The following is a 72,089-nucleotide window of genomic DNA, read 5'->3' as shown; positions in this document are numbered from 1 at the left end:
ATATAGGCCAAAAACTCTATTTATTCAAACAATTTTGTAGACAGTTAGCAGTTGAAGCTTTGCCTCCTGTGGATTGGAAAAAAAATGGCTAGAGCTTGTTTGTCTGGAGAAGATTATGTATTGTGGAATCATAATTCCATGAGTATGTCAACTTAGAGCTAATATTAACAAAACACAAAACATGCCTGTCTGGGGATGGAGAGGGCTCAGTGGTTGGGAGCTCTTCCAGAGGACCCAAGTTCAATTTCCAGCACCCAAGGGGCAGCTCAAAACTGTATGAAGATCAAATTGCAGGGGATCAGACACCTTCACACCAATGCACATAAAATAAAGTTAATAAACCAAAAAAATTAACAATGCCTGTTAAGTTTGACATGCAAGCAGGAGAAGATGATTATAAAGATTTAGACAATCAGTTGAAATTTGATGTGGCAGTATATGCTCAACTTAATATTCCATCAAAAAAGGCCTTGTATAAATTACCTGGCACTGGAAAGAAAACACAAGAATTGTCTAAGATAAAGCAGAAACCTGATGAATTGTTTCAAGATTTTGTTTCTCAATTGATGACAACTGTAGGGAGATACTTAAGAGATTCAGAGACTGAATATTACTTGAAAACAGTATATATGCTGTCCAAGAAATAAACTTGGAGCTGTCTGGTACTGGTCTTCAGTCCTATGGACTTCAGTGGTCTAACCTATGATTGTGTCTTCATTTCTCTTGATCTAAATTTTCCTCAGTCTCAGTGTCCTTTCCCAGGGAACCCTAATTTAATTCTGCTGGACAGACCATATGGGGTATTCTACCAAGCTTGAACAAAATTGATGACAGGTTCTGTATGATGTTGCCCTGAGATAAGGAATTTTGTTGCATATGCCTTCTATAAATTAAGAGATTAGCTGGATACATTCTACACTGTAAGGTACATTGCTTGGCTTTCAATGCAGAGCAAGGACCTTCTCTTTAATGGTGTAAAATCCATGAAAATCCATTTATCACCACTGCACTGTCATCTGAAATTACCTAATGCTTTTCTTTTTTTTTTCATTCCTTTCTATGTGTTTCTTTTTCACTGTAGACTTAAAGCAGTCAGCAGCAATAACTATTCAACAGAAATAATATTTTTTTTCTAAGAAATCAGACTATTACTTTTTAATTCTGCCTTAACAACCTTCTTGGCACATGGAAATATTAAGAAAGATTTGTGGCCAAAGGATCACAAAAATGATCTGTAGGAAATGTTTAATAAATTCTTCAAGCACCTGTAGTTACTTACCAGATGAATATCACCTAATAGAGCCACAAGGAATGAGGCCAGGCTTGGGCTGGAGGGACCAGAGCTAGATGAGGCTATGAAAGCTGATTGAGAGCAATCAGAATTTTTATATATTTATCAGAATCAGAAGTTATTTGCAATTTCTAGGCTCAATACAGTTGTCGTTCCCTGGATGCCATGAAGATTGTAAGCTATACAGGGAATACAAGTTCACTGTCTCAGACCAGTTGCCCTGTAAAGCTTCCTTGACTACTAAGGGATTATAAAGAGAAACACAAATTAGCCTGAATGCCTCTGTGAATGAGTCCATCAATCTGTCAGGAACTGGAAGTCACACTGTGCTGCAGTAGCCATTGACTTAACCTGAAATCCCTGAGACACAGACCTCTCAGGACCGACAGGACAAATCACCCCCTTTTTGCCCACTAAAATCCTATGACCTTGACCTCCACTGCCTGCCAGTACAGTTAACATTCCGGGCTTTGAGGTCCTACAAGAACAGTCAGTTATGCACTGTGTAGAGCTTTCCGTGACTTTTGGATTTTTTTTTATCTAAGGTTTTGATATCTTCAAAATTCTTCCAAAGTCCATATTTCCAAGTCCATTGCAGCAACAAAATCCCATTTGAGGTACTATTTTTTGTTGCTACTTTCATCTCTGTTGCTGTGATTAAATTACCTAACCAAAAGAAACTCTGGAAATGAACGGGTTTATTTGGTTGTTATGCCTAAGTCAGAGTCCACCACTGTGGAAGTTTAGTATCAAAACTCAAGTTAATCACTGAAGGCAAACATGCAGAACCATTGTTGCCTAATTTTCTCTTTTGCCTTGTCACTGTCTTGTGCTCAGCTAGCTCTCTTCATCAGCCCAGGCCCACTTGCTTAGAGACACTGCCAACTCAGTGGAAGATCTCCCAACATCAATCGTCAATCAACACAATGTCTTTCAGACAGAAACCAGACATTCTGATCTGAGCACACGGTTAATTGTTTTGCCCTCAGATGAACCTTGGCTTTGTCATGTTGACAGCTGAGGCTAATAAGCACACAGACACAATAATATATTAGAAGGTTTTAGAGAACCAAAGACAATGTATTAGTCTAGTCAATGAGCTAAACAGCAAAGACTCAGACATGAAGATAGCAACAATTAGAAAGCACAGACATGCCAGAAAATGGAAAGGGGTAAGCATCTAAGATCAATAAAAGAAAACTAAAACTGTTGATCCCAGAAACTGTTATAAATTAACAATTAAGGATCAAATAGCATAACCAATTTTCTGAACACAAATTGGTGAAGGTCTATAATTTTCAAGAAAATGAATGATGTAATAAGTTTACAGTTCAAAAAATCAAAAGTATAGATGGCACCATTATAGAAAAAGACACAAACACAGATCTACAAATATATATTATGGTCCATTAAACAAGAACTACAAGATACTCATCAAAATCAAACTCCTAGAAATCACTGTCATCCTATAGACTCCAGTTGTCTCCTTTACTAATAATAGAAAATGGCTCGGGAGAGAAGGGCTCTTCTAAAAATATCACAGGATTCACTTGAAGTCTTCTGATGTTTTTACTTTGTAGAAAATAGTTTTGATTACTCAAACATTTCATTCTCTTATGATAAAAAATTAATGTGTCTTAGGATAACTTCGATAACATTTTGTTACCTATTATTGGTGATTGAATCTAAATCAGCATCACAGTGAGGAAATGAAAACTTTTTAAAAGGAATTTCAAAAGAACAGATTTTTTTTTTGAAATATCAGTGTACAAGTAAAGCAACTTGCTATGCTCTGTCTTTATAAGTCCACAAGCACTTTTGGAAAGAAGGTTACTGCTATTTCTTGTGAATGAGAGAGAATGTCTTGCATATGTATACAGGTGACATACAAAAAAAAGTGATTGTCAGATCTGCTGGATTGGGAATAGAAGAGATTTATTAACTTCCCAACTTGAGTGTAACTGTATGAACTCAGGTCACCCACAAAAAAGAATATGTGCTGAGCCACTTGCCAAGACACATAAAACCTTTTATCCAATAAGTCAAGTCTATCTAAAATCAAGAAAAAAATCATAAGTAAATAAAGAAGAAATGATCCTTAGGAATATGATGCATCAAAATAAAGATTTTAGTAGCAAACATTCAAATATGAAGATAGCAACAACTGGAACACACAGATATGCCAGTAAGTGGAAAGAGGCAGGCATCTAAGATAAAAAAATGAGTCTATCCATAGAAACTGTACCCCCCCCCAAAAAAAACTTAAGAAACTGATCACATAAGAGACATTCTGAATAAAATTCGTGAAGGTCTACCATTTTATTTTATTTATTTTTTAAAAATATTTATTTATTAAGTATAAAATATTCTGTCTGCATATATGTCTGCAGGCCAGAAGAAGGCACCAGATCTCATTAAAGATGGTTGTGAGCCACCATGTGGTTGCTGGGAATTGAACTCAGGATCTTTGGAAGAGCAGGCAATGCTCTTAACCACTGAGCCATCTCGCCAGCCCCAGGTCTACCATTTTAAAGAAAATGAATAATATAGTTAAATTGAAGTCATACATTACAGAAGAAACAAATTCATATAATATGACTTCTTTTTTTCCACAAATGCACATCAATCAAGAATGTGTACAAAATTAGTGAAAGAATAATAGGGTTGGAGAGAAACAAAGAACAAAAGTAGTGAAATATTGTCAAGTTTAAATCAAAAGATGAAAGAAAACTTAGGTAAGGAAAAATGTGAACTTGACCAATGTTACCCAGTTGCCTTTGATAATAAGTGAACAGAAATTAAATAATCACAAAATTCACAACTTTCACAAAGTTTTTTCAAAGTGATCCTTAAACTGTTATTTCTGACTCCCCAAGTTACTGATGTCTTCCAAAGAAAAGAAGCCTCATGATATAGATGCTATCTTTCAAATGGAGGAGATTTCTTTCAATGCAGCCCCACTGATAACCAATCCCAAAACAAGCATAAAATTAGTTAAAATTTGTATCCTGCTACATGGAATATGGCAGGAGATGTGGATTGTACCGTATCTACCTGTCTAACATGATGCACACCTGAGAAGTCTCTGCACATCAGAAATTCCTTTTGTCCCCTGGAACTAAGCTTCACTGTATTGCTTCATTGTGGCTAGCAGCAACATCATGTTAAAAGCCTTCTAAACATGTATTGCTGTAAGAAGTTTGATATCATCATTTTCCTACCAGGTACCAAAATATTTAAAACCTTCATAACAAAACCTGAAATTAGAATTAGATATTCAAAACTTCTGGAATCTAGACATTCAGTTTTCTAATCTCCCTTCCCATCACACAACAACAACAGTGCCCATGTGGATACTCTGGAGAGTGATACAACCTGCATCATATTCTTCATTTCCAGGGCTCCAGAGTCTCCCTTTACCCTGTAAATCTCTACAAAAGGAGGCTCAGAGAACAAGGGCTCCTGCCAACATGAACCACATGGACCAACATGACTACATTCTGTCTCGTGGTCCATCTAAGTCACAGCAGAAATGACAGTTCAACAGGCCTGCTCTGAACACCTTCCACTCAGCATGAGATAGCTTTTAGTCTTTCTACAACAGAAGCAGAAGAAAAACATGGAAAGAACCCACTAACCTGTCACTAATACTCCTGATTGCTAACCCTTCCCAGAATCCTTAATTGGCTAGGGTTACCTAGCTGGGCCTCACAGTATTAGCAGCTCCTCTATAGGAGGATCAGAGATTAAACAACTCAGACAACACAGTTTTTTCAGTTCTGCCCTCCCAGCCCAGCAGACAGTTCCCTAGTTCATTTTGTATTTTAACACATTATAAAGAGGATGCATCTCCGAGAGCACATCCTCTTCCTCATCCAAAGCACAGGGTCCTCTCTGTGCACATTGCATTGCACACTCACTTCCCAGTGCAGCCATCCCATTGCCTCAGAGATGGGAAATCCTGCAGACAAACACAGGTCACATTCATCAAGTAACTACTGTTACTGTGTAACTGTTGTTAAAGAAAAACAGCAGGAATTAGAAAATAATTGGGGTCATGTTAGGGCTTGGATGGAGCAAAGAGAATGTGAATATGATACAGGTTTAATCTCAAAACTCATTTTGAAAATTTGACACAGACTTTATGGCCATGTGCTCCACAGACTAGGGATTTCTATTAGAGCACATTAAAAATGTCTTACATATTTTCTCTAAATATGAACATATTAATCCAGAAAAGTAACAGTTTTGTTCAGCAGGACCAAAACCTTTTACCCAGATCTTCTATTTTGGATGAACTACTATAAATATACCAATTAGATTTAAAGATATAATCTGTAACTTAGACAGATTCTGGATTGTCATTGTCTGTGCATGGCAAACAATGGTCAATCAGGATAATCACACCTCATCTACAATGGACTGCCTGATTCCACATAGGTAATCTCAACTACTTTTGAAGGAGGAAAGCTCTCACCCTCCATCCATCCTCTCCCTTTCTGCACTGTATCTCCACAGCTTCACAGTCTGTCAATGAGCTCAATCCTTGCACAGGCCCCTCTTCTTCTTAGTCCCCAATAAAATCCAGAAAGATCAGCAGACACTCATTAACTGTTCTATTTTTCTTTCTCCAGGCCAAACCTGGAAGAAGTTGCAGGTTTGTTTTCCCAGCACTGGGCAGCAGAGGCAGGATTAGGTGTTCAAAATGATGCTCAGTCACGTAGCATGAGGCAAGCCTAAACTATAGGAGACATTGTTCTACACAGAAATCAATAATCAACATCACTTGAGACATATGAAATGAAACTAGTAATGACTTAGAACACTGGAGAACAGAAGCAAAATAGATAAGAGCAGCAATACACTTAAATATTTAAAAATGATTCCAATAAGTGATTTCTAAAGTGATAAGAAATACTACACTTTTAAGATTAAATGAAACTTTGTTATATTGACTTTGAAAAAGAGTAGGCCCTTCCCTATGAGAGAGGACATTATTAATAAGAGATAGATTGATGTTGCCCATATGCATATGTTGGCTGCTGAGATCTAAAAGCTGACAAGTAGAGTTACAGTCAATGGCCTGTTTTCCAAATCTCTGAGCAAACACAACTGTGTCAAGCCAGATCATTCATATCTTAATAGGATTGTTTCCTAATTGCAACTTCAATGCTCATTGCCTCATGATAACCTCCCCAAAGTGTTCAACACTCACCATCTGGTCTGTAATCATTAACATGGCATTAATTAAAATAAACCATACTGGGAAATTACAAAATCACTTCCCCTACCACAGTTTGGCCCTTTTTTCATAATGGTGGCACCAATACCTGATTGCCTATGCTGTGTCCCCTGCACGGTACACAATAATCTAGTCCTCCTATTGTGGTCTGAAGACAGAAGGGATGTTCCATATGCAAATCCTTTTCATATGGCTCCATTGGATAGTCAACTACATGACTCAAAAGCATAATTTTAAAGCTGTGAGGTGGCAACATCTATTTATTTAAGAATTTTGAAACTATAATATGGAGGACAGCAAGGTCATTGCCCTGGTCAGGAACAGACCAAGGCCAGCTGAGTCAATATAACAGAAGTGGTCTCAGAAACAATTTTTCTCTTTCTTTCTTTTTTTTTTTTTGGTTTTTCGAGACAGGGTTTCTCTGTGGTTTTGGAGCCTGTCCTGGAACTAGCTCTTGTAGACCAGGCTGGTTTGGGACTCACAGAGATCCGCCTGCCTCTGCCTCCTGAGTACTGGGATTAAAGGTGTGCGACACCACCGTCCAGCTCAGAAACAATTTTTCTAACAAGATGGAAATGCAGCTGTTCTAAAACTGATATGCCTTCCTATTGAGAAACCACTTAACTCAGAAAATTAATAAAGAAAAATCTGTTTAATGATGGCATGCATCCATCTCTGGCTAATGCTCAAAGAGGAGCCAGCTAAGACAGATTTTGAGTTCCACACATGCAGTTATTGCTAAATGTCCTTTAGGTTCAGGCTCCAGGTTACACTTTGAAGAACTGAAATAAAAACAGACAACTTGCCAGACTAGACAATTAGGCAGATGGGAAAGTTACACATCAAAGATATTCTCAGAATGATTTTTTAAGTACAAGGTTGACCAGAAGTAGCAGGGCATTCTTCAATGACAGGGTCCTGACGTGAAGGTCACGGGGGATGAGTAAGACAGGAGAAGTAAATTGTAAAAAGGATAGGAGCTAGAGTAAGATGGTCTTGGAGAAGATATGTCCTATGCTTTCTAAGCTTCTTAAGTAAAATAGCCTCTTGCCAGGCAGTGCAGGCACACGCCTTTAGTCCCCAGACTCAGGAAGCAGAGCCAAGTAATTTCTGTGAGTTTGAAGCAAGCCTGGTCTAGAGACTGAGTTCTCGAATAGTCTAAACAGTCTAGGATAGTCAGGTCAGTCCTACAGAGAAACTCTGTTGAAAAGAAAACAAAACAAAACAAAAAAATAGAGACAGAAGAAAAGCATATTGTATCTTGTATTCTTCCAGGGGGAAATGGAAGGAAATAGGAGAATTATCAGAAGTCAGTAAAAACAATCACACAAATTTAGGAGGAAGCTAGTCAAACAATTCTACACAAGGAAAACACAGAGTGGCCTTGGGGCAGACAACCATAGCTCAATATGGGGGGAAGATTTAGCTCCCTGACCATTACAGCTCTTTCAAACATATTCTGGTTTTGAGAAGGAGCTGTGTGGTATTATCAATACATTGGCCCCTTAGGAAATGCTCCCAAGAATGTTCTTTCACCCTGCCTGAGGCTTTAATTGACGAGATGAGATGGGAACCAGTGCTTTGGGGCAGAGACTCAGAACCCAAGCAGGGGAAGAGTTTGACCCCCAGGGACCTGGAGAAAGGGTTTTTATAGGAAGAAACCACAGCCTGAGGATCTGAAAGGAGCAGGGAGGGTGTCACAAGGGGAAAACTCCCTGCCCTCAAGATCACTCAAGGTCATAATCAGCTAGTTCCTAAAATCACAAGGGGGAAACTCCCTGTTTCTCAAGATTATTCTCTAGATTACAATCTAACTTTATCTTCAGCTAGTTTTGGAAACACAGTCACTGAACTGGCTAATCCTAGATTTTTTTCTTCTTCTCTTCCTGCTTGGATTTTTGGCTATTTTCTTGCTGCTGGGGAGGTCTGGATTTATCCAGTCTTTCAGTTCTTTCTCCCTGTATGAGATCCTAAATGAAAGCCTCGATTGATCACATCAGTTCTTACCACAACCCTATTTTACTTTTCAAATATTTGTCACCTGATGCCATATTGCCCATCTGACAAAACGATGATTTTCTCAAAAAAAAAAAAAAAACAGGAACTTTAAGGCACACCAGGCCTTAAGGTTGTTTGTGACCCTGTAATGCCTCCTTGAGTAGCTTGTTAGAGAACTCTTTTGATATGCAGAAGAGCCTAGCAACTGGTTTTAAATCAGTGATGACTTCTTTGTAATGGTTTGGAGGCAAAAATCTTCACAACACTGGTGAACAATGCAACCCAAGCATCCTAATCTCTACCAGTACTGATTAGCATATACTTAAATTTTGGGTATTTTAGACACACCCGTCCCTCAGCTAAATTCTACTTTGTGAGACTTACCTATTTCCCAAGCATTGGTAAATACTCTATATATCACCAATTCTACTCTTCCACATTACAGCATAGCAGTGGAGTGCTACTCCAAACACGAGAAGGCTTTGATAACCTCCACAAATTTAGAATTAATAATGACTATATGTGAAGGTTAAATGAAAAGGACTGAATGTCAGGAAGAAACTGGAGAAACTAGGCCTCTCTGAGTTTGTTAACCTGTTTCCATGAATGTATCAAGTCTGCAGAAATTGACTAGAAAGATGTTTGTACACACAGCTCCCTGCTCCCAACTCTCTAAACAAACCAAGCCCACAAAGCAGATTTATTCAGAGGCCTGCCTACAGGTCTACATTTTAGCAAGGACCGCATGGGGCTTCACAAAACAGAGGTTCTCAGGCAGGTTCCCACCCACATCCAGGGAGAATGCACCACAATGTCTCCCACACCTCACCCTCTGCTCCTCCCGATCTGGAGCCTGCATTCCCTCGCTCACCATATTGTTGCTTCCCAGCTCGCCAAATCTCCGCAGAGCAGCAAATGCACCACATCACAGGAAACTGCTAGCGCCAGCTGCTGTGGAAAGCCTAAGGTGGAGGTGGGTCACAGAAAGACCCCTGCACCACTTCTGACTGACAGGCAAACTGGAGGGTCTGGTTGGTTACTGAGGCCTGAGTGGCACCTCCCAAAAGGCTATTGTGTGCTTAAAGGGACAGCACAAGGGTTTCTGACCATTCTTTTCTGCCCCCCATAAAAGATCTTTTCTAGATCTGCCAAGATAGGCATTTCAATAGCACTTATGCCTGTCTCCAGTAGCAGACACTGTCACAGTCTTGCACTCCATAGGAACTTTGTCTTTTTCCTCCAGAACACAATGTGATTAGCTAGCTTGTGCACAATCTTAGGTGGGCGCAGTGATTTCCTGTCCTCATTTAGAAGGCAGCCCAGAATATTAACAACAAAAGAGAGTTTAAAGATCACAAAAAGAAATGTTTGTTGTGTGATTTCATGCCAAGGTCAGATGAACTGAACGTACATTTTACCAGGTTGTCACAGGGATTCCAGATCCAGACAACCGTGAGAAAAAAAGCAGGAATGGGATCTCAAAAAAGATCTTTCTTTCACTAGAAGGCTGGGTGATGGCTGCATGGTTTTTGAGCTTTATTCCTGAAATTCATAACAAATTCTAGAAAAAAATAATAAAGAGAATAGTGTTTGTGGAAATTTGAATACATAGAGAATAATGGAGCCAGGAAGAATGTCTTTATGAGCACTGCTGTTATCCAGCACATTCCTCCATGGACTGGTGAATAAAAACATGCAGCTGCATTATTCAAGATTCTCTACATGAGCAGGACGGGTAGAATGAATCTCACCATTTTAGTAGAAAGTGGGCTTATTAGAAAGTCTCACAAGTGGTAGTCCAGATAGTCTTAAAAATATCTGTCGGGGGCTGGAGAGATGGCTCAGTGGTTAAGAGCACTGGCTGCTCTTCCAAAGGTCCTGAGTTCAATTCCCAGCAACCACATGGTGGCTCACAACCATCTGTAATGAGGTCTGGTGCCCTCTTCTGGCCTGCAGACATACACACAGACAGAATATTGTATACATAATAAATAAATAAATAAAAAAAAAAAAAAAAATATCTGTCTACCAATGGAAATTGGAAGAATCCAGAAGATTGTTTCACAGCCTTTGGTCTAAGATCAAGTGAAGAACCCAGTAGTTGTTCAGTCCATGAGGCTCAATGACTCAGCTGGTTTTCAGTATACATCAAAATTCCAAAGAAGTTGGCTCTAATGCTGGTAATGGAATGAACTGGATTGCCAGAGCTTGATATCAGATCAAAGAGAGAGCTTCGTTCTTTAATATCTTTTCTATATGTCATCTGCTACCAGAAGGTAAGATCTAGATTAAAAGTGGATCATAGTCTTTGTTTTGTTTTATTTGTTTGCTTTTTCTGTTTCTGTTTTGTTTTCCTTGGTCTTTTTAAGACAAATGTGTCTGTGTAGCCCTTAAACTCATTCTGTAGGTCAGACTGGTCTCAAGCTCAGAAAATTCCACTGCCTCAGCCTCCTGAGTGTAAGTGTTAAAGGTGTGCACTGCCACCAAGTAGCTAAAAGTGGAGCATGCTGGGAGGTGATGGTGCATGCATTTAATCCCAGCAGTTGGGTAAAAAGGCAGGCAGATCTCTTAGAGTTCAAGGCCAACTAACTCTACGAGAGTTAGTTCCAAAACAGGGTCCAAAGCTATAGTGAAACCCTGTCTCAAAACCAAAAACCAAAAAAAAGCATCTCCACCATCCCCACATATTTCTCTCTCTTGCATAGCTATTGACTTATAAGCTTCATATTATATTAATCAGGTGTTTCAGGGAGGCAAATTAACATAGCATTATAGACTTAAACATACAAAGAAAAAGAACACATGTCTTCATCATTGAACAAATATTCCACATCATATATGCTTGTAACACATCTAAAAATTAGAAGAAGAATTACAGCTCAAAATCACAGAAAATATATTCAACAAAATTATAGAAGAAAACTTTCCCAACCTGAAGAAGGATATTCTTATGAAGGTACAAGAAGCATACAGAACACCAAATACAGTGGATCAAAAAAAATATCCCCTCGTCATATAATAATGAAAAAAAACATACAGAATAAAGAAAGAATATTAAGAGCTGCAAAGGAAAAAGGTCAAGTAACATATAAAGGGAAACCTATCAGAATTACACCTGACTTCTCTATGGAAACCATGAAAGACAGAAGGTCTTGGATAGATGTGCTGCAAACACTAAGAGATTATGGATGCAAGCCCAGACTACTATAGCCAGGAAAGCTTACATTCACCATCGATGGAGAAAACAAGGTATTCAGGACAAAAAAACAGATTTAAACAATATGTAGCCACAAACCCAGCCTTACAGAAAATACTAGAAGGAAGAGCACAAACTAAGGAAGCCAACAACACCCATAATAACACAAGCATCTGACAACCCTCCACCAGCACAACTCAAAGAAGGGAAACACACAAACACTACCACCAGAAAAAAATAATGAGAGTTAACAACCACTGGTCATTAATATCACTTAATACCAAGGACTCAATTTACCTATAAAAAGGTACAGGTTAAGAGAATGGATATGAAAGCAGGTTCCAACGTTCTGCTGTTTACAAGAAACACACCTCAAACTCAAAGACAGACACTACCTCAGAGTAAAGGTTTGGGAAAAAGTTTTTCAATAAAATGGACCAAAGAAACAAGTGGGTGTGGCTATAGTAATATCTAACAAAATTGAGTTCAAACTGAAATCAATTTGAAGAGATGGAGATGGACACTTTATACTCCTAACAGGAACAATATATCAGGAGGAAATCTCAATCCTGAATATGTACGCCCCTAATATAAAAGCATCCACATATGTAAAGAAAACATTACTAGAACTCAGAGCATACATCAAACCCCACACTCTAATACTGGGAGATTTCAAAACTCCTCTCTTACCAATGGACAGGTCAAGCAGACAGAAACTTAACAGAGAAATAAGAGAAGTAACAGGTGTAATGAACCAAATGGACTTAACAGACATCTATAGAACATTCCACCCAGAGAAGAATATACCTTCTTTTCAGCATCTCATGGAACCTTCTCAAAAATTGATGAGAGCAAACATCCATAGATACAAAAAAAAATTGTAGTAACCACCTGTGTACTATCAGATCATAATTATTTCTTTTGAGACAGGTTCTTGGTATGTAAACTAGCCTGATCTGAAAGGAAAATCCTCCTGTCTCCATATTCAGTGTATTGGGATTATAGGTGGGGAACAATGTGCCCAGATGAAATCTGTCTCATTTGTCAAGCTCTGATATATTATAAAGCCCCCAGCCTTGAGCTGGTGAGATCGCTGAGAGGATAATATCACACTGTCAAAAGGATGATCTGCCTGCATGCATGCCTACAGGAGAGAAGAGGGCACCAGATCACATTTTACGTGGTTGTAAGCTACCATGTGGTTGCTGGGAAATGAACTCACAACCTCTGGAAGAGCAGCCAGTGTTCTTAACCACTTAACCATCTTTCCATCCCTAATAATGCACTTCTAAAATTAAATGAAACTTTTCTATATTGACTTTGAAAAAAGAGTAGACCCTTCCCAGAAAGAGGGGATATTATTAATAAGAGATAGGTTGATGTTGCCCATGTGCGTATGTTGGCTGCTGAGATCTGAACCTGACACATAGAGTTACAGTCAATGGCCTGTTTCTCAAGTCTCTGAGCTGACATAACTGTGTCAAGCAAGATCAACCATATCTGCATAGGATAGTTGCATAATTGCTAATTCAATGATTTTTGGCTCAAGATAACCTTTCCAATCTGCACAATCACACAATCTGGTCTGTGTTCATTTACTTGACATTAATCAAAACATGCAGGGAAAATACAAAATCATTCCCCCTAACACAATCAGGCAATTTTTCATAATGGTGGCTCCAACAACTGATTGCCAATGCTGTTTCACCTAAAGAGTATACAATAATATATTCCTCCTATTCTGGTTTGAAGACAGAAAGAATGCTCCATATGAAAATCCTTTTCCTGTGACTGCATTGAATAGTCAACTACATGACTCAAATATATAATGTTAAAACTGTGAGGTGCTCTAATCATTTCAGAATTTTGAAGGTGAAATATAGCGGACACTGAAAACCAACAGAGAGGGATGAAGGCCATATGATTCTACCTAGGAGAAGTTGTCTCAGAAACAACTTTTCTAACAAAAGGGAAATGCAACTGTTCTAGAATTAATATGCCTTTCCATTGGTAAATCACTTCACACATTTAGGAGATTAATACAGAAATATCTCCTTAATGGTGGTATGCATTAATCTCTGACTAATGCTCATAGAGGAGGCATCTTAGACAGATTTTGCATTCAATATATGCTATTATGCGTAAGTGTCCTTTAGGCTCATGATCCAGATTATATATTGAACAATTGAAATAGAAACAGGCAAATTGCCATTCTGGACATTTAGGCAGATGGCAGAGTTACACAGCAAAGATATTCCCAGAATATTTTCTTAAGTATACCAGTGAGCTGAGAACAGCATGTCATTCTTCACTGACAGGGTTTTAATGAGAAGATCACAGTGGATGAGAAAGACAGGACAAGTAAAAGTTAAAAGGAAATGGTGGGGAGGTATTGTAGAAGATACATCCCACCTCTAGTAAGCTTCTTAAGAAACATAGTATCTTGCTTGGTGTTGCTGGCTCCCACATTTAATCTCAATACTCAGGGTGAAGAACCATGTGGTTGTCAGTGAGTTTAAGGCCAGCCTGTTATACAGAGAGAGTTCCATGATAGTCAGGACTATCCTAGAGAAAACATATCTCAAAAAATGAAACAGATAAAGAAGAAGAAGAAGAAGAAGAAGAAGAAGAAGAAGAAGAAGAAGAAGAAAAAGAAAAACAAGAAGAAGAAAAAAGAAGAAGAAGAAAAACAAGAAGAAGAAAAAAGAAGAAGAAGAAGAAGAAGAAGAAGAAGAAGAGGAGGAGGAGGAGGAGGAGGAGGAGGAGGAAAAGGAAAAGAAAATTAAGAAGAAGAAGAAGAAGAAGAAAAACAAGAAGAAGAAGAAAAAAGAAGAAGAAGAAGAAGAAGAAGAAGAAGAAGAAGAGGAGGAAAGGGAAAAGAAAATTAAGAAGAAGAAGAAGAAGAAGAAGAAGAAGGAAAGAAAGAAAGGAAGAAAGAAAATATTACCATTTTGCATACTACTTCCAAGAAAAAAAAATGGAAGAATTGTATGAATTATATGAAGTCAGTAGAAACTATCACACAATGAGACAAGTTTAGGAGGAGTCTAGTCCAACAACTCTACACAAGAGGTACACAGGGTATTCCGAAATATTTACTAAGTGCATAGTTGCCTTGAGCTGATAACCATAGCTCCATATAGGGGGAAGAACTGTTTTCTAAAGATCTGAAGCAAATCCTCCACAAAGGCCTTGACACCAGGTCATTACCAGCTCTCCAAAGTATATTCCTAGTTTTACTGAAGGAGCTCAGTTTTATTATCAATACATCAGGTCCTTCCTGAAACTCACAAGGCTTATGTCCCAAATTATACTACGTCTCCCAAGATTATACCTCTTCCCTGCCTGAGGTTCTAAATAAAATTTTTGATTGGTCAGGCCAGTCCTTCACACAACAGTGTTTTACATTTCAAACACATGTCACCTGCTGTCATATTCTCCATCTGGCAGAACTATGTTTTTCTCTAAAAGAAAACTGGAATTTTACGGCTATTCGGCCTTAAGATTGGTTGTGACCCTGTAATGCCTCATTGAACAGCTTATTAGAGTTTTGTTCTTTAATATGGGGATGGGCAAAGTGACTGGTTTTTTTTCCATTTTTTTTATGAGAAAAGGAGAAAAAAAACAAGTTTCCACCTCCTCCCAGCCTCCCACTTCCCTCCCCTTCCTCCCACCCTTCTCCCCCTCCTCCCACCCTTCTCCCCCTCCCCCCACTCCTCTCCCCCTCCCTCTCCAGTCCAAAGAGCAGTCAGGGTTCCCTGCCCTGTGGTAAGTCCTAGGTCCTCCCCTCTCCGTCCATTCCTACGAAGGTGAACATCAAAACTGGCTAGGCTCCCACAAAGCCAGAACATTACGTAGGTTCAAAACCCCGTGCCATGAGACCAGCCTGGTCTACAAGAGCTAGTTCCAGGACAGGCTCCAAAACCACAGAGAAACCCTGTCTCGAAAAAGCAAAAAAAAAAAAAAAAAAACCCGTGCCATTGTCCTTGGCTTCTCATCAGCCCTCATTGTTCGCCATGCTCAGAGAGTCCAGTTTTATCCCATGCTTTTTCAGTCACAGTCCAGCTGGCCTTGGTGAGCTCCCAATAGATCAGCTCCACTGTCTCAGTGGGTGGGTGCACCCCTCGTGGTCCCGACTTCTTTGCTCATGTTCTCCCTCCTTCTGCTCCTCATTGGGACCTTGGGAGCTCAGTCCAGTGCTCCAGTGTGGGTCTCTGTCTCTATCTCCATCCATCACCAGATGAAGGTTCTATGATGATATGCAAGATATTCGTCATTATTGCTATAGGATAGGGTCATTTCAGGTTCCCTATCCTCAGCTGCCCAAGGAACTAACTGGGGACCTCGGCTTGGGCATCTGGGAGCCACTCTAGGTTCAAGTCTCTTGCCAACTCTAACGTGGCTCCCTTAAATAAGAATTGTGCTTCCGTGCTCACCTATCTAACCTTCCTTTATCACAATCCTCCTTTTTCCCCAAGTTCCCCCCATTCTCCCCTTCTCCCTTTTCTCTCCCCATCTCCCCTTACCCCCATCCCACCCCACCCCCAAGGTCTCAATTTTCTCCCCGGCAATTTTGTCTACTTCCCATAGCCAAGAGGATGACTATATGTTTTTCCTTTGGTTCACCTTCTTACTTAGCTTCTTTGGGATCACCAATTGTAGACTCCGTGACCCTTGTTTATGGCTAGAAAACAATTATGAGTGAGTACATCCCATATTCATCTTTTTGGGTCTGGGTTACCTCACTCAGGATAGAGTTTTCTATTTCCATCCATTTGCATGCAAAATTTGAGAAGTCATTGTTTTTTACCGCAGCGTAGTACTCTAATGTGTAGATATTCCACACTTTCTTCATCCATTCTTCCATTGAAGGGCATCTGGGTTGTTTCCAGGTTCTGGCTATTGCAAATAATACTGCTATGAACATAGTTGAACAAATGTTCTTGTCATTTGATAGGGCATCTCTTGGGTATATTCCCAGGAGTGGTATTGCTGGGTCCAGGGGTAGGTTGATCCCGAATTTCCTGAGAAATCGAAACACCGATTTCCAAAGTGGTTGTACAAGATTGCATTCCCAACAGCAATGGATGAGGGTACCCCTTCCTCCACAGCCTCTCCAGCAAAGGCTATCATTGGAGTTTTTTATTTTAGCCATTCTGACAGGTGTAAGATGATATCTCAAAGTTGTTTTGATTTGCATTTCCCTGATCGCTAAGGAGGTTGAGCATGACCTTAACTGTCTTTTGACCATTTGAACTTCCTCTGCTGAGAATTCTTTATTCAGTTCAGTGCCCCATTTTTTTAATTGGGTTAATTAGCATTTTAAAGTCTAGTTTCCTGAGTTCTCTATATATTATGGAGATCAGACCTTTGTCTGTTGTGGGGTTGGTGAAGATCTTCTCCCAGTCAGTAGGTTGCCTTTGTGTCTTGGTGACAGTGTCCTTTGCTTTACAGAATCTTCTCAGTTTTAGTAGGTCCCATTTATTCAATGTTGCCCTTAAAGTCTGTGCTGTTGGGGTTACACATAGGAAGCGATCTCCTGTGCCCATCTCCTGTAGGGTACTTCCCACTTTCTCTTCTATCAGGTTCAATGTGTTCTGACTGATAGTGAGGTCTTTAATCCATTTGGACTTGAGTTTTGTGCATGGTGATAGATATGGGTCTATTTTCATTCTTCTACAGGTTGACATCCAGTTGTGCCAGCACCATTTGTTGAAGATGCTTTCTTTCTTCCATTGTATACTTTTGGCTCCTTTATCAAAAATGAGGTGTTCATAGGTTTGTGGGTCAAAATTCGGGTCTTCTATACAATTCCATTGGTCGACTTCTCTGTTTTTATGCCAGTACCACACTGGTTTCATCACTGTAGCTCTGTAATAGAGTTTGAAGTCAGGGATGGTAATGCCTCCAGACAATCCTTTATTGTATAGGATTGTTTTGGCTATCCTGGGTTTTTTGTTTTTCCATATAAAGTTGATTATTGTCCTCTCCAGATCTGTGAAGAATTTTGAAGGGACCTTGATGGGGATTGCATTGAATCTATAAATTGCCTTGGGTAGAATTGCCATTTTTACTATGTTGATCCTCCCAATCCAAGAGCAAGGGAGGTCCATCCATTTTCTGGTATACTCCTCATTTTCTTTCTTCAATGCCTTAATGTTCTTGTCAAATAGATCTTTCACTTCCTTGGTTAGAGTTACCCCAAGATATTTTATGCTGTTTGTGGCTATTGTGAAAGGTGAAGCTTCTCTGATTTCCCTTTCTGCTTCCATATGCTTTGTGTATAAGAGGGTGACTGATTTTTTGGAATTGATCTTGTATCCTGCCACATTACTAAAGGTGTTTATCAGCTGTAAAAGTTCTTCAGTGGAGTTTTGGGGGTTGCTTATGTACACTATCATATCATCTGGAAATAACAAAAGTTTCACTTCTTCCTTTCCAATTTGAATCCCCTTGATCCCCTTATGTTGTCTTATTGCTATTGCTAGAACTTCAAGCACTATATTGAAGAGGTATGGCAAGAGTGGACAGCCTTGTCGTGTTCCTGAGTTTAGTGGGATGGCTTTAAGTTTCTCTCCATTTAATTTGATCTTAGCTGTCGGCTTGCTGTACATAGCTTTTATTATATTTAGGTATGACCCTTGTATCCCTAATCTCTCCAATACTTTTATCATTGAGGGATGTTGAATTTTGTCAAAAGCTTTTTCAGCATCTAATGAAATGATCATATGGTTTTTTCTTTCAGTTTATTTATATGCTGGATTACATTGATAGATTTTCGTATGTTGAACCAGCCCTGCATCCATAGGATGAAGCCTACTTGATCATAATGGATAATTTTTCTAATGTGTTCTTGGATACGGTTTGCCAGTATTTTGTTGAGGATTTTTGCATCAATGTTCATGAGTGAGATTGGTCTATAATTTTCTTTCTTGGTTGAGTCTTTGTGCGGTTTTGGTATCAGGGTAACTGTAGCTTCATAAAAGAAATTTGGCAATGCCTCTTCTGTTTCTATATTGTGGAATACATTAAGGAGTATAGGTATTAGTTCTTCTTGGAAGTTCTGGAAGAATTCCGCATTGAAGCCATCTGGTCCTGGGCTTTTTTTGGTAGGGAGGTTTTTGATAACAGCTTCTAATTCTTCGTGACTAACAGGTCTATTTAGGTTGTTCACCTGGTCCTGGTTTAACTTTGGTATATGGTATTTATCGAAAAAAGTGTCCATTTCCTTTACATTTTCCAGTTTTGTGGCATATAGGCTTTTGTAGTAAGATCTAATGATTCTCTGAATTTCCTCTGTGTCTGTGGTTATGTCCCCCTTTTCATTTCCGATCTTGTTAATTTGCGTGTTCTCTCTCTGTCATTTGATTAGTTTGGATAGGGGTTTATCAATCTTGTTGATTTTCTCCAGGAACCAGCTTTTTGTTTCATTGATTCTTTGGATTGTTTTCTGTGTTTCTATTTTGTTGATTTCCGCCCTCAGTTTGATTATTTCCAGTCTTCTACTCCTCCTAGGTGAGTTTGCTTCTTTTTTTTTCTAGAGCTTTCAGGTGGGCTGTTAAGTCTCCAATGTGAGCTTTCTCTATTTTCTTTACGTGGGCACTTAGTGCTATGAACTTTCCTCTTAGGACTGCTTTCATAGTATCCCATAAGTTCGAGTAGGTTGTTTCTTTATTTTCATTGAATTCCAGGAAGACTTTTATTTCTTTATTTCTTCCTTGATCCAGGTGTGGTTCAGTAGTTGACTGTTTAGTTTCCATGAGCTTGTAGGCTTTCTGGGGGTAGGATTGTTGTTGAATTCTAACTTTAATCCATGGTGATCTGAAAAGATGCAGGAGGTTACGAATATTTTTGGCTACCCACTCAGAGCAGTGAGTGCATGCCTACCGGGCAGGCCTCAAGGTGGCCTGTAAGGGAACCCGGGAACCTTCAGCTCATGCGCCACGGTCTCCTGTGCTCTTCTGGATACCGCCCTGCCTGCTCCATTCATCCTTTTTCCCCAGATCATTGGGCTACCAGTTGGCCCTGTTTAGGTGCTGAGGAGTTCCATCTGGACGGGTGAGTATGTGCTATCAAGGGGCCGATTGTCCCAGAAGAGGGCAAAAACCCCCCTCCCCCATTTCCATCTGCAGGGCTATTTTTCTTACACACAACCCCCCCAATTCTGCGTTTTCTGCAAGGTCCTTTGCTCAGGAACAGTTTTCTGCTCCTACACTAAGGCTACCCACCCAGAGCGGTGAGTGCATGCCTACCGGGCAGGCCTCAAGGTCCCCTGTAAGGGAGCCCGGGCACCTTCAGCTCATGCGCCAGGGTCTCCTGTGCTCTTCTGGATACCGCCCTGCCTGCCCCGTTCTGTTCTTCCTTTTGTCTCCAGATCATTGGGCTTCCAGGCGGCCCTGTTTAGGTGCTGAGGAGTTCCATCTGGATGAGTGAGTGTGTGCTATCAAGGAGCAGATCGTCCCTGAAGAGAGCACAAACCACATCCCCCAGCTCCTTCTGCAGGGCAGTCTTTCTTACACACGAATCCCCCCCCCCACATCTGCATTTTCTGCAAGGTCCTTTGCTCAGGAACAGTTTTCTGCTCCTACACTAAGGCTACCCACCCAGAGCGCTGAGTGCCTACCTACGGGGCAGGCCACATGGACACCCAGAAAGGGAGCCCGGGCACCTTCAGCTTGTGCAGCAGGGTGTCTTGTGTGCTACTCGTCCCCACCCTGCCCCCCCAAGTTCCCCCTTTTGTCCTCGGGTCATTGGACTACCAGGCATCCATTTTTTGGTGCTGAGGAGTTCCATCTGGATGGGAAAGGTTCCTGCTTCTACACTGAAGAGATACACCCAGAGAGTCAGTCTCAGCAAAGACTGGACCAAGACACCAGGCCTCTCCTGGCTCCATTTGAAGGAAGAGATGGGAAGGCGCCAATGCAAGAATTCCTCCAACAACCTGAAAGGCAACATGACATCACCAGAATCCAGGGATCCCGAAATAAGAAGAATTGTACACCCTACTCCAGAAGAATTAGAAGAAATCGACTCAAAAGTGAACTATATGAAAATAATAGAAGACCTTAAACAGGAGGTGAAAAACTGCTATAAACAATTAGAGATTACAAACAAAAAGGTAGAGGAAATGAATAACTTGCTCAAAGATACCCAAGAAAACCAAGAGAAACAAGAAAAAGTAATCAAACAGGTAAGGGAAGCGGTTCAAGACTTGAAGAATGAAATGAAAGTAATGAAGAAAACAGAAACCGAGGGAAGGATGGAGATGGAAAATCTGGGTAAACTAACAGGAACTACAGAGACAAGTACTACCAACAGATTACAAGAGATAGAAGAAAGAATGTCAGACACTGAAGATACCATAGAGAAAATAAACACATTGATCAAAGAAAACAGCAAAACCAACAAATTCTCATCACAACACATTGAGGAAATCTGGGACACAATAAAAAGACCAACCCTAAGAATAATTGGGATAGAAGAAGGAGAAGAAGTACAGCTCAACGGTCCAGAAAATATAGTTAATAAAATTATAGAAGAAAACTTTTCCAACCTAAAGAAAGATATTCCTTTGAAGGTTCAAGAAGCATACAGAACACCGAATAGACTGGACCAAAAAAAAAAAAAATCTCCTCGCCATATAATAATCAAAACACACCAGCCTGGTCTACAAGAGCTAGTTCCAGGACAGGCTCCAAAACCACAGAGAAACCCTGTCTCGAAAAAAAAAAATCAAAACACAAAACATACAGAATAAAGAAAGAATATTAAGAGCTGCAAAGGAAAAAGGTCAAGTTACTTATAAAGGTAAACCTATCAGACTTACACCTGACTTCTCTATGGAAACCGTGAAAACCAGAAAGTCCTGGATAGATGTACTGCAGAAACTAAGAGACCATGGATACAAACCCAGACTACTATACCCAGCCAAACTTTCGTTCACTATAAATGGAGAAAACAAAATTTTCCAGGATAAAAACAAATTTAAACAATATGTAGCCACAAATCCAGCCTTACAGAAAGTAATAGAAGGAAAATCACAAACCAAGGAATCCAACAATGACCACAATAACTCAAACATCTAGAGACCCTTCACAAGCACAACTCAAAGAAGGGAAACACAAACCCTACTACTAAAAAAGTGACCGGAGTTAACAACCACTGGTCATTAATATCACTTAATGTCAATGGACTCAACTAACCTATAAAAAGGCACAGGCAAAGAGATTGGATACAAAAACAGGATCCAACATTCTGCTGTTTACAAGAAACACACCTCAACCACAAAGACAGGCCCCTACTCAGAGTAAAGGTCTGGGAAAAGGCTTATCAAGCAAATGGACCTAAGAAACAAGCAGGTGTGGCCATACTAATTTCTAACAAAGTTGACTTCAAACTTAAATCAATCAGAAAAGATGGAGAGGGACATTTTATACTCATAACAGGAACAATTCATCAGGATGAAGACTCAATCCTGAATATCTATGCCCCTAATATAAAAGCACCCACGTACATAAAAGAAACATTGCTAAAACTCAAGGCAGCCATCAAACCGCACACACTAATAGTAGGAGACTTCAACACTCCTCTCTCACCAATGGACAGGTCAATCAGACAGAAACCTAACAGAGAAATAAGAGAATTAATGGAGGTAATGAATCAAATGGACTTAACAGACATCAATAGAACATTCCACCCAAATAGGAAAGACTATACCTTCTTCTCTGCAGCTCATGGAACCTTCTCAAAAATCGACCACATAGTCGGTAACAAAGCAAACATCCACAGTTACAAAAAATATTCGTAACCACCTGTGTCTTATCAGATCACCATGGATTAAAGTTAGAATTCAACAACGATCCTACCCCCAGAAAGCCTACAAATTCATGGAAACTGAACAGTCAACTACTGAACCATACCTGGATTAAGGAAGAAATTAAGAAAGAAATTAAAGTCTTCCTGGAATTCAATGAAAATAAAGAAACAACATACTTAAACTTATGGGATACTATGAAAGCAGTCCTAAGAGCAAAGTGACTGGTTTTAAATCAGCGATGGCTACTTTATAATGGTTTGGAGACACTGGACAATCCTGGTAAACAATGTGTACCCAAGCATTCTTATCTCTAACAGCCCTGATTAACATATTCTTATCTTTTGTGTGTTCAGATGCAGTCGATTCTGAGCTCTATTCTACTTTATGACATTTAACTCTTTCCTAAGCATTGGTAAATCCTTTATATCCTTTAAATCCTACAGTTCTACATTATTGTTAAGTTGGGAGTGTCATCCTAGCCCCTGACATTAATCCCAGATCCATGGCCTGGGAGTTGCACTGGCCTGGACTCCAAATCCCAACATGTCAGGTCCTGACCCCTCCCACAGGGTATTTAAGTGGGTTTCCAGGGAGGAACAAGTGGTCCTGGCTTTACATGTGCTCCCCCATTTTGTGTCTCCTCTGCCATGCCCTCAGCCACCCGAGAGCATCGCACTTAATAAACCATGGATATTTTAATTTGATTTCATCTGTTTTAATTGGACTTTGTGTGCCAGCAAAGTGGCTTGTCTTACAATTTTTTCCTAACATGGAGGTACCACCAAGGAGGTTCAGTTTTTCCTGCGGACTCAGGTTCCAGGACAATGCTGGAAATTGCCCTTCCTGTCCATGTACTCCACCAAGCATGTTGGCTTTACTTGGTGAGTTCCCCTTTTGAAACTGCATGAAGGTAGGGATTTGGGATGACTCATTTACTTTTCAGGCTTTTGCTGAAGACTCAGACATGCCAAAAGCCTGGCACACACAGGCGGCAGAGGCAGGCCTCTTGCTGAGATGCAATTTGGGAAGGAGATATCCCTGGCCATTTTCTCATGTACCCCTGTTTCCTGATTCAACGCCATTCCAGTGGATGCACTGCAATGGCCTTGAGTCACAGGCCTGCATTTAAAGTGGGTTTCTTGTGATTCCTAGCCAATTTCAAAATGCTTTTAAGCAGGCATTTACAATTTTTTTTAATTGAGACTATCCAACTTAAAACAATTATGCTCAAAAATCCAAGTTTTTCAAAGTGCACACTCATTCTTACCCTCCCCTTCTGCTTTTCTTTCTCTGTTGATTTGCAACCACGCAACCAAGAGGTTGACCCCAACCCCATTTCCACGTTTCTATGTCTGCTCATTCACAGAAGATTCTCTTGTCCTATGTTCGGATGCTCAGGTTCTGTGTTTGGCCTTGTCTGTAAACAGTTCTCTCATCCTGTCTTGCAACGGCCTTATGACATTGATTACATTCAACGTGTTTCTGTACAGTATGTGTTCTATGCAATTGAAGATTACTGTGACATGCAAAGTATAACACTGATAACATTCATAGTGATTCCTTCTCTCCGTTATGTTTTCTTTTATAAAATTGAAGACTATTTTGATATATGCAAAGGCCTTTTCACATTGATCACATTCATAGGGTTTCTCTCCAGTATGTGTTCTTTCATGCACTTGAAGATGACTATACTGGTCAAAGGCCTTACCATATTGATTACATTCATAAAGTTTCTCTCCAGTATGTGTTGTTCTATACCTTTGGAGATAACTGTACTGGGCAAAGGCCTTAGCACATTGGTTACATTCATAGGGTTTCTCTCCAGTATGTGTTCTTTTATAATTTTGAAGAGTACTTTGAGCTGCAAAGGCCTTACCACACTGATTACATTCAAAGGGTTTCTCTCCAGTATGTGTTATTTTATGCCTTTGAAGATCACTGTGAAATGCAAAAGCCTTACCACACTGATTACATTCATAGGGTTTCTCTCCAGTATGTGTTCTTTTATGACTTTGATGAGCTTCATAAAGGACAAAGTCTTTATCACCTTGACTATATTCATAGGTTTTATTTCCAGTGTGTTTTCTTTTAAGCACTTGAATATGACTGTGATAAGCAAAGGCTTTACCACACTGCTTAATTTTAGACCATTTTTCTCCAGTATGTGTTTTTTCAATCCTTAGAAGGTCAGTGTCATAAGACAAGGCTTTAACACAGTGAGTATACACTGAAAGTTTCTTCTCACCATTTTGATTTCTTTCTATCCTGCAAGGAAAATTGGCAAATTTAAAAGCTTTACCACATTCAATACACTGTTGAATTTTATATCTATATGACTTAATTCATAACTTGTTCCAATTCTAAAAAGGAATTAGTTTTAGGGTTTCATAACTCTTGTTTAAAATCATGTTTGCTTTTTAATAAGGGGCAGTCTTCATCTAGGACATTAAGCATGATGATAAATTTCTTTTTTTCATGGTTTACATTCTCACATTTACAACAATAATTTTGTATGATATTATTCACATTTTTGTAGACAACTGAATACTCTGAAGGCTTTTCCAACTATACGGCATTCATAAATTTTACTATACTGTAAATCATATACATTTGCTATGTGAACTAGGACATTCAGAAGTATTTGCATAGACTTAGAATTCATCGGACATTTTTATAATGTTTATATATTAATAATGATGGTAGCAAACCAACAGTATTTTATACTTGAATCAAATTCAACAAGTATACTCTTCACGGTAACTAATGCTTATCTTCTTTTTGTTCTTAAGAAGAGGTATGTAAAATCTTTCCATATACCTATGTTCATAAGCTTATATCAAGGGTAGTGTCTGATACACTTAGGAAAGGAAGAATAATGCACATATATGAAATTAAGGTATATGTATTTGTGAGGATTTAATAGCCATCTATGCACTTAAAGCTGTGCTTATTTGCATTGCTGCTTTTATTTAAAAGTTCTAGGAAAAAGGGCAATCTCATCAGAGGCACATTGTTATCAACTTGCACATGAAAATTACCTTGCATGTCTTCTAGAACATTGCCAATGTTCTTCAGTGTTATGGTCTTCCCCAATGTATCCTAAAATACAGGACCAGAATATATGTTATATCATTTAACAATGTGCAAGATTTGGCTTATTTTCTTAAGTGCATCTAAGAACTAAGACTGCTGTATTGACCTCATTCTTCTTTCTAATTCAAATTGCAGAACAACATCCTTAACCAAGGAAAAGTTTTTTTCCATATTTGAAATATGAAGGAAATTCATTTTTACCTATAGAAATGAGGTTCCTGTAGGTCTCCAGCATTACATCTTTATAGAGATTCTTCTGGGAAGAATCAGCAAATCCCACCCTTCACGGGTGAAGTGGTTATGCCCATCATCATAGGTCACTGCCTTCTAAAATACACCACACATGCGTAAAATGGAAAGCATGACAATGACAAAGTTGGAAATGCATACTTCCTTCAGAGTATAGATATATGATTCTGGTGTTCCTTACTCTTATGCCATGACACAGTCACTTTAGAGGGAAATTGAAAAGCAGAGTCAACTCTGTAATATCTGTACCCTGTGTATGGGATACTTCTTCTTTAGAGCAATGTCTATTGAGAGAAAGAGATAACAAAAAAGATCAAAACTATATAGTATGCATGAGAAAATTGTATGAAGAAATACCGACCACACACAAAAATAATTAATATGGACACACTTAGGGTATTGCTATATTGTGCCTTTAACTATAACACTCAGAAAACAGAGGTGGGTATATTTGTCTAAGAGTTAAATGCCAGTCAAGTCTATGCTATCAGGTCCAGGACAGATGGAAGTACACATTAAGATACTCTCTCCATTGCAAAATTCAGGGAAACAAAGAAATGGGATATAAAAAACAGAAAGGCTTTTATTGAAGTTCTTCTAAATAATTTTCAATTCACTCCAGTTCTGTATTCATTTTCCTGATATCTGAAGTGTCATAATTTAAACTATAATTCTAATAACATTTTGTAGAAAGGAACTTCATGTGTAAAGCAATTAAAATAGACAGATGAAAGCACTAGAAATATAAATGTTGGTCATTAATAATCAAAACAGAGCTGGACAGAGGGCAGAGTAATTCAGAGTTTTTGCTGGTCTTGAATGGAGGTGGGCACATTTTCCACTACTTACATGGGGATCACAACTTTCCATTGTTCTATGATCAGGAATTCTGAGATCTTTAGATAACCTTGATGACCAGGTACGCAGGTAATGAATATCCATGCATACATATAAAATAGTCATATTTATTTAAAAAATTCAAATCAAGTGTAATAAGCCAGAAGAAGTTCATGCACCTGAAATTAACTAGTGCAGAATGCTCAGGCAGTATTTATGTCATAAATACATGGTATCTCGGGAAACAAAGTGATACCCTCTTTCAAATCTCTGAGCAGAAACAACTATGTCATGCAAGATCATTCAGATCTTCATAATATTGTTTCCTAATTGCAAATTCAATGTTCGTTGGCTCATGATAACCTTCCCAAAGTATTCACCACTCACCATCTCCTCTGTATTCATTAACGGGGGTTAATTAAAATAAAACATACTGGGAAATTACAAAATCACTTCCCCTACCACAGGTTGGCCCTTTTTTCATAATGGTGGCACCAACACCTGATTGCCTACGCTGTGTCCTGTTACGGGGAGGTCCTCCCACTCCTCCAGCCTATCGCCGCTGAGATACCAGCCCATTGGGGCATGGTCTCTCTCCCTTTAAAAAAGCAGCCACTTCCCTCTCCTCTCTCTCTTCACTTCCTGCTCCGCCGGCGACTAGACTCCCTTCCTGGTTGCGCAGAGGGCTGACGGTGATCTGTAAGTTTTTTCCCCTTTAAATAAATACCACCCTATTAATCATAATTCCAAACTGGTGTGGCATTGTTTATGACTTACGCCTTCAGTTGGCACCCAACGTTTGGTTTTAGAACCTCTCCTTTCCCCGCTCGGCTGTCGGCCACGAGTTCGGCTTGGCGGAAGCCCTCCCTTCCTCAGCCGCTGCCGGCGGCCTTGGCCTCCCCAGGTGGATTTAAACTCCACAGGCCCGCATAGTCTCTGTCACGTGGTTTGCTCTTTTCTGAGTCGTTTTTAAATCTCCCTTGCGAGCACAGCTCTTAAGTGGCACGAACCAGAGCACGTGTTTGCTGAAAGCTGCAACCCCTCAGGGTGACTCTGTCATGTGGAGGCATAAGCGGCTTCCAGGTTGCTCTTCTCTACCCCTAGATTCTGGGTTTCTGGTTCCGTCTCTGGAATTGATTTAATTACATTTACTTTGTTGAACAACTTACATTTTCCAGTTTTTAACAAATACTCTGCAGACTCTGAAACAGGACTCTGTTTTCGTCGTGACTTGGCAACAGCGCCACCTGCTGGATAATAGGTAATATGGCAGTTTTCGTTTCCAACGTGAATTTTACTGTTCTGGTTGCCAATACAATGGGTTATATCATGCAAGGTTTATATGACTATGGGGATCACTTAATTTACTGGTTACTAGGCTTCAGTATTCTTTTGAATATTCTATCATTTAGGAAGATCATGGCACTCCTAAGAACCATACAATCTTTACTAGAAACTCATGCAGGTCAGGAGATTCAGGATTCAAAAGAGACAATAATAAAGACAATAATAAAAAGACTTGAAATGATTGAAGAAATGATTGGAGCTGGTGAACAGAGTAATAAGGCACAAGGACAGGATACAATGCCAACACCAGCTATTAGTACTGGCTTACCCAAGGTTTTAGCGGCATACCCTATACTTAATTCTGAAAAAGTGTGAACTTCTAAAGGCTCAAAGGGAGTCAGAGAAGCTAGATGGACGCCAATAGCAATGAATGATCTAAAAGAAATTAAGCAATCTATTGTTAATTTTGGCTTGCACTCTGCATATGTAAAGGAAATGATAAGGACTTGGGCTTCTAATGTTAGAGCTACCCCCCATGATTTCCATCAGTTAGTGTCTGCAGTTTTAGATAATGGACCTTCCTTGATGTTTGGAATTTATTTCAGAGAAGAATCCAAACATATGGAACAGCAAGGAAGAGCAAAAGGTGTCGAGGTTTCCCAAGATCAAATTCTTGGTGCAGGAGAATATGCTGATCCACAGGTCCAAGCTCTTTATGATGATGAAGTACTGTGTCTATGTCACCAAGCAGCTTTAAATGCTTGGAATAGGATACAAGATCCAGCAAAAGGGTTGAATCATATACTAGAATTAGGCAGGGACCGAGAGAACCCTTTATTGACTTTTTGCAAAGATTAATTAAGGCTCTGGACATAGGGGTAACAGACCCAGAAGCTAGATGAATACTTCTTGAATCTCTAGCTTTTGAGAATGCAAACATAGAATGCAAAAAGATAATTGGGCCTTTAAAGTCTAGATCAGCACCTATGGATGAATGGATTCAGCATATGATGAATGTTGAGACGTTTAGTTATAATGATGAACCTTGGGTAGATGAAGCGATTTCCACAGCAATGAGGAGACATCAAACTGCCAGGTGTTTTAGTTGTGGTAAATTAGGACATCTGAAAAGGGATTGCAGGCACAGAATTTCTAGGAATATTATCTCCTCTGGGAATGACAAAAATAGGAGACCTAGGCCTTCTGGTATATGTAGGAGATGCGGTAAAGGCTGACATTGGTCCAATGAATGCAGGTCTACAACAGACAAACAAGGCAACCCGATACCGTCGGGAAACTCCTTGAGGGGCCTCTCGCAGGCCCCCAAGCCAACAGTGGCCCAGTCATTCCCAGTCACAGTGGAGAACATGCCTCAACAAGAAAATTAAAAGCTCCAATTTCTGCTGTAAAAAGTAATACTGGTCTAAATGATGAACGACGTGTGGCGGATGAGTCAAAAACCCCAGTAGGACAGAGTAAACGTATATTTTGGCAGACTTCTTTTTTTTAAAATATTTATTTATTTATTATGTATACAGCATTCCTTCCATGTATGTCTGCAGGCCAGAAGAGGGCACCAGACCCCATTACAGATGGTTGTGAGCCACCATGTGGTTGCTAGGAATTGAACTCAGGACCTTTGCAAGAACAGTCAGTGCTCTTAATCTCTGAGCCATCTCTCCAGCCCCTGGCAGACTTCTATTAATGATCAAAGACCAAAGCTAAGAGTCTGTATAAATGGCACTTTTATTGAAGGCTTATTAGACACAGGTGCGGATGTAAGTATCATTACCCCAGAATCTTGGCATCCGAATTGGCCTCTTCAAGAGGTAGATGTTCATTTCCTGGGAATTGGAACCTTATCTCGTGTAAAACAAAGCACAAGATGGGTTGAATGCATAGGGCCTGAAGGGCGAATAGGAAGACTAAGGCCATATATAGCCAATATTGCCATAAATTTATGGGGCCGTGACCTGCTACAGCAATGGAATACCCAGATTAACATTCCTGTAGTTCCAGGAACTCATAATTCTGGGAAGGATATGATGAGGTATTATGGAAAAGGGTCACCAGCCATTCAGGCTGTACAAGAACATACAGCAAATACCAAACCTTTAGAGGTACCAACAGCCCTACCTTTAAAATGGCTAACTGAGAAGCCAATATGGATCAAACAGTGGCCTCTAGCTGAAGATAAACTACAGGCATTGGAACAGCTGGTGCAAGAGCAACTAGATGCTCACCATATTGAAGAATCAACCAGCCCTTGGAATTCTCCTGTGTTTGTTGTAAAAAAGAAATCTGGCAAATGGAGAATGGTAACAGATCTAAGAGCTGTCAACAAAGTAATTCAACCTATGGGCCCACTACAATCTGGAATTCCTTTGCCTTCTCTGTTACCAAAAGGATGGCCTCTTATAGTTATTGATTTGAAAGATTGTTTTTTCACTATACCGTTACAAGAAAAGGATAGAGAAAAATTTGCCTTCACAGTGCCTACTTATAATAATTCTCAGCCTAATAGGAGATATCAATGGACTGTCCTCCCACAGGGAATGCTCAATAGTCCTACACTGTGCCAATATTTTGTAAGTAAGCCATTGGAAATAATTCGTAAACAATTCCCCAAGTCCATCATTTATCATTACATGGATGACATCTTGTTATCTGATTCAAATAAAGATACTTTAGAAAGGATGTTTGAAGAAGTAAAGAAAGTCTTGCCTAGGTGGGGATTACAAATTGCCCCTGAAAAGATTCAAAGAGGAAATTCTATTAATTACCTAGGTTACAGAATAGGGTTAGAGAAAATTAAAACGCAAAAGGCACAAATTAGGAGAGACCGCTTAAAGACTCTTAATGACTTCCAAAGATTGTTAGGAGACATTTCCAGTCTACGACCAGCTGTTGGGATAACACCTGATCTAATAGTTCATTTAAACAAAACCTTAGATGGTGATAAAGATTTGAATAGTCCAAGAAAACTGACAGCTGAAGCAGAAAAGGAACTGACAATGATTGAGGAAAAATTACAGGAGGCACATGTGGATAGGGTGAACCCAAATCTTAGCTCCATCCTAGTCATATTGCCTTCCAGAATTTCTCCTACAGGGATTCTAATGCAGAGGGAAGATATTATTTTAGAGTGGATATTTATACCTAATAAACCAAGTAAAAAATTAAAAACTTATGTGGAAAAAGTCTCTGAATTAATTATAAAAGGTAAGCTGAGACTTCATCAACTAGCAGGTATAGACCCAGCAGAAATTATAGTGCCTTTTACTACTAAAGAAATAAAAAAGTTATGGGAAGACAATGAACCGTGGCAAAGAGCTTGTGCTAAATTTTTGGGAGAAATTAATAGCAACTATCCCAAAAGTGGTAGACTTAACCTCATAAAAAGAACTTCTTGGATTCTTCCTAGAATTGTACGTGATGCTCCAATAACTGGAGCCCGTACGTTCTATACTGATGCAAATAAATCAGGAAAAGCAGGTTACAAGTCAGATGAATTGAGTAAGGTGGAACAAAGCCCTTATAATTCTGTCCAGAAGGCAGAAGTATATGCCATTCTTATGGTGCTAAGGGATTTTAAAGAACCTCTCAATATAGTTACAGATTCACAATATGCAGAAAGAGTTATCTTGCATATTGAAATCGCTGAATTTATACCAGATGACACAGAGTTGACTTCATTGTTTATCCAGGTACAAGACATAATCAGGAACAGGCTTTGTCCGATGTACATAACACACATCCGGTCCCATACAGGTCTGCCTGGTCCTCTAGCCAAAGGCAACTCTGAGATTGATCAATTATTGATTGGAAGTGTGTTGCAGGCCTCAGAATTTCATAAGAAGCATCATATCAATAGTAAAGGCCTAAAGAAAGAATTTTCCATTACTTGGCAACAAGCTAAGGACATTATAAAGAGATGTCCTACTTGTTCTTTCTATAATCAAACACCGTTGCCTGCAGGGAGTAACCCAAAGGGTACTAAGAGAAATGAAATCTGGCAGATGGATGTGTTCCACTTTATGGAATTTGGTAAATTAAAATATGTACACCACACCATAGACACGTATTCAGGTTTTCAATGGGCTACTGCCCTGAGCTCAGAAAAGGCTGATTCAGTAATCACACATTTATTGGAAGTTATGGCCATCATGGGTATACCTGCACAAATAAAGACAGATAATGGTCCAGCATATGTATCTAAGAAAATGAAACACTTTTTTGATCATTATAATATAAAACACATTACAGGTATACCAAATAATCCTACAGGTCAGGCAGTAATAGAAAGATCAAATCGTACTATAAAGGATATGCTGAACAAACAGAAAGGGTCCGAAAATACCCCCAGAAATAGATTACATAATGCTTTATTAACCTTGAATTTTCTTAGCGATAATGAGAAAGGAACGACAGCAGCAGAGAGACATTGGATAATGGAAAAGTCCGCTGAACTAAATCAACCAATTTATTTCAAAGATGTGCTGACCTCTCAATGGAAGCCAGGAGATGTGCTACATTGGGGAAGGGGTTTTGCTCTTGTTTCCACAGGAGAAGAAAAATTGTGGATACCGTCAAAATTAATAAAGTTTCGATTTGAAGAGGAGAAACCTCTTGGAAAGGAGAAATGACAACTTATCCACAATGATGATGTTCATACAGGTGGTAAGAAAAACATATAGAATGGGGGCAGGGTTCTGTCCTTATCTCCACAGGAAAACACTCATCTTTGAAAAATTCAAGGGACCCTGGATATTTGGATACTGACAGATGGAAAAATACCTGCCCAATATGAAATATCAAGAAAACTGAATGGGTTGTGTAAGTAAAATTAAAGGATATTTCTAAATTTATAAAGCTGGTTTTGAAGTTGGACTCTGGCTCAGTCCCTCTCCAATTCCAAGCCTGTTAGTAAGAGAAAAACCCAGAGTTTCTGGAGTTTCTGTCTCATGTCAAGAGCCATGATATGGGACAGAAAGAAATATGAGTTTAGAAAACATCTTTGCTTTTCTTCATATCTATCATGTCTTTCATTGAATATATCTATCATGTCTTTCATTGAATATATATATATATGTCTATATAATTAATGTTTAAGTTTTTCATAATAAACAATGAGTTTTTCCTGAAGTGACATTTGAAGTTTCCAGGAAGAAGATGGGGCCCCATAACAACAACTCCACCTGGTTGATATGACGTCATGATACTGATAGCACGACTACAAGACCTGCTTTTGATACCAGCTGCACAAGACAGTTCCAACTTGGTTAGCTGAAATGGTGCACATCTTATACAACATTTTGGCCAGACCTGCACAAAATACTCAGAGACTATTGGCAATTTTAAAAGACATTGATCTTGATATTTAACCATCATTTTACTTTCACAGGATCCCCCAGAAAGAACGTCGCCCCCATGACAGCTGGAAGTAATTCTAGAGGACGAAGTCCCCTCTCCCAGTAAAGTTTGCCCTTGGGTTTAGGGACATCATTTAGGGGTTGGTTATAATTAGTATACGATTGAGGGTTGGGGGAGGAATTTTATAAGCTCAGGGATCATTTTGAAAAAAAAAAAAGAGGGATGATGGGATAATAGATTTGTAATTGTGAGTTACTGTTTTTAGACAAATATATTGGTATAGATTCTTGTATATTGACACAAAGTTAAATTATATTGACTATTGTATGCATGCATGTTTCTACCTCTGTTTAAAACATATTTTATGTATTGACATATATTGTATTGATATATATATATATTGTATATATTTACCATATTGCAGTGTACATTTCTACCTCTGATTAAGATACTTATATAATGTTTGTGTATTGATATATATTTACCTACTGCAATGTATATTTGTACCTTGTTTATATTTGGAGGCCATTGTCCTCATTTGTTTCGCAGTTGTTTATTGTCTTAGTCTTTAAGTTAGATAGATATTGGGAATTATATAGACTAATAGTCATCTAAGTTTGTCATTTATAATTAGACTAATCAGGTTCTTTAGGTATATAGAGATTATACTCAGTATAGATAGATAATCTTCAACTTCTTCAAAGAGCTGTAGAGAATGGCCTTTAATCTAATTCAGAGTTTTGCAGTAGTGAGACACAATTGCTCCTGGCAACACCACTCTATTCCCGAGAGAATGTTGAGCACCAAAGACACTCCACCTGGAGCCTTCTTTTTGGCAGAACTGGCCTTGGGGCAAAGAAATGCCCATACCTCAACCACTGACAAAGATACAGAGCGTGCATCAATGGATAAAACAGGGCTGTCATATCCTGCCAAGACAGGGTAAGATAGTTTTGAAAAGTTGCCTGCCTTTGAAAATGGTATGTTAGTTATGATAGGCCTTAGCCAATGTTGGTTGCTTCAACGCTGCTAATGTGACTTTGGGTGATTGCCTAGGTAGCTAGTTGTCTCTGTGATTTGTTGCATGTTTCTTAAGTTGTTTTACTTAACTTCCTAATTACCCAGGTAACATTATTTCCCTTCTCAGATCTTCGATGGGGTTGAAGACTATATAAAGGTAGTTACTTTCTCTCATGACTTGGCCAAGTTATTTAGTATACAAGACCTAAGCTAGTTAGAATAGGATATTTGTACTTATTGTATATAATTTCATAGTAGGTTTAGAACTCTCTTATTTAAACAAAAGGGGGAGGTGTTACGGGAGGTCCTCCCACTCCTCCAGCCTATAGCCGCTGAGATACCAGCCCATTGGGGCGTGGTCTCTCTCCCTTTAAAAAAGCGGCCACTTCCCTCTCCTCTCTCTCTTCACTTCCTGCTCCACTGGCGACTAGACTCCCTTCCTGGTTGCGCAGAGGGCTGACGGTGATCTGTAAGTTTTTTCCCCTTTAAATAAATACCACCCTATTAATCATAATTCCAAACTGGTGTGGCATTGTTTATGACTTACACCTTCAGTGTCCTCTGCACTGTACACAATAATCTATTCCTCCTATTCTGGTCTGAAGACAGAAGGAATGCTCCATATGCAAATCCTTTACTTGTGGCTCCATTGGATAGTCAACTACATGACTCGAATGCATAATTTTAAAACTACGATGTGGTAACATCTTTTTAATTAAGAATTTTAAAACTATAATATGGAGGACAGCAAGGTAATTGCCCTGGACAGCAACAGACCAAGGCCACCTAAGTCAATATAACAGAAGATGTCTCAGTAACAATTTTTCTAACAAGATGGAAATGAAGCTGTTCTAGAACTGATGTGCCTTTCCATTGAGAAACCACTTCACTCACTTAGGGAATTAATAAAGAAAAATCTGTTTAATGATGGCATGCATCCATCTCTGGCTAATGCTCAAAGAGGAGCCAGCTAAGATAGATTTTGAGCTCCACATATGCTATTATCCTTACATGTCCTTTAGTTTCAGGCTTGGGGTTACAACTTGAACAATTGAAATAAAAACAGACAACTTGCCAGGCTAGACATTTAGGCAGACAGGAGAGTTACACGTCAAAGTTATTCTCAGAATAATTTCTTAAGTACATGGGTGACCTGAGACAGCAGGGAATTCTTCACTGACAGGGTTCTGAGGTGAAGTCACAGGGGATGAGAAAGACAGGACAAGTACAATGTAAAAAGGATAGAAGCTATGGTGAGGAGGTCTTGGAGAAGATACGTCTATGCTTTGTAAGCTTCTTAAGAAAAATAGCCTCTTTCCAGGCAATGGTGGCACAGGCCTTTAATCCCAAGACTAAGGAGGCAAACCCAAATAATCTCTATGAGTTTGAAGCAAGCATGGTCTACAGCATGAGTTCTAGAATAGTCAGGACAGTCTAGGATAGTCAGGTCAGTCCTACAGAGAAACTCTGTCCCAAAAAACAAGACCAACATAAAAAAGAGAAAAGAAGAAAAGCACCTTATATCTTGTATACTTCCTAGGAGTAAATGGAAAAAAATGGAAGAATTTTATGAAGTCAGTAGAAACTATTACACAATGGGAAAAATTTAGGAGGAGGCTAGTCAAACAATTTTACACATGGGGAAGACAGGGTATCTCAAGAACTTTCCTATATGCTGAGTTGGTTAGGAACTGAAAATTATAGCTCCATATGCTGGAAAGAGTTGGTTTCTCGGACCTGAAGAAACTTCTCCACAAAGGACTTATCCCCAGACCATTACCAGCTCTTCCAAACATATTCCTGGTTTTAGATAAAGAGCTCTGTTTTATTATCAGTACATCGGGCCCTTAGGGAATGCTCCCAAGAATGTTCTTTCGCCCTGCCTGAGGTCCTAAATGAAAGCCTTGATTGACCAGGTCAGTCCTTACCAAAACAGTATTTTGCTTTTCAAATATTTGTCACCTGATGTCATTTTGCCCATCTGGCAGAACTATGCTTTTCTTACAAAGAAAGGGGAACTTTAAGGCACACCAGGCCTTAAGGTTAGTTGTGACCCTGTAAGGCCTCCTTGAGCAGCTTGCTAGTAGCCTGTTTTTTGATATGGCAAAGGGCCAAGTGACTGGTTTTAATGGCTTCCTTGTCATGGTTTGGAGCCAAATATCTGAATATTGCGGTTGAAAAATGTGTACATGAGCATTCTAACAGCCCTGGTTAACATATACTTAGGATTTAAATGTTTTAGATGCAGTAGAATTAGTTCAATTCTACTTTGTTAGCCTATGTATTAAGCATTGGCATTGGAGTGCTACCCAGCACATGAGAAGCTGTGGATGACCTCCACAAATTTAAAATTAATGATGACTATATGCGAAGGTTAAATGAAAACTACTGAATGTCAAGAAGATACTGGAGAAACTAGGCCTCTCCAAGTTTGCCAATGGTTTTCCATGAATGTATCATGCCTGCAGAAATTGACTAGAAAGACGTTTGTACACACAGCTCCCTGCTCCCAACTCTCCAAACAAATTAAGCCCACAGAGCAGAGTTATTCAGAGGCCTGCCCACAGGTCCATAAATTAGCAAGGACTGCATGGGACTTCACAACATAGGAAAACTGGTGGCAGGTTCTCTCCCAGATCTGGGGAAAATGCACCTCACCATCTGGAGACAGCATTCCCTCGATCACCATGTTGTGGTTCTCCAGCCCACCAAAGCTCTCAGTTCATCATCTCCCTGCAGCAGCAAAGGCACAACAGCACATAAACCACTGGTGCCAGCTCCTCCGGAAACCCTAACAGGGAGGCAGGTCACAGGAAGAGCAATGCACCACTTCTGACTGGCAGGTCAACTGGAGGGCCTGATTGGCTAGTGAGGCCTGAGTGGGATGAACCTTCCAAAGGAGTATAGCTTGCTTAAAGAGACAGCACAATGGTTCCTGGTCATTCCTTTCTGCTCCCAACAAAAGTCTTTTCTAGATCTGCAAAAATAGGCATTTCAATAACACTTGCCCAAGCCTCCAATAGCAGACACTGCCACAATCCTGCACTCCATAGGAATCTTGCCTTTTTCCTCCAGGACAAGCTAGCTAGCTTGTACAGTGAACTGTGCTAGGTGGGTGTGGTGATTTCCTGTCCCACAGGTAGAAGGCAGCCCAGAATATTAACAACGAAAGAGAATTTTTAGATCACAAAAGGAAATGTTTGTTGGGTGATTTCATGCTGAGGTCAGATGAACTGAAGGTACATTTTACCTCGTTGTCACAGGTATTTCAGACAATCATGAGAAAAAAGTAGGAACCCGATCTTAAACAAGATCTTTCCCCAATCAGAAGGCTGGGTAATGGCTCCATTGCTTTACAAGTTTTATTCCTGAAATTCAGAGAAAATTCCAGGCAAATGAAAAATGTTAAAGAGAGTAGGGTTCATGGAAATTTGAATACATAGAGAATAATGGAGCCAGGAAGAATGTCTTTATGAGCACTGCTGTTAGCCAGCTGTAAGCCATCTTCCTCTGTGGACTGGTGAATAAAATATACAGCTGTGTTACTACATGAACAAGACAGGTAGAATGAACTCACCATTTTAGTAGAAATTGGGCTTATGACAAAGTCTTACAAGCTGTGGTCCAGGTCATCTTAAAAATAGATGTCTACCAATGGAATTTGGAAGAATCCAGTAGATTTCTGCACAGCCTTTTGTCTATAATCAAGTGAAGAATCCAGTAGTTGTTCAATCCATGAGGTTCAAGGTTTCACCTGGTTTTCTATATACATCAAAATTCCAAACAAGTCGACTCTAATGCTAATAATGGAATGAACTCGGTAGCCAGAACTTGATACCAGAGCAAAAAGAGAGCTTCTTTCTTCAATATCCTTTCTATTAGGTCAGAGGCAATCATCTAGAAGGTGAGATCTAGGTTAAAGGTGGATTATAGTATTTGTTTGGTTTTTTTGTTTGTTTGTTATTTCTGTTTTTGTTTTGTTTGGTTTGGTGTTTTCAAGATAGGATTTATCTATGTAGACCTGAAACTCATTCTGTAGGCCAGACTGGTCTCAAACTCAAAAAATCCCACTGCCTCAGCCTCTTGAGTGATAATGTTAAAGGTGTGCACTACCACAAAGCAGCTAAAAGTGGAGCTTGCAGGGTGGTGATGGTGTATGCCTTTAAACCCAGGAACTGGATGCAGAGGCAGGTGGATGTCTATCAGTTTGAGTCCAACCTGCTCTACAAGAGCTAGTTCCAAAACAGGGTCCAAAGCTAGTGAAACCCTGTTGCAAAACACCCAAAAAATGTGGAGCTTACCACCTCAAATGATCCACATGAATGAAGAATTTACCTATTCAAAACCTTTAATTAAATAAAATCCCTCTTAGCTATAATCAATTCTTTGTGTAGACTACTTTAGTAAGTTTTCATGCTTCTTGTCCAGCCCTTTCTGTGCTGGGACTATGCAAGCTTTAAGTTGGTCACTGAACTCAATTTGTACACAATCCAACTTTATTTTTAAGTTTGCATTATAACCCAGAAAAGTAGGAGGGCCCCCTTTACCGGTCTACTTTTTTCTCACTGACCAATTAAGGTCCAGCCATGAAGCAATTGCAGGACTTTTCAGCACTTGGTAGCAGAAGCAGGATAGGGTGTGCAATGGAATTCTCAATGGCATTGTGTGTGGCCAGCCTAAGTTACAGAAGACATTGCTTAAAAATAAATAAGTAAACAACAGACTTGATTTAAAAAATGGAAAGATGGACAGAAATCTCAAGGTCCAAATCAGGAGCAGAAGGAGACGGAGCACGAGCAAGGAACTCAGGACCACGAGGGGTGCACCCACACACTAAGACAATGGGGATGTTCTATTGGGATCTCACCAAGGCCAGCTGGCCTAGGTCTGAAAAAGCATGGGATAAATCCGGACTAGCTGAACATAGCGGACAATGAGGAATACTGAGAATTCAAGAACAATTGCAGTGGGTTTTTGATCCTACTGCACGTACTGGCTTTGTGGGAGCCTAGGCAGTTTGAATGCTCACCTTACGAGACCTGGATAGAGGTGGGCAGTCCTTGGGCTTCCCACAGGTCAGGGAACCCTGATTGCTCTTTGAGCAGATGAGGGAGGGGGACTTGATCGGGGGAGGGGGAGGGAAATGGGAAGCGGTTGTGGGGACGAGGCAGAAATCCTTAATAAATAAATAAATTTAAAAAAAAATAAAAATAAATAAATAAAAAATGGAAAGAAACAATGGGGAATAGGAAGAAATAAGAAATTAGAGCAATGATGCATTTAAAGGCAGATCTTTGTGAGTTTGATAACAACCTGCTGTATGGTTTGTGGGCCAGCACAGCCAGATGTACACAGAGAAACCCTGTCTTGAAAAAATCCACCAAGGCCTTGTTGGCCAGAGAAGGGTGATGTACACCTTTAATCCCAACACTCGGCAGGCAGAGACAGATCTCTGTGAGTTGGAGGCCAACCTGGTCTACAAGAGCTAGTTCCAGGCCAGGCTCTAAATCTACCAGAAACCTTGTCTTGAAAAAACCAAAAGAAAAACAAAACAGACAAAAACATAAAACAAAAAGACTTCAAAGTTACAGAAAACGCCTGTCTTGAGTAACTGAAAAAAAATAGCAAAACAAACAAGCAATAAGTAAAGAATTTTTTTTTTTTTTTTGGTTTTTTGAGACAGTGAATTTCTGCGGCTTTGGAGCCTGTCCTGGAACTAGCTCTTATAGACCAGGATGGTCTCAAACTCACAGAGATCCGCCTGCCTCTGCCTCCCAAGTGCTGGGATTAAAGGTGTGCGCCACCATTGCCCGGTGAAACAAAAAATCTTTGATTGTGTCCAGGGAAGTTAAAAGTGATCCATCACATCTGGGATGAGCTCAATTCTCGTAAGGGTTTCCAAACAGAAGTAACAATTGTATGTCAGCACAACTTGAGGAGTTTTGAAGCATTCCAGTAAAAGAATGTCCTCACACTAATGCCCATGTGAGCCTGCACACGCATTACTGTCCTCTTTATTTGAGAAGGAAGAAATCAGGAGTATAAATACGCCTGCCAGTGTGGAATTGGGAAGCAGCATACAGAATTGGCATATGGTTCATATAGGGCTTCTTAGGACCAGGGGGCATCAAAGGAGATTTTGAAGGAGGGAATTTGTTAGATGTTAATCCTCACTCCTGGGAAAGATCAGAGATGGGCTGGATTTCATACTGAAGGATTGGTTACTTTTGTTCAGTTTCTTCCACAGGTCCAAATGATTATGGTAATATTCATAAGCTTTATCAGATTGATTACACACAAAAGTCTTACTCCTGTATGAAGTACAAAACATTAAAACACTAAATTCACTAATAGAGTTTTATTATAGCATGATTTTTCTCATGGTTTTGAAGAATACATACATTAAATTCATAGAGTTTCTCTGCAGGAAGAGTTATTTAATGTATTTACAGATGGTTGTGACAAAGGATTTACCACAGATTCCATTGACAGTTATCTGTCCAGTCTGTGTTCTTTTATGCATTTGAAGATGAATAAGATGTAAAAAGTCTTCCTTCCACTGATATACATTCATAAAGTTTTCCCACACTGTGTGATCTCTTATAACTTTGAAGAGTACAGTGGTCTTCAAACACCTAACCACACTGACTACATTCATAGGGGTCCTCTCTACTCTGTGACCTTTGTACATTTGAAGATGACTGTGTTTTGCAAAGGCCTTACCAAAATGATTACAATAATAAGGTTTCTCACTAGAATGTGTTTTTTTATGCAATTTAAGAAGACTGAGACTTGTAATGGCCTTACCACATTGATTACATTCATAGTTTTTCTATCTTGTATGTGTTCTATGTAATTGAAGACTCCCATGACGTGCAAAGGCCTTTTTACACTAATAACGTTCATAGGGTTTCTTTCTCTCCAGTATGTTTTCTTTTATGCAATTGAAGATGACTGTGACATGCAAAAGCCTTACCACACAAACTACATTCATAGTGTTTCTCTCCAGTATGTGTTTTTTTATGGAATTGAAGATTACTCTGAGCTGCAAAGGCCTTACCACACTGATTACATTCATAGGGTTTCTCTCCAGTATGTGTTGTTTTATGCACTTGAACTTGACTATGATGTGCAAAGGCCTTACCACACTGCTTACATTCATAAGGTTTTTCTCCAGTATGTGTTCTTTCATGCTTTTGAAGAGTACTGTCTTCAGCAAAGGCCTTACCACACTGATTACATTCATAGGGTTTTTCTCCAGTATGTTTTCTTTTATGCACTTGAAGAAGACTGTGACATGCAAAGGCCTTGCCACACTGACTACATGCATAGGGTTTCTCTTTAGTATGTGTTCTTTTATGCTTTTGAAGATTTCTCTGAGCTGCAAAGGCCTTACCACACAGATTACATTCATAGGGTTTCTCTCCAGTATGTGTTTTCTTATGCAAATGAAGATGACTGAGTCGTGTAAAGGCCTTACCACACTGATTACATTCATATGGTTTCTCTCCAGTATGTGTTCTTTTATGCCTTTGAAGATGACTGTGCTGGACAAAGGCTTTACCACATTGATTACATCGATAAGGTTTTTCTCCAGTATGTGTTCTTTTATGCTTTTGAAGATCACTGTGACGTGCAAAGGTCTTACCACAGTGATTACATTCATAGGGTTTCTCTCCAGTATGTGTTCTTTTATGCAACTGAAGATGACTATGACGTGCAAAGGTCTTACCACAGTGATTACATTCATAGGGTTTCTCTCCAGTATGTATCCTTTTATGCACTTGAAGATGACTGTGACATGCAAAGGCCTTACCACACTGATTACACTCATAGCGTTTCTCTCCAGTATGTGTTCTTTTATGCCTTTGAAGAGATGCAAAGATGTTACCACACTGATTACATTCATAGCGTTTCTCTCCAGTATGTATTCTTTTAGGCTTTTGAAGTTCAGTTTGAGATGCATAGGCCTTACCACACTGATCGCATTCATAAGGTTTCTCTCCAGTATGTGTGCTGTTATGACTTTGATGAGTTTCATAAAGAACAATGTCTTTATCACCTTGACTATATTCATAGGGTTTATTTCCAGTGTGTTTTCTTTCAAGCACGTGAATATAACTGTGATAAGCAAAGTCTTCCCCGTACTGCTTAATTTTAGACTGTTTTTCTCCAGTATGTGTTTTTTCATGTCTTAGAAAGTGGGTGTCATCAGAAAAGGCTTGAACACATTGCATATACTCTGAAAGTTTCTTGTCACCATTTTGGTTTCTTTCAATCCTGCAAGGATAATCGGCACATTTAAAAGCTTTACCACATTCAATACACTGTTGAACCTTATATCTGTATGAATTTATTTTACAACTTGTTCCTATTCTAAATAGAAATTAATTATTATGCTTTCATAACTCTGTTTACAATCATGTTTGCTTTTTAATTAGGGGACAGTTTGCATCTACGAAAATAGGTATGATGATAAATTCCTTTTTTTTAAGGTTTACCTTCTCACATTTACAAAAATATTTTTATATGATATTATTCATATTTTTGAAGACAACTGAATACACTGAGAGCTTTCCCAACTCTACTGCATTCATAAATTTTACTATACTGTGAATCATATTTCATTTGCTAAGTGAACTAGGACATTCAGAAGGATTTGCACAGACTTAGAATTCATGGGGCGTTTTTATATTAATAATGATTGTAGAAAACCATCAGTATTGTATACTTGAATCAAATTCAACAAGTATACTCTACATGGGAACTACTGCCTATCTTCTTTCTGATTTAAGGAGAAGTATGTTAAATCTTTTCATGTCTCTATGCTCATGAGGTTATATCAAGGGTAGTGTCTGATACACATAGGAAAGGAAGAATAATTCATATATATGAAATTAAGGTATATGTATTTGTGAGGATTTAATAACCATCTACGCACTTAAAGCTGTGCTTATTTACATTGCTGCTTTTATTTAAAAGTTCTAGGAGAAAGTGCAGTCTCATCAGAGGCACATTGTTATCAACTTGCACATGAAAATTACCTTGCATGTCTTCTAGAACATTGCCAATGTTCTTCAGTGTTATGGTCTTCCCCAATGTATCCTAAAATACAGGACCAGAATATATCTTATATCATTTAACAATGTGCAACACTTAGCTTATTACTTAAGTGCACCTAAGAAATATGACTGCTGTATTCACCTCATTCTTCTTTTTAAATCAAATTGCAGAACAACATCCTTAACCATGGAAAAGTTGTTTCCATATTTTGAAACATGAAGCAAATTCATTTTTACCTATAGAAATGAGGTTCTTGTAGGTTTCCAGCATTACATCCTTATAGAGATTCTTCTGGGAAAGATTCAGCAAATCCCACTCTTCCCGGGTGAAGTTGATGTGCACATCATCATAGGTCACTGCCTTCTAAAATACACCACACATGTGTAAAATGGAAAGCACCACAGTGACAAAGATGGAAATTCATACTTCTTTCAGGGTATAGACAGATGATTCTGGTGTTCCTTACTCTTATGCCATGACATAGACAGTCACTATAGAGGGAAATTGAAAAGCAGAGTCAACTCTGTCATAAGAGCAAGGTCTATTGAGAGGAAGAGACAACAGAAAAGATCAGCACTATATAGTATGCATGAGAAAATTGTATGAAGAGTTACAAAACACACAAAAAAAAAAGTAATATGGACACCCTGGGTATATTGTTCTATTGTGCCTTTAAACACAACACTCAGAAAACAGAGGTGGGTATATTTGTCTCTGAATTGAATGCCAGTCAAGTCTATGCAATCATGTCCAGGATAGGTGGAAGTAAACATTAAGACACTGTCTCCATTGTAAAATTCAGGGAAACAAAGAAATGGGATATAAAAAACAGAAAGGCTTTTATTGAAGTTCTTCTAAATAATTTTCCATTCACTCAAGTTCTGTATTCATTTTCCCGATACCGGAAGTGTCACAATTTAAACTATAAGTCTAATAACATTTTGTAGAAAGGAACTTCACGTGTAAAGAAGTTAAAATGCACAGATGAAAACACTAGAAATATACATGTTGGTCATGAATAATCAACAAAGAGCTGGAGAGAAGGTAGAGTAATTCAGTGTTTTTGCGGGTCTTGAATGGAGGTGGGCACATTTTCCACTACTTACATGGGGATCACAACTTTCCATTGTTCTATGATCAGGAATTCTGAGATCTTTAGATAACCTTGATGACCAGGTACGCAGGTAATGAATATCCATGCAGACATATAAAATAATCATATTGTTTAAAAAAAAATCAAATTAAGCATAACAAACCAGAATAAGTTCATGCACCGGCAATTAACTGACTCAGGCAGTATTAATAAACATAAATACATGGTATCCTGGGAATCAGAGTGATACCCTCTTGCAATTTTTAAAATTCAATATATATGTGAAGCTCAGCACAGCAGCATATACTTGTCATATAAAAAAAACCCCTATATTCAAGGGCTATCACCCAATAATATAAAAATGTATAGAGCCAGAAATGATGCCCCCCTTTACTTTCAGGAATTTGGAGAGCTACAGTAAGGGCTACTTAGACAAGCAAACAAAGCAATTAAAATAGCATGTTGCCAAACTCCTTAATAGCAACTGTTTCTGCTATATCTCATTTTTACCTATAGAATATAGGCAAGGTATAGAATGTAGAGATCAAACCTATAATGATGGCAAAAAAATTTCCATAGAAGTAGGAAGTTGGCTGATTAATGTTAAGCACAAAACAGTAGATACAAGTGTTAGGAAATTAGTTCATGGTATTGAGACTCATTATGTATAATGAGGAATATCATCTGGACAGGCTTCTCCTACTAAATATTCACAGGAAGTTGAAAGAAAGCCACCAAGGAGAGAAACTTGTTCAAATACGTGATCTTTTCTGGGAGGTTGTTCATTCAATCAAGTTCATTCTGACCCCAGCCACTATTGGTTCATGGTCAACAATGGAAAAATTGCATTTTGTCATTTCAAGGATAGACATGTAATGATCCTCATCTGCAATGGTCCCTACACTGTCCAAATGTGTAATGCCATCTAGCACTCAAGATAATCTGTTCACAGCAACATCTTATAAAACCTGAAAACACGTTACCTCCTTCTAACATCAATGGTACAAAATCCCATTAACATTCCAAAAGAGAAAAATAAAGACACAGTGAGGGAAGATTCAACCAAGGCAAGACTGAAGCAGGCAGGACAAACATCAAATCCTGTAGCTCCCTTGTCAGATGGATGGCTTCAGTTTCAAATGACTTAAACGGCCTTATCCTTGCAAGTTCTCATGCACTTGTCTCTTTGGAAACTTCCCATCACTATAAGTGGCTAGTTCTCCATGGAAGTTGTGTCATACCTTAGGTATCTTAACATCTTTGGGCTCAAAATGGAAGCCACTGTGCTGTGAAATCACATTTTTACATGTGTCATATTTATTTATGCTGTGGAACGTTTGTTTTAATGATGCAAAGAATTGCTGCATTGGTTTAGCTCTGTGAAGCTGTGACAGTTTGCCTATCTAAAATAACTGGTTGTTCTAAAACATATTTGAATGACCTGTCACATGACAAGAAAGGACAGGCAGGGCTGCCAGGAAAAGAGAATCAATGGGAGGGAAAATCTGGGAGGAGAAAAGAAAGAAGAGGCAACAGAAAGGAGAAAACAACAGGAGCCTTTAAACCATGGAGTAAGAAATAAAGAGGGGAATACAGAATAAAGATAAAGGACAGGGGGAAATTGTAGAGAACAATTAAGTTAAAAACAACCTGACTTGAAACAAACCATAATCAAGCATTTAAAGAAAAAAAAAATAAGCCTCCATGTGTGGAATTTAATTGACAACTGGGTGGCAGGCCCTAAAGGAACAAGAGAGGAAAAGAAACCACACCGCACCCAGCTTCAATCCTCACAGCTTCATGCAATGAACTCTCACTGTCTCCTCACTGGGCTTCTGTCTCTGCCAAACACAGATGCCTGCAATAATGGTAAACTGTAACCATGGGCTAAAAAGCCATGATCTTAAATTTTGATTCTTTCATGTTCCCAAGACCAACACATTGCTGGTGATGCTGAGAAGTAGGGTTTTCTTTAATGCAATGAACACTAATGAGCTTGACCACAGGTGCAGAAGGTTTTGAATGAAGTAGCTTCCTGTGACTATGAATCAATTTGCTCAACCATCCCTAAATTGAAGGTTTCTATATATGGAGTCTTACCCTTAGGGCACCTTGAAAAGCTTCCACTGCACAGCAATGGCTTTTCTGTAATGATAATAAACTCTTTGAAATTTCCTGCCTGTATTAACACATAAATGCCCTTTGAAGCTACATTTTTATTTTCATTTATTTCTGCCCTACCTGGGTACTTTTACTGGACACCTAAAAGAGTCATCAGTGATAACCATTGAACAGCTTCAATATTCTTTAAAGACATTAGCCTATTGCATTTTAATTTGGTATTACTAAATTTCTAGAGCATAGGCAAAATAAGAAAATGCTTAGAGCTAAAATAATACACTAAAGTCTGGATGGTGGTGACGCACACCTTTAACCCCAGCACTGGGGAGGCAGAGGCAGGTGAATCCCTCTGAGTTTGAGGCCAGCCTGGTCTACAAGAGTTAGTTCCAGGACAGGTAGGATTGTTACACTGGGGAAACCCTCTATTGGAAAACAAATAAAAAGAAAAAAAAATCAGACAAAAACCTAGGCTTTTTTTTTTCCTTTGAGACAGGGTTTCTCTGCAGCTTTGGAGCCTGTCCTGGAACTAGGTCTTGTAGACCAGGCTGGTCTCGAACTCACAGAGATCCACCTGCCTCTGCCTCCCGAGTGCTGGGATTGAAGGCGTATGCCACCACTTCCCTGCGTGCTTTTTTTTTTTAAATCAAGTTTATTTTAAACTGAAATCCTATGATCTCAATAACCACTTTCTGCAATTACATTTTCATGGTCTTACAAGAACAGTTAATTATGTTCAAGTTTCTATTTTTTGATATCTGTCTCAGTGGGTAGACCAACCCCTCTTGATTCTGTCTTCCTTGCTTGTCTTCTACCTCCTTCTGCCTTTCCACTGGACCTTGGGAGCTCAGTAAATTCCTCTGATGAGGGTCTCTATCTATCTCCATCTGTCACTGGATCAAGATTCTATGGTGATATTCAAGATAATCATCATCATGATAGTGGGGCAAGGACAGTTCAGGTACCCTCTCCCCTGCTGTTCAAGGCCCTATCTGGGGACAGCCCTGTGGACACCTGGGATCCTCTTTAGAGCCAAGTCTCTTGCCAACCCTAAAATGGATGCCTGAATGTAGCTATCTTCTTCCCTGCTCCTATATCTGCCCTTCCTCCATCTCTACCCTCCACCTCCCACAAGCTATTGCCAGTCCTTGCCTTCTCCCTTCCCTCTTCCCTTGTCCTCTTTCCCCCAACCTCACCTCCATGTTTGCCCCCACCCCGATGCTCACAACTTTTGCCCTGCAATCTTGTTTGCTTCTAATTTCCAGTAGGATCTATAAATGTTTTTCTTTGGGATCACCTTGTTATTTGGCTTCTCTAGGCTTGTGAACTATAGGCTTAATGACCATGGTTTATGGCTAGAGTCCACAAATGAGTGAGTACATACCATATTCATCTTTTTGGGTCTGGGTTATCTCATTCAGGATAGTGTTTTCTATTTCCATCCATTTGCAAGCAAAATTCAAGATGTTCTTGTTTTGTACAGCTGAGTAGTACTCTAATGCATATATATTCCACACTTTATGTTCTAATGGGAATACACCAAGTCTAGCTCGACCAGGTCTGAATGAGCATGTGATCAAACTGGACTCTTTGATTGTGGCTGACAATGGGGCTGACTGAGAAGCCATTGAAAAAGGCACTGGGGCTTCATTTTACCACATGTTCTGGCTTTCTGGGACCCTAGTCTACATGAATGCACAGGTTCCTAGGCCTAGATGTAAGGGGGGGTGGCCTTGTACTTCCCAAAAGGCAGGTTTCCCTTCCCTCCCTCAAGCAAGGTGGGAGAGGGAAGACTGTTGCAGGAGCTCCTCCCGCTCCTTCAGCCAATAGCCGCTGAGATACCAGCCCGTTGGGGCGTGGTCTCTCTCCCTTTAAAAAAGCAGTCACTTCCCTTCTTGCTCTCTCTTATATCCTGCTCCACTTCCAGCGACTAGACTCCCTTCCTGATTGTGCAGAGGGCTGTTGTCTGGGACGGTGATCTGTAAGTTTTTTCCCCTTTAAATAAATAACCATTCTATTAATCATAATTCCAAACTGTTGTGGGATTGTTGTGACTTACACCTTTGCCTTCAGAAGACAGGGTGTGGGGGAATTGGAGAGGACTGGGAAGAGGGAAGGTGTAAATGATTGAATGGAAAAAGAAAACAAAACTTGATATCTTCCACATTCTGGCAAAAGTCATCATTCCTATATTCTACTGACAAACAAAATCAACTTTTGTGTTGTAATTGTTTGTGCTGCCTGCTTTTATGCTATTGTGATTAAATCCTCAAACTGAAATCATTTCATTCAGTAAAGGGGATTATTTCATTGATTGTGTCAAATCACATTCAATCATCTTGGAAGTGTAGGAAAAACTGCAAGCTAACAATTGAATGCAAAACACATTTGCAAAGCCTATTTACAGCCTTCCTCTCTTGCCTAGTCTCTACTTCATGCTCAGATGCTCCATATCCAAGCACAGGTCCACCTTCTTAGGGGCTTCCTACATCAGTCAGTAATCAATGCAATCTATCACAGACACAGCAGTTTCTGGCTATTATGAACAGAGTCAAGCAAGTATCCATGTGGTAGGAGGGAAGAGCATGTTTTGGGAATATGCACAGAGTGGGACACCTGGGTCTTGGGTAGATTGACTTCCAATATTCTGAGGATTGCATAATGATTTCCACAGTGGCTGGACAAGTTTGCACTGCAAGAGCAATGAGTTCCCTTTCACCACATCCTTGGAGCCTTAGCTGTCACTTGTGTTGTTGAACTTATCCTTTCTGTCAGGTTTATGATGAAATCTCCCAATGGCTAATGATAGTGAACATATTGTTAAATGTGTCTCATCTATTTTAGATTCTTCTATTGAGAATTCTGTTTAGAGGTGTACCCCATTATATTTGAATTATTTGGTTGCTGTCTTGTTGCATAACTATTTTTCATCCTGAGTGAGGCAACCCAGAAGCACATAAGCCAACATGGTTTATAAGCGGATATGAGCAGGTAAGTAAAGTACAACCAAAGTAATCACAGTCAATCACAGTACAAGCCATAGATGCAGAAAGGCTAAGTAACAAGAAAGGCTCTGGGGGACATGCATGGATTTCTTTGTGAAGACAGAATAGAATAGATTTTGTGGGTGCACTGGAGACAGGTGGGGATGGGAACAGGAAAGATCGAGTAAGCAAGGGACAGAGATGAAGAATAGGAAAGAGAGATGACAGGAATAATGGAGCTGTTTGCAGGAGATGTGGAAACAGTATACTGCAAACTTCCAGAACTACAAGAAAGACACTATTGAAGATTGCTACTAGTGAGGAATGCAGAGACTGAACCAGCCTTGTTCTGTAAATACATACGGCTCCCATTGGTGGGATTGGGTGAGAACTACACTTGTTCTGCTAGCAAGATACACTGGGGGAAAGGTGCCTCAGAGTTTATGAAGGGAACAACCAATGATGGTCTAACATTTAGTCCAAGCTGTGAGAGGAAGCCAATGTCTGATACTGCAGGATGGCCAGGAACCAGAACTTGATGGCTTCCAGAATTGGGGTAGAACCAAATACAACTAAACAAGAAAAAAGAAATGAAATGAGTCACATCTAAAATCATAGATTGATTCCCAGCACAAATGTCACCAGAGAGAATTCTTCCAGAAGCTGATGGTTACACATGCAGAGATCCCTACCTAAACCTTACCTTGAGTTCTTGGAATCCTATGGAAGGAAGGTGTAAAAATTGTAGCATCTGGAGGGGTTGAGGAACCCAGGAAATCCAAAGCTGCAGAATCAACAAGTCTTATAGTGTCTCAGACAAAATGAAGTGACAATAATGGAACATGAACAGCTCTGTATCTACCCTGTGCATGCATGCTTTGGTTGTTAGCTTGGGGTGTTTGTGTGATTACTAACTGTAGAACTCTTGGTGTCTCTTACTCTTGCCAATTTTTGTGACCTTTTCCTTCCTATTAATTTTCTTTGTCCAGTTTTGATAAGGGATTTTACCTAGATTTTTTGAACCTTTTTATGAAGGGTTTCTTTGATATCCCATGGAGGCTTTCTATTATGTGACAGATGAAAAGGGAGCAATCGACCTGGGGGAATGAGGACTGGGGGAAACTGGAAGGAGTGGAGGAAGTGGAAGCTGCAGTCAACATGTATTGTATGAGAGAAGAATAAATAAAACAGAAGAGATAAAAATGCATTTAGTCTGAGTTCTTTGATCTTCATAATCTGTAATAACCCATATAGCATAAATATTCCAAAACTCTTCTTGATTGAATTCCAGTCAACCTCTTGTCTGACACCTCTTGAGATTTCAAGTAAAAAATGAAGGATTTTCAACATGCAATGGCATAGGACAAACTCCCATTCAGAAAAAGTAATATAGTTGAGCTTCATCCCCAAATTCAACCAGAAAATCCTTGCTCATGTGCATATCATCCCAGCCAGAAGAACAGGCAGGCAGTCCACCAGTCTATGAAACTAACACACTCACTGCATTCCCAGACACAATCCCCAACCAACTCTACAGTTACCACAACCTACACATTGGGTGGAAAGTCTCTGCTCAAGTACAGCACACACCACATGAAGAACAAGTAGATAAACTGAAGGAAAAGACCACATGCTGGACCAGAGGCCATGGCAACCATCAAAAATTCACATAGACTTCCTCCATTCTTTCAAAAACCCTCAACACTAAACCAGAAACCCACTCTTCTCATCATGTCTGTATTGTAGCTTCCAAACTGGGTGGAGACCCCTGGCTGAAAGGACAAACCACCTGCCAGAATTCCATGTAGGCCACCAGCCCACAGACCTCCCCAAATCTTCCCTACACCCTCAACACTTTCCCCAAGTTCCCCTTCTTTTCTGTTTTCAGTACTAACCTCCTTAGGCTCATAATCCATGCTATAATAGGGCTACACATACTGCAAGAATTTCAGTCCCAAAATTGGTGTAGTGCATGTACTGACTTTTTGGGAACCTAGTCTGTTTGGGTGATACCTTGCTCAGGCTAGATACAGTACGGAGGGTTGTAGAATTCCCCCATTCAGTGTGCCTATGCCTTACTCTCTCTGAAATTTGAATAGTGGGTTGGGAGGGTATGTGGAGTCAATAAGTGGAGCAGAGCGAAGAGAAACTTTGATTGGTATGTATAAAGGAAATAGATAGATCGTTTTCTTATTAAAAAAAATAAAGTACCAAAAGACCTTTAAAAAGAACGTCAGTGCCGGGCGGTGGTGGCGCACGCCTTTAATCTCAGCACTCGGGAGGCAGAGGCTGGCGGATCTCTGTGAGTTCAAGACCAGCCTGGTCTACAAGAGCTAGTTCCAGGACAGGCTCCAAAACCACAGAGAAACCCTGTCTCGAAAAACCAAAAAAAAAAAAAAAAAAAAAAAAAAAGAACGTCAGTTCAACCCTATGCCACACAGACTAGATTACCAGAGAACAAACAGAAATCAGGGAAGGAAAAACCCATCCAACTAAGACAAACTGAGAGATTGGCACTTAAACCACAATCTTAAGCCCAAATTTTTGGACCAAAGGAAAGAACACAATCAACAACAGACAGAGCAATGTGTCGCTACCAGATTCCAGCAATTCTACTGCACCATACCCTGCAAATCAAAATGACTCTGAAATACCATCTCACACTTGTCAGTATGGCTTAGATCAAAAATGTCAATGATTGCTTAGGCTGGAGAGGATGTTGAGAAAGGGGAACACTCATCCATTGCTAGTGGGAATGCAAACAACCACCCTGGAAATTATTGCAGTTTCTCAGAAATTTGGGAATCAACCTACCTCAGGGCAAAGGAAACAATTCTTGGGCATATACATAAAAGATGCACAACCAAATAATTCTATATGAATATTTCAGTATAGAACATTTCAGTAGGTATTTTCAGCCTCTCAACACTTATTCATGACAGCTTAGATCTTTGTCCTGAAAGAAAGAAATTGCACCCAAAGTGAATTAAAAGTAAAACTAAGTTTCTGTTTCAGTGAAGGAACTGTTTAATGCAAACGCTTCTGAAAAGTCATCTGATGATATCACATCAGATACTGATGATGAGGTAAAATTTAAAAGAGAGGTTCCTGATAATGAGGTGAAATCAAAAAAGGGACTTCTAAGTGTCCTGATTCAGATTTCCTCTATTATCTATTGAAGGCGTAAGTTATAAACAATGCCACACCAGTTTGGAATTATGATTAATAGGGTGGTACTCATTTAAAGGGGAAAACACTTACGGATCACCATCAGCACTCTGCGCAACCAGGAAGGGAGTCTAGTCGCCAGCGGAGCAGGAAGTAAAGAGAGAGAGGAGAGGGAAGTGGCCGCTATTTTAAAGGGAGAGAGACCATGCCCCAATGGGCTGGTATCTCAGCGGCAATAGGCTGGAGGAGGGGGAGGACCTCCTGTAACAATCTATGAATTTTGAAGAACTGTCTTGTAAATGATCTAAGACAGTTGAAAAATAGAGACTAAGGGGCTGAGGAATCTGATAGACTCTTTAAACAAAAAACTGGAAGCAGCCAGGCGATGGTGGCGCATGCCTTTAATCCCAGCACTCGGGAGGCACAGGCAGGCAGATCTCTGTGAGTTCGAGACCCAGCCTGGTCTACAGAGCTAGTTCCAGGATAGGCTCCAAAAGCCACAGAGAAACCCTGTCTCTAAAACCAAAAAAAAAAAAAAAAAAAAAAAAAAAACAAAACTGGAAGCAGTCCAAATTTTTCCTGGCCAAAAAAAAAAAAAAAACTCACGAATGATTTCAAAAAGGAGTTCATGGAGTGCTCAAGAAAGAGCATTCCCTCACCTTCTACCAGAGAAGAGACAGATTTAGATTCTCCAGAAGATTATTTATTAAAGAAAGAAAATTTCTTAGAATCTTTATGGTCCAAGGCCTGCAAATTTTTAACAGACTTTGAGTATTAGCCCATTAGGTGGAAGTATTAAGAGAGGATCCAAGTAAGAAGTAATTCAAGGATGTAATATATTTCTGTTATAGAACATCAGGATGCTCAAGGAAATGTTCTGAGAATTCACATGTCTTTACCTTTTACACAACTTAAAGAATTAAAAAATGCTGGTTCTCAATATAGGCCAAAAACTCTATTTATTCAAACAATTTTGTAGACAGTTAGCAGTTGAAGCTTTGCCTCCTGTGGATTGGAAAAAAAATGGCTAGAGCTTGTTTGTCTGGAGAAGATTATGTATTGTGGAATCATAATTCCATGAGTATGTCAACTTAGAGCTAATATTAACAAAACACAAAACATGCCTGTCTGGGGATGGAGAGGGCTCAGTGGTTGGGAGCTCTTCCAGAGGACCCAAGTTCAATTTCCAGCACCCAAGGGGCAGCTCAAAACTGTATGAAGATCCAATTGCAGGGGATCAGACACCTTCACACCAATGCACATAAAATAAAGTTAAATAAACCAAAAATAAATTAACAATGCCTGTTAAGTTTGACATGCGAGCAGGAGAAGATGATTATAAAGATTTAGATAATCAGTTGAAATTTGATGTGGCAGTATATGCTCAACTTAATATTCCATCAAAAAAAGGCCTTGTATAAATTACCTGGCACTGGAAAGAAAACAGAAGAATTGTCTAAGATAAAACATAAACCTGATGAATTGTTTCAAGAGTTTGTTTCTCAATTGATGACAACTGTAGGGAGATACTTAAGAGATTCAGAGACTGAATATTACTTGAAAACAGTATATATGCTGTCCAAGAATAAACTTGGAGCTGTTTGGTACTGGACTTCAATCCTATAGCCTTCAGTGGTCTAACCTATGATTGTGTCTTCATTTCTCTTGATCTAAATTTTCCTCAGTCTCAGTGTCCTTTCCCAGGGAACCCTAATTGAATTCTGCTAGATGGACCATATGGGGTATTCTACCAAGCTTAAACAAAATTGACTACAGGTTCTGTATGATGTTGCCCTGAGATAAGGAATTTTGTTGCATATGCCTTCTATAAATTAAGAGATTAGCTGGATACATTCTACACTGTAAGGTACATTGCTTGGCTTTCAATGCAGAACAAGGACCTTCCCTTTAATGGTGTAAAATCCATGAAAATCCCCTTTTCACCACTAGACTGTCATCTGAAATTACCTAATGCTTTTCTTTTTTTCATTCCTTTCTATGTGTTTCTTTTTCACTGTAGACCTAAAGCAGTCAGCAGCAATAACTATTCAACAGAAATAATATTTTTTTCTAAGAAATCAGTCTATTACTTTTTAATTCTGCCTTAACAACCTTCTTGGCACATGGAAATATTAAGAAAGATTTGTGGCCAAAAGATCACAAAAATGATCTCTAGGAAATGTTTTATAAATTCTTCAAGCACCTGTAGTTACTTACCAGATGAATATCATCTAATAGAGCCACAAGGAATGAGGCCAGGCTTGGGCTGGAGGAACCAGAGCTAGATGAGGCTATGAAAGCTTATTGAGAGAAATCAGAATTTTTTTTTAAATTGTATTTTCATTTTTATTTTTTTATTTTTTATTTTTTTAAGAATCTCCACATGAAGTTTATTATCATAAACAGTTGATAATAATAATTTCCAAGGACTAGAGATTTACATTACATTGTTAAATGAGAATACCTTGAACAAGATTAGAAATGTATGTACAGCATGTTTTAACAAAATTAGCCTTAAATTTATATTAAGACACAAAATTTTTATTCAACATGTGAAAGTCCAATCCAATGTAAAATATTTAAAACTAGTAGTTGCTTTTTATTTTATTTTTTAAATTTATTTATTTATTAAGGATTTCTGCCTCCTCCCTGCAACCGCTTCCCATTTCCCTCCCCATCCCAGCAATCAGAATTTTTATATATTTATCAGAATCAGAAGTTATTTGCAATTTCTAGGCTCAATACAGTTGTAGTTCCCTGGATGCCATGAAGATTGTAAGCTATACAGGGAATACAAGTTCATTGTCTCAGACCAGTTGCCCTGTAAAGCTTCCAAGCTTCCTTGACTACTAAGGGATTATAGAGAGAAACACAAATTAGCCTGAATGCCTCTGTGAGTGAGTCCATCAATCTGTCAGGAACTGGAAGTCACGCTGTGCCCCAGTAGCCATTGACTTAACCTGAAAACCCTGAGACACAGATCTCTCAGGAAAGACAGGACAAATCACCTCCTTTTTGCCCACTAAAATCCTATGACCTTGACCTTCACTGCCTGCAGTTAACATTCCGGGCTTTGAGGTCCTACAAGAACAGTCAGTTATGCACTGTGTAGAGCTTTCCGTGACTTTTGGATTTTTTCTATCTAAAGTTTTGATATCTTCAAAATTCTTCCAAAGTCCATATTTCCAAGTCCATTGCAGCAACAAAATCCCTTTTGAGGTACTATTTTTTTGTTGCTACTTTCATCTCTGTTGCTGTGATTAAATTACCTAACCAAAAGAAACTCTGGAAATGAACGGGTTTATTTGGTTGTTATGCCTAAGTCAGAGTCCACCACTGTGGAAGTTTAGTATCAAAACTCAAGTTAATCACTGAAGGCAAAACATGCAGAACCATTGTTACCTAATTTTCTCTTTTGCCTTGTCACTGTCTTCTGCTCAGCTAGCTCTCTTCATCAGCCCAGGCCCACTTGCTTAGAGATACTGCCAACTCAGTGGAAGATCTTCCAACATCAATCGTCAATCAACACAATGTCTTTCAGACAGAAACCAGACATTCTGATCTGAGCACATGGTTAATTGTTTTGCCCTCAGATGAACCTTGGCTTTGTCATGTTGACAGCTGAGGCTAATAAGCACACAGACACAATAATATATTAGAAGATTTTAGAGAATCAAAGACAATGTATTAGTCTACTCAATGAGCTAAACAGCAAAGACTCAAACATGAAGATAGCCACAACTAGAAAGCACAGACATGCCAGGAAATGGAAAGGGGCAAGCATCTAAGATCAACAAGAGAAAACTAAAACTGTTTATCCCGGAAACTGTTATAAATTAACAATTAAGGATCAAATAGCATAACCAATATTCAGAATACAAATTGGTGAAGGTCTATAATTTTCAAGAAAATGAATGATGTAATAAGTTTACAGTTCAAAAAAAATCAAAAGTATAGATGGCACCATTATAGAAAAAGACACAAACATAGATCTACAAATATATATTATGGCCCATTAAACAAGAACTACAAGATACTCATCAAAGTCAAACTCCTAGAAATCACTGGCATCCTGTAGACTCCAGTTGTCTCCTTTAGTAATAATAGAAAATGTCTTGGGTGAGAAGGGCTGTTCTAAAAATATCACAGGATTCACTTGAAGACTTCCGATGTTTTTACTTTGTAGAAAATAGTTTTGATTACTAAAACATCTCATTCTATTATAATAAAAAATAATGTGTCTTAGGATAACTTAGATAACATTTTGTTACCCACTATTGGTGATTGAATCTAAGTCTGCATAACAGTGAGGAAATGAAAACTTTTTTAAAAAAGAAATTTCAAAAGAACAGATTTTTGAAGAATCAGGGTACATGTAAAGCAACTTCCTTTGCTCCAAATTTATAAGTCCCAAGCACTTTTGAAAACAAGGTTACTGCTATTTCTTTTGTATGTTTGTGTATGAGAGACAATGTCTTACATATGTATACAGGTGACATACAGAAAAGCAGGTTGTCAGATCTGCTGGATTGGGAATAGTAGAGATTTATTAACCTTCCAGCTTGAATTAACTATCTGAACTCAGGTCATCCACAAAGAGTATGTGCTGAGCCACTTGCCAAGACACATATTGGATAAATTGTTATTTATCCAATAAGTCAAGTCTATCTAAGATTAATAAAAACAAGAAAACAAGTCATAAAGAAATAAAGATATAAAGAAATGATCCATAAGAAAATGATGTATCAAAATTAAGATTTTGTGTATTATGTATTGATCATACCAACATTTTAGTAGCAAAGACTCAAATATGAAGATAGCAACAACTGGAACACACAGAAATGCCAGTAAGTGGAAAGAGGCAGGCATCTAAGATAAAAAAAAAATGAGTCTCTCCACAGTAACTATACCAAAAAACAAAACTTAAGAAACTGATCACATAAGAGACTTTCTGAATAAAACTGGTGAAGGTATACCATTTTAAAGAAAATGAATAATGTAGTTAAATTACAGTCATACATTACAGAAAAAAAACAGATTTATATAATGTGACTCCTTTATTTTCCACAAATGCTCATCAATCAAGAATTTGTACAAAATTTGTGATAGAATAATAAGGTTGGAGAGCAACAAAAACAAAAGCAGTGAAATATTGTCAAGTTTAAATCAAAAGACAAAAGAAAACTTAGGTATGGAAAAATGTGAACTTGACCAATGTTACCCAGTTACCTTTGATAATAAGTGAACAGAAATTAAATAATCACAAAATTCACAACTTTCACAAAGTTTTTTCAAAGTGATCCTTAAACTGTTATTTCTGACACCACAAGCTACCGATGTCTTTAAAAAAAGAAGCCTCATGATACAGATGCTGTCTTTCAAATGGAGGAGATTTCTTTCAATGGCTCTCCTGTACATCATGCTTTCATCTGGTTTCTGGGAAAGGCAGCCCCACTGATGACCAATCCCAAAACAAACATAAAATGATTTAAAATGGATTCCTGCTACATGGAATATGGAAGGATATGTGGATTGTGCCGTATCTACCTGTCTAACATGATGCACACCTGAGAAGTCTCTGCACATCAGAAATTCCTTTTGTCTTCTGGAACCAAGCTTCACTGTATTACATCATTATGGCGAGCAGCAACATCATGTTAAAAGCCTTCAAAACATGTATTGCTGTAAGAAGTTTAATATCATCATTTTCCTACCAGGTACCAAAATATTTAAAACCTTTATAACACAAACCTGAAATTAGGATTAGATATTCAAAACTTCTGGAATCTAGACATTCAGTTTTCTAATCTCCCTTCCCACCACACAACAAAACAGTGCCCATGTGGATACTCTGGAGAGTGATACAACCTGCATCATATTCTTCATTTCCAGGGCTCCAGAGTCTCCCTTTACCCTGTAAATCTCTACAAAAGGAGGCTCAGAGAACAAGGGCCCCTGCCAACATGAACCACATGGACCAACATGACTACAGTCTGTCTCATGGTCCATCTAAGTCACAGCAGAAATGACGGTTCAACAGACCTGCTCTGAACACCTTTCATTCAACATGGTATAGCTTTTTGTCTTCCTACAACAGAGGCAGAAGAGAAACATGGAAAGAACCCACTAACCTGCCATTACTACTCCTGAATACTAACCCTTCCCAGAATCCCTAATTGACTATGGTCACCTAGCTGGACCTCAGGATATTAGCAGTTCCTCTACAAGATGACTAGAGAGTAAATGACTCAGAAAGCACAGTTTTTTTCAGTTCTACCCTACAAGTCCAGCAGACAGTCCCTAGTTCTCTTTGTATTTAGCACACATTATTCCACTCTCCTAGAGCACATCCTCTTCCTCATCCAAAGCACAGGGTCCTTTGTGTGCACATTCCATTACACACTCCCATTCCAGTGCAGCCATCCCATTGCCTCAGAGATGGGAAATCCTGCAGACAAACACAGGTCACATTCATAAAGTAACTACTGTTACTGTGTAACTGTTGTTACTTTGTAACTGTTGTTAAAGAAAAACAGAGCAGGAATTAGAAAACAATTGGGTTCATGTTAGGGCTTGGAGGGAAAAAAAGAGAATGTGAAAATGATACAGGTTTCATCACAAAAATCATTTTGAAAAGTTGAACCAGACTTTTTGGCCATGTGCTCAAAAGACTAGGGATTTGTATTAGAGCCCATTAGAGATGTCCTATATATTTTCTCTAAAGATGAACATCTTAATCCAGAAAAGTAACAGTTCTGTTCAGCAGGACCAAAACATTTTACCCAGATCTACTATTTTGGATGAGCTACTATAAATATTGCAATTAGGTTTAATGATAAGTCTGTAACTTACCCAGATTCTTGATTGCCCTGGTTTGTGCATGGCAAGCAATGGTCAATCAGGATAATCATACCACATCTACAATGGACTGTTGTTGAAGGCCATGTGGGTCCAACATAGATTCCCTCACTAGACTGGAATGGAGTCGCGAGTCTGCAGAGTTCGTGACCACCTCAGACCAGGCTTATGGGTCTTGTGCCATAGAGAAATATGGGCCTACAGACTGCCTGATTCCACATAGGTAATCTCAACTACTGTTGAAGGAGGAAAGCTCTCGCCCTCCATCCATCCTCTCCCTTCTGCACTGTGCCTCCACAGCTTCACAGTCAGTCAATGAGCTCAATCCTTGCACAGGTCCCTCTTCTTAGTCCCCAATAAAATCCAGAAAGATCAGCAGACACTCATTAACTGTTCTATTTTTCTTTCTCATTGCTAGCCAAGGCCAAACCTGGAAGAAGTTGCAGGTTTGTTTTCCCAGCACTGGGCAGCAGAGGCAGGATTGGGGATTCAAAATGATTCTCAGTTACGTAGCATGAGGCAAGCCTAAACTATAGAAGACATTGCTCTACACAGAAATCAACTGTCAACATCGTGAGAGAAATGAAATGAAACTATTAATGACTTAGAAACATTGGAGAACAGAAACAAATAGAGATAACAGCAGCAATACACTGAAATTAAATATTTGAAAATGATTCCAATAAGTAATTTTGAAAGTGATAAAAAAATTACACTTTTAAGATTAAATAAAAACTTTGCCATATTGACTGTGAAAAAGAGGAGGCCCTTCCCTAAGAGAGAGGACATCATTAATAAGAGATAGATTGATGTTGCTCCTATGCATTTGTTGGCTGCTGAGATATATAATCTGACAAGTAGAGTTACAATAAGTGGCCTGTTTGCCAAAACTCTGAACTGACAAAATTGTGCCAAGTAAGATTATTCATATCTTCATAGGATTGTTTCCTAATTGCAAATTCAATGTTCATTGGCTCACAATAACCTTCCCAAAGTGTTCACCACTAACCATCTGCTCTCTATACATTAACATGGCATTAATTAAAATAAACCATACTTGGAAATTACAAAATCACTCCCCCTACCACAGTCCAGTCCTTTTTAATAATGGTGGCACCAACACCTGATTGCCTATGCTGTGTCCCCTGCAGTGTACACAATAATCTATTCCTCCTATTGTGGTCTGAAGACAGAAGGAATGGAATGCAAATCCTTTTCCTGTGACTGCATGGCATAGTCAACTACATGACTCAAATGCATAATTTTAGAACTGGGAGGTGGAACAGTCTTTTTATTTAAGAATTTTGAAAGTGTAATATAGAGAACAGCAAGGTCATTGCCCTGGACAGCAACAGACCAAGGCCACCTAAGTCAATATAACAGAAGTTGTCTCAGAAACAGTTTTTCTAACAAGATGGGAATGCAGCTGTTCTAGAACTGATATGTCTTTCCATTGAGAAACCACTTCACTCACTTAGGGAATTAATAAAGAAAAATCTATTTAATGATGGCATGCATCCATCTCTGGCTAATGCTCAAAGAGGAGCCAGCTAAGATAGATTTTGAGCTCCACATATGCTATTATCCTTACATGTCCTTTAGGTTCAGGCTTGGGGTTACAACTTGAACAATTGAAATAAAAACAGACAACTTGCCAGGCTAGACATTTAGGCAGACAGGAGAGTTAGACGTCAAAGTTATTCTCAGAATAATTTCTTAAGTACACGGGTGACCTGAGACAGCAGGGCATTCTTCACTGACAGGGTTCTGACGTGAAGGTCACAGGGGATGAGAAAGACAGGACAAGTACAATGTAAAAAGGATAGAAGCTATGGTGAGGAGGTCTTGGAGAAGATATGTCCTATGCTTTGTAAGCTTCTTAAGAAGGGTAGCATCTTGCCAGACAATGGTGGCACAGGCCTTTAATTCCAAGACTCAGGAGGCAGAACCAAGTAATCTCTTTAAAGCAAGCCTGGTCTACAGAGATTGTTATAGAACAGTCAAGACAGTCTAGGATAGTCAGGTCAGTCCTACAGAGAAACCCTGTCCCAAAACACAAAAACAAAACAAAAAAGAGAGAAGAAAAGCATCCTGTATCTTGTATACTTCCAGGGAGTAAATGGAAAGAAATGGAAGAATTTTATGAAGTCAGTAGAAACTATTACACAATGGGAAAAATTTAGGAGGAGGCTAGTCAAAACAATTCTACACAAGGGAACACAGAGTATCTCAAGAACTTTCCTACATGCACAGTTGGCTTTGGGACTGAAAATCATAGCTCCATATGCTAGGAAGAGTTGGTTTCTAAGGACCCAAAGAAACATCTCCACAAAAGGCTTATCACCAGACCATTACCAGCACTTCCAAACATATTCCTCATTTTAAATAAGGAGCTCTGTTTTATTATCAATACATTGGGCCCTTAGGGAAGGCTCCCAAGAATGTTCTTTCTCCCTGCCTGAGGTCCTAAATGAAAGCCTTCAGTGACCAGGTCAGTCCTTACCAAAACAGTATTTTGCTTTTCAAATATTTGTCACCTGATGTCATTTTGCCCATCTGACAGAACTATGCTTTTCTCAAAAAGTAAGGGGAACTTTAAGGTACACCAGGCCTTAAGGTTAGTTGTGACCCTCTAATGCCTCCTTGAACAGCTTGTTAGAGGCCTGATTTTTGACATGGGGAAGGGCCAAGAAGTTTAAATGGCTTCTTTGAAATGGTTTGAAGTCAAATATCTGAACATTCTGGTTGAAAAATGTGTACATGAGCATTCCATCTCTAACAGCTCTGGGTAACACATCCTTAGGTTTTGACTGTTTTACATGCAGTCCTCCCTTAGCTGCGTTTGTTAGCCTATGCATTAAGCCTCGGTAGTGGAGTGCTACAAACACATGAGAAGCCGTGGATGACCTCCACAAAATTAAAATTAATGATGACTATATGCGAAGGTTAAATGAATGTCAGGAAGATACTGGAGAAACTAGGCTTCTCCAAGTTGGCCAACTGGTTTCCATGAATGTATCATGCCTGCAGAAATTGACTAGAAAAACATTTGTACACACAGCTCCCTGCTCCCAACTTCCTAAGCAAATTAAGCCCACAGAGCAGAGTTATTCAGAAGCCTGCGCACAGGTCCATGAATTAGCAAGGACTGCATGGAACTTCACAGCACAGGAAAACTGGCAGCAGGCTCCCACCCAGATCCAGGGAGAATGCACCTTAGTGTCTCCCACACCTCACCCTCTGCTCCTCCCCATTTGGAGACAGCATTCCCTCGCTCACCATGTTGTGGGTCCTCAGCTCCCCATAGCTCTCAGTTCATCATCTCCCTGCAGCAGCAAAGGCACAACAGCACAGAAAATGGCTGGTGCCAGCTCCTCTGGAAAGTCTAACATGGAGGCAGGTTGCAGGAAGAGCACTGGCACCACTTCTGACTGGCAGGTCAACTGGAGGGCCTGATTGGCTAGTGATGATTGAGTGAGATGAACCTTCCCAAACGGCTAGAGTTTGCTTAAAGAGACAGCACAGTGGTTCCTGGCCATTCCTTTCTGCTCCCATCAAGTCTTTTCTAGATCTGCCAAGATAGGTATTTCAATAACACTTGCCCGAGCCTCCAATAAAAGACACTGCCACAATCCTGCACTCCATAGGAATCTTGCCTTTTTCCTGCAGGACACAACGTGGCTAGCTAGCGTGTACAGTGAACTGTGCTAGGTGGGTGTAGTGATTTCCTGTCCCACAGGTAGAAGGCAGCCCAGAATATGAACAACTAAAGAGAATTTTTAGATCACAAAAGGAAATGTTGTGTGATTTCATGCTGAGGTCAGATGAACTGAAGGTACAGTTTACCTGGTTGTCACAGGGATTTCAGACAATCATGAGAAAAAAGCAGGAACCAGATCTTAAGATCTTTCCCCCATCAGAAGTCTGGGCGATGGCTCCATGGCTTTACAAGTTTTATCCTGAAATTCAGAGCAAATTCCAGGCAAATAAAAAATGTTAAAGAGAGTAGTGTTCATGAAAATTTGAATACATAGAGAATAATGGATTCAGGAAGAATGTCTTCATCAACACTGCTACTAGCCAGCACATCTTCCTCCATGGGCTGGTGAATAAAATATACAGCTGTGTTACTACATGAACAAGACAGGTAGAATGAACTCACCATTTTAGTAGAAATTGGGCTTATGACAAAGTCTCACAAGCAGTGGTACAGGTCATCTTAAAATTAGCTGTCTGCCAATGAAAAATAACAGGAACTAGCAATCATTCATTATTTACGTGTCTTAATATCAATAGATTCGATTAACCTATAAAATGGCACAGACTAAGAAAATGGATACAAAAGCAGGATCCATCCTTTTGCTTTATAAAAGAAACACACCTAAACCTCAAAGACAAACATTGCCCAAGAGTAAAGTGTTAGAAAAAGATTTTCTAATCAAATGGACCTAAGCAGCACACATGTATAGGTATCCTAATAGTGAACAAAATAGACTTCAAAGTAAAGGCAATCAGAATAGATGAAGAAGGACACTTGATACCCATAACAGGAACAATCCATCAAGATGAAGGCTCAATCCTGAACATATATGCCCCAAATAGAAGAACACCCACACATGTAAAAGAAGCATCACTATAGCTTAAATTGCTCTACAAGAATAGTAGGAGACTTCAACACTCCACTCTCCCCAGTGGGCAGGTCATCCAAACAGAAACTTAACAGAGAAATGAGAGAACTAACAGATGTCTTGACATAAATGGACTCAACAGACATCTACAGAACATTCCACCCAAACACAAAAGAATATTCTTCTTCTCAGTACCTCACATAACGTTTCTAACGTGGATCACAAACATGTTAACAAAGCAAACCTCGACACACAAAAAATGGAATAACCCTGTGTCTTATCAGATCACCATGTTTTAAAGTTAGGATTTAACAGCACTAATCACAGAAAGCCTAAAAACTCATGGTAATTGAACAGTGCTCTATTAAACCACCCCTAGGTCAAGGAAGAAATAAAGAAAGAAATTAAATACTTTGGAGAATTCAACAAAAATGGTGGGACAGAATACCCAAATCTATGGGACACTATGAAAGCAGTGCTAAGATGAAAGTTCACAGCACTAAGTGCCTACATAAAGAAAGTGGAGAAAACTCACTCCAGTGACTTACCAGCACACCTGAAAGTTCTAGAACAAAAAGAAGCAGACTCACCCAGGAGGAGTAGAAGATAGGAAATAATCAAATTGAGGGCAGAAGTCAATAAAATACCAAAATTAAATCAACACCAGATGAACAATTCAAATCAGCTTATAACCTGCAAGGAAAGAAAAGAAGTCATCAAAAGCCATCCAACCAAAAAAAGCCCATGGAAAGACAGTTTCAGTTCAAAATTCTGTCAGAACCAAGAAGTAATAACTATACTCTTCAAAGGGTTCCACATAATAGAAACAGAAGTAAGATTGTCAAACTCCTTTTATGAAGCTACAGTTACCCTTATACCAAACCACACAAAGATTCAAACAAGGAGAATTCCAGACCCATCTCACTGATGAACATACATGCAAAAATACTCTATAAAATACTAGCAAATCAAGTCCAAGAACACATCAAAAAAATTATCTATCAGCCGGGCAGTGGCGGCGCACGCCTTTAATCCCAGCACTCGGGAGGCAGAGGCAGGCGGATCTCTGTGAGTTCGAGACCAGCCTGGTCTACAGAGCTAGTTCCAGGACAGGCTCCAAAGCCACAGAGAAACCCTGTCTCAAAAAACCAAAAAAAAAAAAAAAAAAAAAAAAAGAAATCATCTATCATGTTGAAGTCAGCTTCATCTCAGAGATGCAAGGATGGTTCAACATACAAAAATCTATTCAGGATCCTGCCCACTTTAAGTTCCTACCATGACATCCTTTAATAGTGAACAACAATATGGCAGTATAAGCCAAATTATCTCTTTTCTCCCAATCTTGCATTTTGGTCATCATGTTTCATCACAACAACAGAAACCCTAATTAAGACACCACATTCGGTTGATATGTATGAGAGACCTGCTCTTCTCTAAAGTTAAACAAAGAAGAGAGATTTGGGGGAAGGTTGGGACAGAGAGCAATGGTGGGAGGAAACACTGCAGTCAAGATGAAAGAAGAATAAATAAAAGACAAATGAAAGAGAGGCATGAGGGAAACTGAGGTAAGATTGGGTCAAGGAAAGATGAAAACTTAGCAGGGCAAATGACAAATCTTGTGGCTCTATCTCAGGTATATGGGCTTTATTTCCAAAGGGCTTAGAAAGTTCTATCCATGCTGAAGCATTAATCTAATTAACATTTAACAATAAGAAATCAGGAGTCAGAGAGCAGGGTAAGAAACTGAAATATCAGATAAGCAGTTAACCAGCAAATTGTGACTACCACCTCTTCAATTTCTCAATGTTAGTAAAGTGCTAATATTCTCTTAGGCCTGCCCAAGTCCTCCAAACCTCTATGGTAAATTTTGGTCAGGTAGTGATTAGCTCTGCTGTAATGCTAAGCAAGCTTTATTATCAGAATATAATCAAAATATCATACATTTCCCTATTTGTCTAATTAAAAAATGAAGGTTTTAACTAACACAGTAAAGCCATATACACTAAATACATTAACTATATATAATATATACAGGGAAGAATTATACTAACAATGTCCAATCCATTTGCATTTGGTAAATTTAGAGAAAATGTTTGATCATCTATCCTATCTTAGTAAGCCCAAGGTGTTGTACATAAATTACTTTTTATCCTAACTGGTATTACTGACCTTAAATAATCTTTCTATGTCTTTTAGCCTTGTATACTTTATACATTTTTAGTTCATTTTTTTGAATTTGTTAACATGCATAATTACAATTATAGAGTCTGTAGCTCCATCAGAGAACTCAGAAGGATATAATATTACCTGAGTAAACAGAAAGTATAAAGCAAACAACATTTAAAATAAAAAACAACACCTCCTGTCTATTTAAAATGAATTTTTGCCAGGTTGTACTGGTCAATGCCATTAATCCCAGCACTTTCATAGCAGAAGCAGATATATCTCACTAAGTTAGAGACCAGCCTATCCTGAAAAGTGAGTTCCAGAAAAGCCAGAGCAACACAGAGGAATCTGTCTTAAAAAAAAAAAAGGAAAAAAATGTCTTTTTGTTTCACCTTGAAAACACAACTAACATGATTATAAAAAGTGAGTGTTAGGCCAATTTATTCCTTTGGACAAGGATATTTTATTTGGATGATGTGTTATTTTTAGATATCTCAGCTGTCTAGTGGTTTTTAGATTCCTTAGTTTTATGTTTTCATACTTTTGTAAAGACAAAACAAAACTCTGCCTTCATCCTAACTTTATGAAGATTTATTGTTGGAAATTATATTTAATCAAAAGGAAAACATCTGTTAATCTTACATATTAGTTAAGATTGAATGGTAATGCCTCTGATGAACTATTGTCTCTTTTACTCAAGAGATCTTTTTGTTTGAAGCTAATCTTTAAGGATTGAAGTGGTCTCTATAACTTTATTCCCCAATTTAATACATATCTTGGTGTTTATTCTGAATGCAATGTATCTTTAAAGCATACAGGTTGACTTAATTTAGCAGGGCTTTTTTATTATCTAATATCTCCCCACAGCTATTATTTCCTTTTTCCTAGCATTTAAAAATTTTAAAGTTAATAATCTATTCTGTAACCTATTTCTGTGGTCTTAATTCCTCCTTTCTGTTAACTGAGCATATATTTTTAAGATGCCTGATGAAGTGTTAATCTAATTAATCTTTTTCAATCCCAAAACAACCTAAAAATGGTTTAAAATCTGCTTCCTGCTACATGGCATAGAGCAGAATATGTGGATTGTGCCCTATCTACCTGTCTAACGCACTGCACACCTGAGAAATCTGTGCACATCCGAAACTCCTTTTGTCCCCTGGAACTAAGCTTCACTGGATCACACCATTGCAGCTAGTGGTAACACCATGTTAAAAGCACTCTACTCTACTATTACTCTACCAGGTCCTAAACAATTTGTAATCTTTATAACACAAACCTGAAATTAGAATGCAATATTCAGAACTTCTAAAAACTAAACCTTCAGGTTTCTAATCTCTCTTCCCACTGTACAACAAAAGCAGTGCCCATGTGTGTACTCTGGACAGAGATACAACCAGCACCATTTCCTTCCATTCCAGGGCTGCAGTATTTCTATACACAAAGAGGCTCAGAGAACAAGGGCCACTACCAACATGAACCACATGGACCAACATAACTGCAATCTAGCTCATGGTACTTCCAAGTCTCAGCAGAAATGACATTTCAACACACCTGCTCTGAACACCACCCCCCCACCATTACGGGATTGCTTATGGTCTTCCTTACCACCTCCTAGAGCAGAGACAGAAGAGAATCCTGAAAAAAAAACCTCACAAACTGTCTGCCACTAGTACTCTTGATTTCTAACCCTTCCCAGAATCCCTCACTAGCTAGGGCCACCCAGCTGGGCTTCTCAATATTAGCAGCTCCTCTACAGGAGGATCAGAAAGCAAATGACTCAACAGTACAATCCTTCCAGTGCTGCCTTCCCAGCCCAGCAGACAGGGCCCCAGTTTAGACAATTTGTATTTAGTACACATTTTCCCACTCTACTAGAGCACATCCTGTTCCTCATCCAAAGCACAGGGTCCTCTGTGTGCACATTCCATTACATACTCACTTTCCAGTGCAGACATCCCATTGCCTCAGAGATGGGAAACCCTGCAGACAAACAGGTCACATTCATAAAGTAACTACTGTTACTGTGTAACTGTGGTTACTTTGTAACTGTTGTTAAAGAAGAACAGACCAGGAATTAGAAAACAATCCAGGGATCTTAGGGCTTGGAGGCAGCAAGGAGAATGTAAATATGATGTAGTTGTCATCTCAAAACTATTTTGAAAACGTGAGACAGACTTTATGGTCATGTACTCCAGAGACTAGGGATTTGTATTAGAGCACATTAAAAATTTCTCATGTATTTTCTAATGATCAATGTCTTAGTAGAGAAAAGTCCTGTTAAGTAGGGCCACAACATTTTACCCAGATCTTCTATTTTAGATGAACTACTGTAAATATAGCAATTAGGTTTAAAGATAAGGTCACTCCCTTACCCAGTTTCCTTTTTGCATTGGTCTGTGGACTGCAAACAATGGTCAATCAGGACATTCATAAAGCATCTACAGTTGACTACCTGATTCCACATAGCTAATCTCAACTAATTATGAAGGGGAAAAGTTTTCACCCTCAGTCCAGCCTCTCCTTTTCTGCACTGTGTCTCCACCAGCTTCAATAAACTCTTCCTCCTACTGTAGTCTGAGGACAGAAGGAATGCTCCACATGCAAATCCTTTCCCTACAACTGCAATGCATAGTCAACTACATGACTCACATGCATAATTTTAAAACGGCGAGGTTGCACAGTCATTTTTTGTAGGAATTTTTAAAGTGTAAAATACAGGACAGCAAGGTCATTGCCCTGGACAGAACAGACCAAGGCCACCTGAGTGAACATAAGAGCATTTGTCTCAGAAACTATTTTTCTAACAGGATGGAAATGAAAGAATTAATATAACTTTCATTGAGAAATCACTTCACACACTAATGGTACCAAACTGTAATGCCTCCTTGAAAGGCTTGATAGAGATATGGGGATGAGCCTGGTGTCTGGTTTTAAATCAGCAGTGGATTCTTTGTAATGGTTTGGAGCCAAATATCTGAACAAGCCAGTTGAACAATGTGTACCCTAGCATCCTAAAGTCTAACAGCCCTGATTAGAATACATTTAACTTTTGGGTGATTTAGAGGCAGTCCTCCCTCAGCTAAATTCTGCTTTGGGAGACTGAACTATTTCCAAGGCATTGGCGAATCCTTTGTATCAGCAATTCTCCTCTTCTACGTTGCATTTTAGAAGTGCTGCACTACCCAACAGGTGAGATGCCTTGATACCGTCCACATAGTTAAACTTAAATGGAGATTGTATATAAAGGTTATATGCAAAGTGCTCAATATGTAGAAGATGCTGAAGAAACGAGGCTTCCCTGACTTTGGCGTATTGAAGTTGACAAGATGTTTGTACACAGAGCACCCTGCTCCCAATTCTCTAAGCGGATTAAACCCAAAGCGCAAAGTTATTCAGAGGTCTGTCCCTAGGTCTAGGAATTAACAGGACCGCATGGGACTTCACAGTGCAGAGAATCAGGTGGCAGGTTCCCAGGCGGATCTCGGGAGGACGCACCATACTGTCTTCCGCACTCACCCTCTGCTCCACCTCACCTGGAGACAGCATTTCCCCACTCACCATGTTGTGGTTTCTCGGCTCTCCAAACGTCTCAGTTTATCAACTCCCTGCAGCAGCAACTTCACCGGGGAACACAGAAACTTGACCGGAACACAGAAAACAAACGGCGCCAGCTCCTCTGCAAAATCGAGACTGAATGCGGATGCCCGGAAGAGCCCTGCATAACGTCTGACTGGCAGGTCACCTGGAGGGCCTGATTGGCTAGTGAGGCCTGAGTGACAAGAACACCTCCCACAGGACTGAAGTGTACTTAAAGAGACAGCACAGAGATTTCGGGCCATTCCATCCACCTGAGTCAAAGATCTTTTCTTGATTGGCCGAGATATGCATTTCAATAGCACTTGCCCCTGGCTATAAAAGCTGACACCCTCATAATCTTGCACTCCACAGGAACTTTCCCTTTTACCTCCAGAATACTAAGTGGCCAGTTAGCTTGTACAGTGCACTGTGCTGTGGTAGGTGAGTGCAGGGATTTCCTGTCCCACAGGGGAAAGAATGCCCAGAATATTAACAGCTAAAGAGTTTTAAGGTCACAAAAGGAGATGTTTGTTTTGTGGCTTCATGCTGAGGTCAGATGAACTGAAGGTACATTTTACATGGTTTTCACAGGGATTCACACAACAGAAAAGAGAAAAGCAGGAGCCAGATCTCAAACAAGATGACAGGTCTTTCCCCCATCAGAAGGCTGGATGATGGCTCCATTGCTTTATGGGTTTTATTACTGAAATTTGAAGCAAACTCCAGGAAAATGAATAATAATAAAAAGAGTAGTGTTCATGAAAATGTGAATATGTAGAGAATAATGGAGCTAGAAGGAACTGCAGTATTCAAGATTCTCTACATGAACAGGATTGGTAGAATGAATCTCAACATGTATGTAAAAAGTGGGCTTATTAGAAAGTTTCACAAGCTGTGTTTCAGGTTGTCTAAAAATAGCTACTTATAAATGACAATTAAAGAATTCCATAGATTGCTTCTCAGCCTTTTCCCAAAGATCAAGTAAAGAATCCAGTAGTTGTTCAGCCCATGAGGCTTGATGTCTCAACTGGTTTTAAGTATTCACCAAAATTTCAAAGAAGTAATCTCTAGTACTAGTAAAGGAATGAGCTTGGTAGCCAGAGCAAGGTGACAACAAAGAGACTTTTCTACTTCAATATACTTTCTATGTAACTGCTCCTACCAGAAGGTGAGAAGGTTAAAGTTAGATCATAGTCTTGTTTGATTCAGATTTTCTTGTTTTGGTGATTTCAAGACAGGATTTTTCTGTGTAGGTGTGGAACTCATTCGGTAGGCCAGACTGGTCTCAAACTCAGAAAATCCCAGTGCCTCTTGTTGTGCCCAGACTATGACCACCAGAGAGAGACCACCAGATAGGTTCAGACTGTAATAAGCAAGGTTTAATCAGCATAATACAAACATGTTTGGTACTCATCTCCACCCCCCTTACAGAAAGGTAGAGAGGAGTTGTATCTCCTCTGTGCGGTAAGCTTTTAAAGGCTTAACTACAAAGAGAATCTTTGCTGTTGCCTTAGCATGGATACAAGGACTTTTGCTCCCTCCCATTCTGTTAAGACAGCTTTCTCCTTGTTCTTAGAGCAAGGCCACTGTCCTTGAGTTAGGCCATCTTTAACAGCCTGTAGCAGGTGGCTGGCTGGGCTGACCTAGGTGACCTTCTGCTTGGAATCTTGCAGGTGGGAGAGGGAAAGGCCACTATCTTCCTGAGAAAACATTCTGTTAGGAAATTTCTTCTCTCCCCTTTGATAATAAGGGGTGAGGGTACCACACCTCTTGCTCCTGAGTCATGGTGTTAAAAGTGTGCATGGCCACCAAGCAGCTAAAGGTGGGTCCTACTATCTCAAACTATCCAGATTAGTGGAAGATTTTCCCATTTCAAACCTTTAAGTAAAATCTCTCTCAGGTATAATTAATTCTTTGTGTACTAATTAATTCCAGAGGTAGTCAGTTTGACTACCAAAAATAGCCATTTCTACAGCCAAGACAAAAGAAATGAGAAAAAATTATTCTTGCAGGAGGCACAAAGTGCACGG

At 39.2% G+C, this 72,089-nt stretch overlaps 1 protein-coding gene across 6 annotated transcripts; it reads right to left on the bottom strand.

Annotated features, from left to right (window-relative positions):
- Positions 1–40,678: 40,678 nt before the first annotated feature.
- On the bottom strand, positions 40,679–70,170 carry LOC121434760 (zinc finger protein 431-like). Of its 6 annotated transcripts, XM_041633720.1 has the most exons (7): positions 70,042–70,170; positions 64,905–65,007; positions 63,849–63,919; positions 63,533–63,645; positions 43,702–43,828; positions 43,447–43,507; positions 40,679–42,682 (listed from the first exon to the last, which is right to left on the bottom strand). In XM_041633720.1, exons 5-7 carry the CDS (start codon positions 43,733–43,735, stop codon positions 41,305–41,307), a joined length of 1,473 nt encoding a protein of 490 aa, XP_041489654.1. In that variant the 5' UTR covers positions 43,736–43,828; positions 63,533–63,645; positions 63,849–63,919; positions 64,905–65,007; positions 70,042–70,170; the 3' UTR covers positions 40,679–41,304. The 6 variants fall into 6 exon arrangements, with proteins under 6 accessions (XP_041489654.1, XP_041489655.1, XP_041489650.1 ...); XM_041633721.1 differs by lacking the exons at positions 63,533–63,645; positions 63,849–63,919; XM_041633716.1 differs by lacking the exons at positions 63,533–63,645; positions 63,849–63,919; positions 64,905–65,007 and adding an exon at positions 44,572–44,629 and having other exon boundaries at positions 70,042–70,086.
- Positions 70,171–72,089: the final 1,919 nt, after the last annotated feature.

The sequence above is a fragment of the Microtus oregoni genome, unplaced genomic scaffold (genome assembly GCF_018167655.1).
Source record: "Microtus oregoni isolate MIOR12 unplaced genomic scaffold, Mior012 000044F_ref0000062, whole genome shotgun sequence".
NCBI lineage: Eukaryota > Metazoa > Chordata > Mammalia > Rodentia > Cricetidae > Microtus > Microtus oregoni.
The sequence above is the reverse complement of the archived record's forward strand: the minus strand, read 5'-3'. Positions and strand labels throughout refer to the sequence as shown.

Coding starts and splice junctions, on each gene's coding strand:
- LOC121434760 (XM_041633716.1), bottom strand. CDS start 44,592: ATGGAAAGTTGTGATCCCCAT. Junction 43,829..44,571: donor TGGAAAGTTGTGATCCCCAT/GTAAGTAGTGGA, acceptor GGTGTATTTTAG/AAGGCAGTGACCTATGATGA. Junction 43,508..43,701: donor CAAGAACCTCATTTCTATAG/GTAAAAATGAAT, acceptor CCTGTATTTTAG/GATACATTGGGGAAGACCAT.